Source organism: Aegilops tauschii, chromosome 1, assembly GCF_002575655.3.
Source record: "Aegilops tauschii subsp. strangulata cultivar AL8/78 chromosome 1, Aet v6.0, whole genome shotgun sequence".
Lineage (NCBI taxonomy): Eukaryota > Viridiplantae > Streptophyta > Magnoliopsida > Poales > Poaceae > Aegilops > Aegilops tauschii.
Window position 1 is genome coordinate 455,616,532 of NC_053035.3, and position 72,089 is coordinate 455,688,620.

Below are 72,089 nucleotides of genomic sequence, written 5' to 3' on the forward strand. Positions count from 1 at the left end.
TGGGAAATATAAAAATATTGAGCGAAGAAAATACCAGAGGGGGCCCACACCCTGGCCACGAGGGTGGCGGGCGCGCCCTACCCCCCTGGGTGCGCCCCCCTGCCTCGTGGGCCCCCTAGTGGCCCTCCGGTGCCCATCTTCTGGTATATGAAGTCTTTTGTCTGAAGAAAAATCGGAAGCAAGCTTATGGGACGAGACTCCGCCGCCACAAGGCGGAACCTTGGCAGAACCAATCTAGGGCTCCGGCGGAGCTGTTGTGCCGGGGAAACTTCCCTCCGGGAGGGGGAAATTATCACCAACAATCCTCTCATCGGGAGGGGTTCAATCTTCATCAACATCTTCACCAGCACCATCTCCTCTCAAACCCTAGTTCATCTCTTGTATCCAATTCTTGTCTCTAAGTCTGAGATTGGTACCTGTAGGGTGCTAGTAGTGTTGATTACTCCTTGTAGTTGATGCTAGTTGGTTTACTTGGTGGAAGATTATATGTTCAGATCCTATATGCATATTAATACCCCTCTGATTATGAACATGAATATGATGTGTGAGTAGTTACGTTTGTTCCTGAGGACATGGGAGAAGTCTTGCTATTAGTAGTCATGTGAATTTGGAATTCGTTCGATATTTTGATGAGATGTATGTTGTCTCTCCTCTAGTGGTGTCATGTGAACGTCGACTACATGACACTTCACCATTATTTGGGCCTAGAGGAAGGCATTGGGAAGTAATAAGTAGATGATGGGTTGCTAGAGTGACAGAAGCTTAAACCCTAGTTTATGCGTTCCTTCGTAAGGAGCTGATTTGGATCCATATGTTTCATGCTATGGTTAGGTTTACCTTAATACTTCTTTTGTAGTTGCGGATGCTTGCATTAGGAGTTATTCATAAGTGGGATGCTTGTCCAAGTAAGGGCAGCACCCAAGCACCGGTCCACCCACATATCAGATTATCAAAGTAACGAACGCGAATCATATGAGCGTGATGAAAACTAGCTTGACGATTGTAACATCCCAAATTTTCAATTTGGAATGTTATACATAGATCATTCACCGCATAGCATATTTTTATTGCATTTTGATAAATCCTCGATAAATCCTATGCAACTCAAGGACCCTCGGAGAGAGTTGGGGATTTTTCTCGATTTTTCATATTTGATTTTATCAAATAATAAAACGAGGATTTTGGTTTTAATTATTTTCTCTCCGGAAAAATATTTCACATTAAAATAAACGAGAGGAGAAAATATGACTTCTCCAAAACAATTGAAATATTGGAGGAAAAATATTAAAATCATATATTGGATTTTATTCGGATTTTATTTGCAATTTTAATTGCATTAAAAAAAATTGCACGTTTTCAAAACTGCATTTTTGTGTCAAACAAATGTTCACCCTGTTCTAATTATTTTAACTAGACGGGGAAAATTTGTTTTATCTTTTTATGGATTTGTATTTATTTTTCTATGAATTTTTTTGGCGGAATGTTAAAAAAAAACGCGCGCGCCCGACCGGGCCGAGGCCCAGCCGAGCGGCCGGCCCAGCCGCGCCGTCTCCTCCGCGCGTACGCGCCGCCGCCGCCCGAGTCCGTGGCGAGCACGGGAGCCGCCGCCGCATTTGCCCCTCCTCCATGCAGCCCCCCTCCTTAAATACCGCCGCCCCCCTTCACCCCGTCCCCGCCTGAGCCGAGCCCCGCCGGAGCCGCGAGCGCCGCCGCCCGAGTTCGCCGCCCGTCGCCGCAGCCGGAGCCCGCACCTCGCCGCCCCTCGCCGCCCCAAGCCCCGCCGCACCCCGCCGCCCTTGCCGGACCCCGCCGGAGCCCCGTCCCGACGAGGTATCGATCCGACGCCGTTGCCGTTTTAAAAAAAACCGTTCGTTTTAAAAAAACCCTAGATCGGTTTATTTTCTTCGGTTTTATTATTTAGCGAACGTTCACCGACCCGTTCGTTTTAACGAACGTGTTCGTCGGATTGTCACTGTTAACGAACGTCCGTTCGTTAACCGTTCGTCAGTTTTCTTTTTCGTCAGATTTTCCGCGATTATCTCAGATCTTGATTTCTGATCGGATCTTCGTTTTTGTTTAACTTTTCGCTCGTTTATCGGAATCAGGCGATTCAAGCGCCTAGAGTTTCGTCTCGAAATTCTCTTTCCGTTTAACCTACTCAAACAAGTTTTTGCTACTGTAAAATTTGACCTAGATCCAGATTAGTAAACGAAGCTTGTTTCTTTCGCCGTTTGACTTTCGTTGTTTCGTTCGAGTTGATTCTTTTTGCAAACCGGAGTTCTTAAGTTGAACTTTCTGGTTGTATCTTTTGTTCGAGTTTTTACCTGTGCATTAGATGAGTACTTATTGTTTGCTTGTTTGTTTGCGATAGAGTACCCGGAGTGCGCCGCTTGTTACTTCGAATCGCTAGGTTTCGCGGATCATCAGCAAGGCAAGTAACACTTGATCATACCTTTCCATACCCAGTTTTTATTGCATTAGATCAATCCTCAAACATTGCATGGTTAGGATCTAATTAAATTGTGGGTATTGGGAAGTAGTTGAGGTAGTACCTATTACCTGTTTTATTTTTCAAACCCTTGGGAGTTACTTCTACGTTGCTATTATATTGCCATGCTATGCTCGTAGACGTGGATTGGGTTTGAGTGATATTCATGACAGATGCGAGATTGTTAATAATGGTTTACTTAAGGTGGCAACTAAAACTCACATCTGGGTGGATTGAGGCACCTGAAGAACCCAGTGTTGTCTGATTTTATAAGGACCGCCACCCAGGCTCAAAGGGATCATAAGATTATTCATGCTGGAAACTTCCGTGTGCAGCCACAAGCTATTATGGGCTCTAGCATAGTTGAGTAGGTTACATGATCTCTTGAAGAGGTGGGCTAGCAGATGTAGGGGAAAGTAGGTGTAACTGTCCATCCAGAGTAAAGAGTGATTGTTTCTGAAAGACTGTGTCTCGGTCATCCGTTTCTCAAACAACATGTAGTGCGAGAACCAAGCGGAGGCGATCGAGTCTTGTGGGGAAAAGTGCGCAAACCTCTGCAGAGTGTACAAACTAATCATGGTTAGCCGTGTCCCCGGTTATGGACAACTTGATTATCTAGTACCTGGATTTTCATGTGAATCTCATCACCATGTTACTTTAATTAATTTTGTTGGGTTAATGATGATACTTAATTGGGATTGAGATGCTGTCAACCATCTCAATGTTCAACAACCACCATCATAGTTAAATAAATTTATTCCTTTGCAGTAGGGAAAAATTGGCTTTTCACAAAACATTAACCATAGAGCTTTCCACCAGCCAAATATGCATGTAGTATAGCATTATTATGTTCATTATTTCTCTATGTGTTACTTTGCCAGCATATTCTATGTGCTGACCCGTTTTCGGGCTGCAACGTTTCATGTTGCAGACTTTTCAAACGACGAGTAAGGTGCCTTAGGTCGTGGTCTTATACTCAGTGATGCCGTTGGAGTTGATGGACTCACTTATCTTCCAAGTCTTCCGCTGTTATCGTATTTAGATGGCCTTAAGCCATATTTATCATACTTATTCTCTTTGGAGATATTCGATGTAATAAGTGTGTGATTGCTACTCTGTTATAAATCCTCCATTTGTAATGTGCGTGTCAGCATTACTGATCCAGGGATGACACTGGTGCACAGCAGCACAGACCATTTGAGGTCTGGTCGCTACAAAGGTGGTATCAGAGCACACGCTGACTGTAGGACACGACCACTAAGTTTAAGCCCTAGAACACTTCTCCCTTCTCATTTCTGACCCCTCTCCACTTTCTACTCTTTTAGGAATGGCGGATGCAAGGAGCAAGTTCATGCAACCAGACGAAGACACGCCTTTTGGTCGACACTTGAAGGAAGTCACTAAGTACTTGAATATAGGAATACCAAGCATCACCGGAACCTACAACGCCACATTACCCGAAGAGGAGAGCTGGAAGATTCAACTTCACATTCCAGGAAGGACGTTTGTGCCAGTTACTGAACCCATAAGATTGGTTTTCGAAGCATCAACCTGGAGTTTAGGGAAGAGCATGGCCGCCCACATCGCTATGGGACGCATTGGAGAAGTCTACCACAGGGAGCTTAAGGATACAATTTATCAGATTTGTGGACGCCGAGACGAGCAATGGGAGATGATCAGAACCAAGAAGGATGGATCAATTGCAGCTTTCATCCAGGAGCAAAACCAACATATTCGTCGCCAGGAGAACCAGATGTGCTCAGACAAGGAAGAACTGAAGAAGGCATTGATGAAGATCAAGGAGCTGGAGGAAGAACTCAAGGCTACACGCGAGGATTATTTGGAGGAAATCGTCGCACTAGTAGGGAAGAATGACGACCTGGAGAAGAAGATTGGAGTATTCATGGGAAATCCAGTGCCAAAAGCAAAAGATGACGAATGCACTTGCCCGGATAACTACATCATCATCGACGACACCGACTCAGAACCAAGTGAAGATGACTTTGTTGATGAAGCTGGAGCAGACATCATGGAGTCTTCAACTGATTAGAATTTCTAGTAGACCACCATATCAGTAGTAGTTTTCCCCCATTTAATAGTATAGTTCAAGCACTTTGTAACGCTAGTTAGATCGATTGTATGCCTTGTTTGTATTGATTGAGTGATATTGATTGTATTTGTCTCATGAGCATATGGGTAGTGTTTTCTCTCTAGACCTCATTCTATTCTTAACTCTCATCTTTTCTAACCCATCAGATGCCTCCGAGACGCGACACCGGATTTGTTTTCCCACCGGAGATCACCCAGTTGATTCGGCAACAGAATGCCCTGATGCAAGTGTTAGTGCAGAACCAAGGCAACAACAACAACAACAACAACAACCCACCGCCACCACCACCTGTTGATCACTTATCCCGTTTCTTGAGGCTAAACCCGCCGGTGTTTTCCAGTAGCACCGAGCCGATTGTTGCAGATGATTGGCTCCGCAAAGTTGGAAGGGAGTTGACCACTGCAGGATGCACAGATGCGGAAAGAGTGCGTTTTGCCGCACATCAGCTTGATGGACCCGCAGCATCATGGTGGGAGAATTACACCGCCACTCACCCTATTGACACTGTCACATGGGACTAGTTTCAGCAAGCTTTCCATACAGCTCGTGTTTCAGCAGGAGCTATGGCTATGAAGAAGCGTGAATTTCGCAACCTACGCCAAGGAGGACGCACCGTAGGCCAGTATGTGGAGGATTTCAGTAAGTTAGCACGTTATGCACCAGATGACGTTGCTACAGATGCAGCCAAGCAGGAGAAATTTTTGAAAGGACTGAATGATGAACTGAGTATGCAGTTGATTGTAGCAACCTTCAACAACTATCAGGAGTTGGTAGATAGAGCTCTCATGATTGAAGGAAAGCAGCAGCAGATTGAAAACCGTAAGAGGAAGTATGGACAAGGGAAGTATAACTCTGGAGCTCAACAGAAGCCATGATTTGCCCTGAAACTGGGAGGACAGTTTCAGCATACCCATGGAGGAGGTAGTTCGCACAACCATAATGGATCCAAGAATGGTAATGGGAATGGAGGAACCAACGGACAGAACCGCACCAACCCATCTACCCCAGCCAAGAGGGATCTAAGTCACGTTACCTGTTTCAAGTGCCAAAAGACGGGACATTATGCAACTGATTGTCCTGAAGCCCAAAATGGAAATGGCAATGGAAGCTCTGGGAAGAAGCCGAACCCGTTCAACAAAGGACATGTGAACCACGTGAGCGTGGAGGAGGTTGAAGCACAGCCTGATGCAGTAATAGGTAAGTTTTTGGTTAAGTCATTTACTGCAATCGTTCTTTTCGATACTGGTGCATCACATTCATACATATCAAGGGGATTTGTGGATAAGTTTAAGTTGCCCACCGAAGTTCTCAGAACACCTATGTTAGTAACCTCGCCAGGAGCAGAGTATATGGCAAGCCAAGGATGTTTTCAGATGCCATTGGCCATTGGTAGGCATGTTTTCCCCTCAGATCTAATAATTTTGGAGTCGCAAGGTTTGGATGTGATTTTGGGAATGGATTGGCTATCGATGTATGGAGGAAACATCGATTGCGCCAGTAAGTCGATTTTGCTTACCACCCCAGAAGGAAAAAGGATCAAGTATGTATCCCGGCATATGCCGAAGAGGACTCAGGTGAATTCCTTATCGGGAGTTGTACAGGAGGAAGTACCAGTGGTGAAGGATTACCCGGATGTATTTCCAGAAGAGTTGCCAGGCATGCCACCAGATAGAGACATTGATTTTTTGATCGAACTTTTGCCAGGCACAGGGCCAATATCTAAGAGACCGTACAGGATGCCCGCAAAAGATTTGGAGGAGATTAAGAAGCAGATTAAGGAGTTACTGGATAAAGGCTATATTCGCCCAAGTTCGTCACCTTGGGGATCACTAGTACTTCTAGTGGAGAAGAAAGATGGATCGCTGAGGATGGTTGTTGATTACCGTGGATTGAATGAAGTGACCATCAAGAACAAGTACCCACTGCCGATGATCAATGATTTGTTTGACCGCCTACAAGGAGCTAAAGTATTTTCCAAGATCGATCTACGATCAGGATACCATCAGTTAAAGATTCGAGAGCAGGATATACCTAAGACGGCTTTTACCACCAGGTATGGGCTATATGAGTATACCGTTATGTCATTTGGTCTGACTAACGCACCTGCCTATTTCATGAACCTGATGAACAAAGTGTTTATGGAGTTTTTGGATAAGTTCGTCGTGGTGTTCATTGACGATATGTTAGTCTTTTCCAAGAATGAGGAAGAGCATGAGGAGCATTTGCGATTGGTACTTGAGAAGCTCAGAGAACATCAGCTATATGCCAAGTTCAGCAAATGTGAATTTTGGCTGAAGGAAGTTGGATTCCTCGGACATGTTATTTCTGGAGAAGGAATAGCAGTAGACCCTGCCAAAGTTGACACAATGACAGGTTGGGAATCACCCACGTCAGTTGGAGAGATCCGGAGTTTTCTTGGACTTGCAGGATACTACCGGAGGTTCATAGAGAATTTCTCGAAGATTGCTAAACCCATGACTGAGCTATTGAAAAAGGACACCAAGTTTAATTGGACTGAGGAATGTGAAGCTAGTTTCCAAGAGTTGAAGAAATGATTGGTTACGTCACCAGTGTTGATTCTGCCAGATCAACGCAAGGATTATGAAGTTTATTGCGACGCTTCTCGTCGAGGACTTGGAGCAGTGCTTATGCAGGAAGGAAGAGTTGTGTCATATGCTTCACGACAACTTAAACCCCATGAGAAGAATTATGCTACGCATGATTTGGAGTTAGCAGCCATGGTGCATGCGTTGAAGACATGGAGACATTTTCTCATCGGAAACCATTGTGAGGTGTACACGGACCACAAGAGTTTGAAGTATATTTTCACGCAGAAGGAGTTAAATCTCAGACAGAGGAGATGGTTGGAGCTTATTAAGGACTATGATATGAGATTGCATTATCACCCAGGAAAGGCTAACGTAGTAGCAGACGCGTTGAGCCGCAAGAGTCATGTCAACACCCTCATGACAGGAGAGTTACCTCAGGAGTTAGCCGAGGACCTTCGCGAGCTATGTTTGGAGATAGTCCCAAGAGGCTATTTAGCGACACTGGAGATTCAGTCTACCTTGATGGAAAGGATCAGAGAAGCTCAGAAGACAAACAAGGAGATTGATAAGATAAAGGAGAAGATGAGCAAAGGAAAAGCCAAGGGATTTCGTGAGGATGAGCACGATACCTTATGGTTTGAGGACCGCGTATATGTGCCAAATGATCCGGAGATTAGGAAGTTGATTTTGCAAGAGGCCCATGATTCACCGTATTCGATTCACCCAGGGAATATCAAGATGAATTTGGATTTGAAAAATACTTTCTGGTGGACCGGAATGAAGAAGGATATTGCAGAGTATGTAGCTGTTTGTGATGTGTGTCAGAGAGTGAAGGCAGAGCATCAGAAGCCAGCAGGATTGCTACAACCATTGCCGATACCCGAATGGAAGTGGGATAAAATAGGCATGGATTTTATCACAGGATTGCCCAGGACTCGTTCAGGCTATGACTCAATATGGGTTGTAGTCGACTGTTTGACGAAAGTGGCTCATTTCATTCCAGTGAAGACCACTTACACCAGTGCTAAGTTGGCAAAGATATACATGACCAGGATCGTATGTTTGCATGGAGTTCCGAGGACCATTGTATCAGACAGAGGAACCTAGTTTACCTCGAAGTTTTGGAAGCAGTTACATGAAACATTGGGAACCAGGCTAGAATTTAGTACAGCCTTTCACCCACAGACCGATGGACAGACCGAGAGAGTCAATCAGATTTTGGAGGACATGTTGAGAGCTTGTGCACTAGATTATGGATCTAGTTGGGACGACAATTTGCCATATGCAGAGTTTTCCTACAACAACAGTTATCAAACCAGTTTGAAGATGGCCCCTTTTGAAGCTTTGTACGGAAGAAGGTGTAGAACACCGTTGTTATGGGATGAAGTTGGAGACTGTCAGTTGTTTGGACCAGATTTGATTAAGGAGTCTGAACAGAAAGTGAGGTTAATTCGCGATAGGCTCAAGGTAGCCCAGTCCAGACAGAAGAGTTATGTTGATTTTAAACGAAAGGAGACAGTTCACGAAGTCGGAGACAGAGTTTATCTCCGAGTATCACCACTTCGAGGAGTGAAGCGCTTTGGAGTTAAGGGAAAGCTAGCGCCCCGTTTTATCGGACCATACAGAGTTTTGGAACGTATGGGAGAAGTTGCCTACAAGCTGGAATTACCCGAAGGATTGTCAGGAGTTCATGATGTATTTCATGTTTCCCAGTTGAAGAAGTGACACGCAGAGATGGCTGAGATACCACTGAGAGATACCGTGCCGCTGGAAACGATTCAGCTGGAAAGTGATTTGACCTATGAGGAGAAACCAGTTAAGATTCTTGAGTATGCCAGCCGAGTCACCCGCAGTAAGGTTATCAAGTTTTGCAAAGTTCAGTGGAGTCACCATACTGAGGATGAAGCCACCTGGGAGCGAGAGGAAGATCTATGGAAGGACCACTCTCACCTGTTTTCTAGCCAACCCGAATCTCGAGGGCGAGATTCTTCTTAAGGGGGGTAGGTTTGTAACATCCCAAATTTTCAATTTGGAATGTTATACATAGATCATTCACCGCATAGCATATTTTTATTGCATTTTGACAAATCCTCGATAAATCCTAAGCAACTCAAGGACCCTCGGAGAGAGTTGGGGATTTTTCTCGATTTTTCATATTTGATTTTATCAAATAATAAAACGAGGATTTTGGTTTTAATTATTTTCTCTCCGAAAAAATATTTCACATTAAAATAAACGAGAGGAGAAAATATGACTTCTCCAAAACAATTGAAATATTGGAGGAAAAATATTAAAATAATATATTGGATTTTATTCGGATTTTATTTGCAATTTTAATTGCATTAAAAAATTTTGCACGTTTTCAAAACTGCATTTTTGTGTCAAAAAAATGTTCACCCTGTTCTAATTATTTTAACTAGACGGGGAAAATTTGTTTTATCTTTTTTTGGATTTTTATTTATTTTTCTATGAATTTTTTTTCGGCGGAATGTTTAAAAAAAAACGCGCGCGCCCGACCGGGCCGAGGCCCAGCCGAGCGGCCGGCCCAGCCGCGCCGTCTCCTCCGCGCGTACGCGCCGCCGCCGCCCGAGTCCGTGGCGAGCACGGGAGCCGCCGCCGCCGCCTTTGCCCCTCCTCCAAGCAGCCCCCCTCCTTAAATACCGCCGCCGCCCCCCCTTCACCCCGTCCCCGCCTGAGCCGAGCCCCGCCGGAGCCGCGAGCGCCGCCGCCCGAGTTCGCTGCCCGTCGCCGCCGCCGGAGCCCGCACCTCGCCGCCCCAAGCCCCGCCGCACCCCGCCGCCCTCGCCGGACCCCGCGGGAGCCCGCCGACCCCGCCGGAGCCCCGTCCCGACGAGGTATCGATCCGACGCCGTTGCCTTTAAAAAAACCCGTTCGTTTTTAAAAAAAACCCTAGATCGGTTTATTTTCTTCGGTTTTATTATTTAGTGAACGTTCACTGACCCGTTCGTTTTAACGAACGTGTTCGTCGGATTGTCACTGTTAACGAACGTCCGTTCGTTAACCGTTCGTCAGTTTTCTTTTTCGTCAGATTTTCCGCGATTATCTCAGATCTCGATTTCTGATCGGATCTTCGTTTTTGTTTAACTTTTCGCTCGTTTATAGAAATCAGGCGATTCAAGCGCCTAGAGTTTCGTCTCAAAATTCTCTTTCCGTTTAACCTACTCAAACAAGTTTTTGCTACTGTAAAATTTGACCTAGATCCAGATTAGTAAACGAAGCTTGTTTCTTTCGCCGTTTGACTTTCGTTGTTCCGTTCGAGTTGATTCTTTTTGCAAACCGGAGTTCTTAAGTTGAACTTTCTGGTTGTATCTTTTGTTCGAGTTTTTACCTGTGCATTAGATGAGTACTTATTGTTTGCTTGATTGTTTGTTTGCGATAGAGTACCCGGAGTGCGCCGCTTGTTACTTCGAATCGCTAGGTTTCGCGGATCATCAGCAAGGCAAGTAACACTTGATCATACCTTTCCATACCCAGTTTTTATTGCATTAGAGCAATCCTCAAACATTGCATGGTTAGGATCTAATTAAATTGTGGGTATTGGGAAGTAGTTGAGGTAGTACCTATTACCTATTTTATTTTTCAAACCCTTGGGAGTTACTTCTACGTTGCTATTATATCTCCATGCTATGCTCGTAGACGTGGATTGGGTTTGAGTGATATTCATGACAGATGTGAGATTGTTAATAATGGTTTACTTAAGGTGGCAACTAAAACTCACATCTGGGTGGATTGAGGCACCTGGAGAACCCAGTGTTGTCTGATTTTATAAGGACCGCGACCCAGGCTCAAAGGGATCATAAGATTATTCATGCTGGAAACTTCCGTGTGCAGCCACAAGCTATTATGGGCTCTAGCATAGTTGAGTAGGTTACATGATCTCTTGAAGAGGTGGGCTAGCAGATGTAGGGGAAAGTAGGTGTAACTGTCCATCCGGAGTAAAGAGTGATTGTTTCTGAAAGACTCTGTCTCGGTCATCTGTTTCTCAAACAACATGTAGTGCGAGAACCAAGCAGAGGCGATCGAGTCTTGTGGGGAAAAGTGCGCAAACCTCTGCAGAGTGTACAAACTAATCATGGTTAGCCGTGTCTCCGGTTATGGACAACTTGAGTATCTAGTACCTGGATTTTCATGTGAATCTCATCACCATGTTACTTTAATTAATTTTGTTGGGTTAATGATGATACTTAATTGGGATTGAGATGCTGTCAACCATCTCAATGTTCAACAACCACCATGATAGTTAAATAAATTTATTCCTTTGCAGTAGGGAAAAATTGGCTTTTCGCAAAACTTTAACCATAGAGCTTTCCACCAGCCAAATATGCATGTAGTATAGCATTATTATGTTCATTATTTCTCTATGTGTTACTTTGCCAGCATATTCTATGTGCTGACCCGTTTTCGGGCTGCAACGTTTCATGTTGCAGACTTTTCAGACGACGAGTAAGGTGCCTTAGGTCGTGGTCTTATACTCAGTGATGCCGTTGGAGTTGATGGACTCACTTATCTTCCAAGTCTTCCGCTGTTATCGTATTTAGATGGCCTTAAGCCATATTTATCATACTTATTCTCTTTGGAGATATTCGATGTAATAAGTGTGTGATTGCTACTTTGTTATAAATCCTCCATTTGTACTGTGCGTGTCAGCATTACTGATCCAGGGATGACACTGGTGCACAGCAGCACAGACCATTTGAGGTCTGGTCGCTACAAAGGTGGTATCAGAGCACACGCTGACTGTAGGACACGACCACTAAGTTTAAGCCCGAGAACACTTCTCCCTTCTCATTTCTGACCCCTCTCCACTTTCTACTCTTTTAGGAATGGCGGATGCAAGGAGCAAGTTCATGCAACCAGACGAAGACACGTCTTTTGGTCGACACTTGAAGGAAGTCACTAAGTACTTGAATATAGGAATACCAAGCATCACCGGAACCTACAACGCCACATTACCCGAAGAGGAGAGCTGGAAGATTCAACTTCACATTCCAGGAAGGACGTTTGTGCCAGTTACTGAACCCATAAGATTGGTTTTCGAAGCATGTACCTGGAGTTTAGGGAAGAGCATGGCCGCCCACATCGCTATGGGACGCATTGGAGAAGTCTACCACAGGGAGCTTAAGGACACAATTTATCAGATTTGTGGACGCCGAGACGAGCAATGGGAGATGATCAGAACCAAGAAGGATGGATCAATTGCAGCTTTCATCCAGGAGCAAAACCAACATATTCGTCGCCAGGAGAACCAGATGTGCTCAGACAAGGAAGAACTGAAGAAGGCATTGATGAAGATCGAGGAGCTGGAGGAAGAACTCAAGGCTACACGCGAGGATTATTTGGAGGAAATCGTCGCACTAGTAGGGAAGAATGACGACCTGGAGAAGAAGATTGGAGTATTCATGGGAAATCCAGTGCCAAAAGCAAAAGATGACGAATGCACTTGCCCAGATAACTACATCATCATCGACGACACCGACTCAGAACCAAGTGAAGATGACTTTGTTGATGAAGCTGGAGCAGACATCATGGAGTCTTCAACTGATTAGAATTTCTAGTAGACCACCATATCAGTAGTAGTTTTCCCCCATTTAATAGTATAGTTCAAGCACTTTGTAACGCTAGTTAGATCGATTGTATGCCTTGTTTGTATTGATTGAGTGATATTGATTGTATTTGTCTCATGAGCATATGGGTAGTGTTCTCTCTCTAGACCTCATTCTATTCTTAACTCTCATCTTTTCTAACCCATCAGATGCCTCCGAGACGCGACACCGGATTGTACTACTATGAATTACCTGCAGCAGTGGTAGATTCCCCTCCAGAATTGCCTCACCATTTACAAAATTCTTCACGCTATCCATAAGATAGTCAAGCGTTAGCTGTCCAAGATTTGTGCCCTTTATCGTCTCAACGTTTCTAACAATCCCAATGTAACGTTCCCGATTTGACCGTACACTAATCATGCACGCAAATGTGTACGATCAAGATCTGGGACTCACGGGAAGATATCACAACACAACTCTAAAACATAAATAAGTCATACAAGCATCATAATACAAGCCAGGGGCCTCGAGGGCTCGAATACAAGTGCTCGATCATAGACGAGTCAGCAGAAGCAACAATATCTGAGTACAGACATAAGTTAAACAAGTTTGCCTTAAGAAGGCTAGCACAAAAGTAGCAACGATCGAAGAGGCCAGGCCTCCTGCCTGGGACCTCCTAACTACTCCTCGAAGCCGAACTCCATGTAGAATCATCCTCGGGATCTCTAGCTCCTGGACCCCAGCATCTGGTTGCGACAACCAGGTATAGAAAGGGGAAAAGAGGGAGAAAAGCAACCGTGAGTACTCATCCAAAGTACTCGCAAGCAAGGAGCTACACTACATATGCATGGGTATATGTGTAAAGGACAATATCGATGGACTGAACTGCAGAATGCCAGAATAAGGGGGGATAGCTAGTCCTGTCGAAGACTACGCTTCTGGCCACCTCCATCTTGTAGCATGTAGAAGAGAGTAAATGGTAAGTTCACCAAGTAGCATCGCATCACATAGCATAATCCTACCCGGCGATCCCCTCCTCGTCGCCCTGTTAGAGAGCGATCACCGGGTTATATCTGGCACTTGGAAGGGTGTGTTTTATTAAGTATCCGGTTCTAGTTGTCATAAGGTCAAGGTACAACTCCGGGTCGTCCTTTTACCGAGGCACACGGCTATTCGAATAGATAAACTTCCCAGCAGGGGTGCACCACATAACCCAACACGCTCGATCCCATTTGGCCGGACACACTTTCCTGGGTCATGCCCGGCCTCGTAAGATCAACACGTCGCAGCCCCACCTAGGCTCAACAGAGAGGTCAGCACGCCGGTCTAAACCCTATGCGCGAGGGGTCCGAGCCCATCACCCATTGCACACCTGCACGTTGCGTACGCGGCCGGAAGCAGACCTAGCCCCCTTAATACAAGCGCGAGCTTACGGTCCAATGCGGCGCGCGCCACTCAGTCGCTGACGTCAAAAAGAGCTTCGGCTGATACCACGACGTCGAGTGCCCATAACTGTTCCCGCGTAGCTGGTTAGTGCGTATAGACCAAATGGCCAGACTCAGATCAAATACCAAGATCTCGTTAAGCATGTTAAGTATCCGCGAACGCCGACCAGGGCCAGGCCCACCTCTCTCCTAGGTGGTCTCAACCTGCCCTGTCGCTCCGCCACAAAGTAATAGTCGGGGGCCGTCAGGAACCCAGGCCCACCTCTACCGGGATGGAGCCACCTGTCCTTTCAGCCCCCTCATCAGAATCACTTGCGGGTACTCCTCGAGCCGACCCGACTTTAGTCACCACATGTATCATGTATAAAGTATAAAGTATATACTCGTGATCACCTCCCGCAGTGATCACGGCCCAGTAGTATAGCATGCCAGACGGACAAGAATGTAGGGCCACTGATGGAAAAACTAGCATCCTATTCTAAGCAGTAGGATAGCAGGTAAGGGTAACATCTGTAGCAACAATGAGAGGCTATGCAACAGAATAGGATTAACCGAAAGCAGTAACATGCTACACTACTCTAATGCAAGCAGTATAGAGAAGAATGGGCGATATCTGGTGATCAAGGGGGGGGCTTGCCTGGTTGCTTTGGTAAGTAGGAGCGGTCGTCAACTCCGTAGTCGAACTGGGCAGCAGCAGCGTCGGTCTCGTAGTCTACCGGAGAGAATAGGGGGAAGAAACAGTAAATACAATGCAAACATAAGCATGACGATGCGTGACATGACAATGAGCGGTGCTAGGTGTGCCCTAACGCGGCAGTAGGTGGTACCGACGAAGGGGGGAACATCCGAGAAAGTATTCCCGATGTTTCGCCTTTTCGGACAGCTGAAACGGAGGGGGAAATTTGCGAGTTTGCTATGCTAGGGATGTGTGGCGGACGAACGGGCGGCGTATCCGGATTCGTCTCGTCGTTCTGAGCAACTTTCATGTACAAAGTTTTTCCATCCGAGCTACGGTTTATTTTATATTAATTTTTAAAGATTTAAATCATTTTTAGAATTTAATAAATTAATTTAATTCGAAATTTAATTAATGCATCAGCATGACGTCAGCAGTCAACGTTGACCGTTGACCTGGTCAACCTGACAGGTGGGTCCCACCTGTCAGGGGCTGTTAGCTAATTAACAGTAGTTAATTAGGTTAATTAATCTTAATTAGTTAATATTAACAGGATTAATTAAGTTAATTAATTATCTTTATTATTTATTTATTTTTATTTTTTTAAACGTTCTCTGGGCGGGGCCCATGTGTCATAGGCCTATACGGGCCTAACGGATCGGGTGAACGGGTGCGGGTGCTCGCATCCGAGGTCACGAGAGGCGAGGGCGAGCGCGCCCGGGGCCTCGGTGGCCGGCGACGGCCGGAGCAGCGCCGGGCGCGGGGAGCAGTGGGGCCGCGCGAGGGCGTGCGTGCGGACGAGGGTGCACGAGCAGCCAGGGAGGCGCGGGAGGAGGCAGGCTCGCGGTGGGGGAAGCACAGTGGTGGGCCGGAGCGGTGTGAGTGCGCGTGGTGGCCGGGCGTGGCCACGGCGGCGGGCACGCGCTGACGAGCGGGACAAGCAGAGGCGGGCGACGGCGGCAGCGGCGCAAGCGGGGCGACGGACGAGGCGCGACGTTCGGGGAAGGAGCGGCAGGGGCGTGGAGCACCGCGGTCGGGAGCAGCGGCAACGCGGTTGCCGCGGGCTCGGCAGGCAGGGCGCGGCTGCCGGCGCAGACGGGCATGGCCACGGGGAGCGAGCAGCGGGAGGCGGCGAGCGGTCGGGCGCGTGTGGGTGAGGAACAGAGGGGAGAGGAGGAGCAAGAGGTGCTCACGGCGGGGGAGGTTAGGTCCAGGGCAACGGGGGTCGGGGTGGTGGTCGAGGACGACGGCGACGGAGGAGGCAGTCCGGCGAGGGCGAGGCGGCGTCGGGCGGTCCGGGCGGCGGCGGCGGCGGCCTCCTTCTCTCGATCCCGATCCAATCGGGGGAGAGGGGGGGAGATATTTTCGTGGGGGGGGGGGAGTGTCGGTGGAGGGGTTCGGGGTGGGGGATGGTGAGTGGATAAGGGGGGGGAGTGGGTGGCCGGCTGGGCGTGATGGGTTGGCCCAGTTGGGCCACGGCCTAGGGTTTTTTTTGTAATTTCTTTTCTTTTATTTATTTTCTTTTTTTGTTTTATTAGTTTACTATATTATTTTCTATATAATTTTGTTTTATAAAATATACAAATAGTACCTAAATTATTGTTCCAAAATACCCCAATGCCACAAAAAGTTTGGTGAGTAAATAAAATAGTTTAGTAATTTATTAATTGTAAAAGGCATTTGATTAATTGTTTTTGCTACTGTTTTAATTATTTTAGGTCCTTTAAACATTATATAAAAGTGTGGCTCCTCCACCATAAATACCTATGTATTATTTGGCACAACCCAAACATTTTAGTTTTAATGTTTGAAAACTATTACCGTTTGCCTTCAATTCAATTTGAATTTAAATCGTTTTGAACTAACGCGAGATTAGCAACAGTAATCAAGGTGATGTGGCATCATTAGCAGGGAATTACTGTAGCTTAAATATCCGGGCGTCACAGTTCGGCATACATAATTGCCTATGTTGTACAAGACAAATGGCCTGACAAAATTTGGTGTGCTGTCGACTTTCATCTTGGCTAGCAATATTACGGTCTTTCAGTTTCTTCCACAACTCCATATTATCATCAAGATTTGAAGGGACATGCTTCTTCCCATGGCAGGGCATGCCTGTTATATGCGCTACATCTTCTAGTGTGATCCTACATGGTCTCCCATTGATGATAAAGGCATCCTGCTCTGCATCATATGAATTAGCGATGGCCAGGCACAGTACACGTCTAATTTTGATGCTATGTGTCTTGAGAAGTCCACCCAGTACTATCAACTGGATGTACATCCTTTGCTGCGTGTTTAATCCGTTTATGAACTCCTCATATGGCGGCAAAGAAACATCATGGGTTCAATGGATGTGCACGTGTGATTAGATTCAGCATGGTATACAATTTAAACACTCATACAGACGAATACAACTTATATATACCAACATAAAAATTGTGCTCTACGCTACTGCATGAGGTACAAGCATGCTGAGTTCCATGAATGTGCAAATACTATCATTAGATTCAGCTTGGTTATGTTTGAACGGTCATATAAGGTAATCTCCATTGCAAGGCACTTATCTGAAATAAAATAAAGATTGGAAAATAAAAAACTATCCAACCGTGGCCTCCTCAACTCTAGGCGCTAATCGTGGTCAGTAGTATGGAATTAAAACATGGGCCATTGATGCCTTCCATAACTCGTGCGGAAGGAAAAAAGAAGGCAAGCGCCCGCTGCACTAATTGGCATCGACAAGACCAGACGCTAAGATTTAGCCTGGAATTAATCAATGAACTGCCAATCTAGTAAGAAACAAATCCTAGCGCCCTCCCCTAACCCACCCAACTTAATTTGTTTAAAAACATGCTGAGTTACATGAATATGCAAACAATCTAGTGGGGTTGCAGCAAGAGATCATGGGAGGAAGATCATGGCACGAAAAATAGCAGCGGCTGCAGCAGGAGTCGTGGGGAGTTACCAGAGGATTCATGTTTGGCTCCGTCGTTCGGTCTTGCTGGATTCCTGGGTTGCTCCGTCCTTCTGTCTTGCTGGTTTGGGCGGCGCAGAAGGACGAACTATGATCTACGAGGTTTCAAAGGATCCCTATTTATAGGGATCGTAACAACCCGAGCATATATCTACGTATAGATTGCTTCGGTTGAAGGAAATCAAGGGAGGGGACCCACCTGGTTGAATATTAGGGGGGGCGTGGAGAGTTTAGCAAAGGTAAGTTATGGTTTAAAAAAACAAGGTAAGTTGCGTAACAACACGTAGGTCTCCTGAGAATCACGATCATCAAAAAGATATAGTTCCTGTTTCTTTGAAAATCAGCCAAAAGAACTGGACCGCTTTTATTATTGGTTATAAGTAGTTCACTGGACCTCTTTTAGGATGAAAACTGGTTCTAAAGTCAACTAGGATTGAGTCTTCACACGTGAAGTATTTTGCTCTCTTGTGAAGCTATTTTATTGCCCATCCGATCTTGCATGCTCATGCTCATACCTTTTTTCCTCGTATATGTGAGACCAAATTTTGTTAATAATACTGAATCATGTCTGGTGCTGCTCAAGATGGCACGACACCATGGTTTTCACTTCGGTGAGATTTCGATGAAATAACCGAACTTCATTCATTTCAGCACTCACTGCAATATTTGCCTTTCAGCCAAAATATTTCAGCCTCACTGAATTTCGCCCAAAATATTCCAGCACTCGCTGAAAATTTTCTGAAACTTCTAACTAGCGATATAATTGTTCTGAATCTTGTCTAGACTCTGACGAAACTTAAATATAAATTTAAGAATTTAGTTAACCTTCCTAAGCTTCAAAAGTTCTGGTTGTAAAAATCAAATATATGTTTCAGCGTCTCCCATGCAGACCAAATTTATTTCAAGAATAGTATTTGGAACCAGTACTGTGAAATATTCAACTTGATTAATCTGCACTGGACTAAGAACATGGCTAGGAAACCTTCTTCGGGACTAAAACCAAACCACACCCTACTCTACCGCTTCATAACCAAGTGTACACTCCAGATCTAAGAATCAACCACTGCTGGACTAACTGCTTGCATCTTCATGATCTTCAATCGTAGCTGCATCCGATAGGCTAGCATTGTACGTCTTCAGCCTTTTAATGGACTTCAATTTGTTGTAGGGCGAATTAAGAAGGACAATAGGCAGCTCTCTTCTATAATTGTCAATGTATGCCTGCATGGGAGGATATGTTAGTATCGTTCCATATGTTTACAAAATTGACAGAATTTTAGGTGTTACTCTACGTACTTGGTCATAACGCAGCGTAAGATCTTCTCCCGTAAAGAATTCGATGTTCTTCAGCATGTAGAGTGCACAAGAAGAACTACAACAATTAATTCTGTTAGCAGCATTTCACGTATTAACAATGAAAAACATATTTAGAAGCTAATACTGTTGATTGACTTGTCATCTTGTCTTGGCACGGGAACATGCTTTACTGTCCATTAGGTCACGTTAATGTCTTGCCATGCATGGCTTTGTAGTCCATTGATTCACACCGATGCTCTCAGATGTGCTTCCACCCCACGTATCTGCCAAAGTCCATGGTATGAGAAGTTGCTCATGGTTCATGGTTAGGTATGATGCTAAATCCTGTGTTATATTGAAAGACGTTTAAAATCTCACCACGTGAACCACTTGTGTTACTACGTAGCTAAAAAGTGAATCAAGAATCTGAATCTCCCTTCTTCTGGGGTTTACGACCACAAGGAACCAGTGGGTGTTCGCCATGTTCGTAGGTAGAAAAACCTGGACAGCAAAGATGATTACATCAACATGCATAATAATTAGAAAAATAAATGTGTTTATGTCATGGTTAGATGGTACCAGATCATGTCTGAGGTAGTTGTCTCCTTTTGTTGTTCCATGACTGCCCGCCAAAGCGGCCTCGTGGCAGTTCTCTACCTTACCATCTCTTTCAAGCATAGCGACGCCGGCCACCCTCTCAATGTAAACCAGTTGCCCGTCCCTTATGTCCTTAGGATGATCATGACGCATGATCTGAATCATAGCATCAACCAACTAAAACAAAATTCAAGTTAATTGTACTGTGCAAAAGAAAATTGATAAAATAATTTGGCAAATATCTTACTTCGTCACCCAACCATTTGCCATCTAAAACTCCATCTGTCATGGTGAGGCATTGCAAATGCTTCTGTAGCAGAACAATGTCATCAATTACCACCAATTTTTTTATCAAGATCTGAGGTGTTGACAATTTCGGCCATGTAATTCTGTCGGAACTTGTCAAGGTCGGTCTCCAGCCTCGAAGCACCTGTGTCTGTACCTTTTAAATTGCTTGCACAGTTTTTTCTCTTTGTATTCTTTGTGTCCTTGGAATCGTTGGTAGACTCTGATGGAGTCCTGTTTTTCTTTCTCTTCTTATCACTATCGTACAGAACATAATCTTCATTGCACAATAATGAAGATGCCACTCTTTTCCGGATGCTCGCACGAGTTGGTAGCATGGAATCAACAAGTACACTATCTTGTCGCTGCTTTGCTAAAGAATCATCATAGTTGTCCTCATCAACTGGGAAGACATGGGGCTCTTCCGGCTCCCTTATTCCCTTAGCCTTGGCAGACCGGTGTTTGCTTTTGGTACCTGCCTCTCCCCCCACCTCAATACTGACATCTTCATCATCTTGATCTCTTCTTTCTTCAGCCTTTCGCACATTCTCATTGTGCCTCAAATTCAGAGGATCCTGTGATTCGAAATAAAGCACTTGTTAGCTTGCAATCTACGCAAAATAAAAAAACAAAACCAGTTAACTGTAAAATGTGCATCACCAGGAAAGCTTCAAGGCTTGTGGTGGCTTTGGAATGCTTTCATGAATTCAAACCCGCAGCACCCTGCGAAGCATCCAGCTTTTATAAAGCTGTGAAACATTCTTGAGACTCTCCTTGCAAGCTGCAGCAACAGCTCTGTCTTCTTCATCCTGAACGTGGAAGATCATATGTTAGCTATGAATCTGCATTAACTTAAACAAAATCAGTTAGATGTGAAATGTGTATCACCATGAAAGCTTCAAGGCTTGTGGTGGTTTTTGAATGCTTTCGCGATTGCAAACTAGGAGCAGGCTGCAAATCTTCAGCTACGTTCTTCATGGGGGCATCCATGTTATCTTTTTTGTATTCCCTTAGCAGAAATGCCTTTGGCAATGACCTCCGTGTCATCTTTTTGTTTTTGCTGGTGAGTAGTATTCTCTCCTGGGACCTCCATTGGGTCTGCAGGTACTCCCAGGTCAGATAGCTGTATGTCCTCTACTCCTGGGCGATCAGCATCAAATATTCCATAGCGGTGGTTCTTTAAAAAAATGTGTTAGTGTGGAGAGTATTGATAGTAAAATTATTTATAGAAACTCATAATGGTATACTTACATTGAATTCTGTGATGAGGTCGTCCGTGCGTCTGCCGTTCGCAAGTGTACGCCTAAGGCACTCGTCCATTTTTTTCAAGGGTGCACATCCTATCAAATTGTTGTGCACTGGCCTCCCGCACAATGGAGGAAACTTCTTTCAAATCAGCCAATACACGGCCCATGAGTGCCTTATCCGCAAATTACAAGTAGTTAGAAGCATATGACTTCGATTGTACTTGCAAAGTTACAATATATATTTGTGCCTGATGTTCATCATTTACCTGACCGTCAGTCTTTGGTTTGACCGGCATCCCAACTGGTGGCGGATTGAAAGGCCGCAGCAGGTCATCGACATACTGCATTTTAGTGTCGTTAGTATCATTCAAAACATGTGGTAGATAATCCAGGCACACAGTACTAACACTTTACCTCTCCAACCCCTATATAATTTTTGTTGATTATGTTGTCAACCTGCTGTGCCTTCTCGTCACTCCAGTTTTGGATCAGCGGCCTTAACCTTGATGCATATGAGATGGTAGAGTCCAATTGGTGCACCCTCCACTTCTCGTAGTACCACGTCTGCATTACAACAAAAACAGCTTAGAAATTTTTCCATAAAATTAAATGTATGGTATGTTAATAATGATTGTATTACTTGCAGCAGTGGTAGGTTGCCCTCCAGATTTGCTACACCATTTACAAATTTCCTGACGCTAGCCATAAGATGGTCAAGTGTAAGCTATCCAAAATTGGTGCTCTTTATTGTCTCAACGTTTCTAACAATCCGAAGGTATCTGTTGTCCACATACTGTTGTGTTGTCGGGCATACATATTTTCCTATGGTGTACAAGACAAATGGCCTGACAAAATTAGGTGTGCTGTCGCCTTTCATCTTGGCTAGCAATCCTTTCAAAGTTACTTTTGTGTCATTGGGGTCTTTCAGTTCCTTCCACAACTCCAAAGTGTCGTTGTGATTTGAAGAGACGTGATTCTTCCCCATGCAGGGCAGGCCTGTTATATGCTCCACATCTTTTAGTATGATCCTACATGGTCTCCCATTAATTATAAAGGCATCCTGCTTTGCATCATATGAATAAGCGATGGCCTGGCACAGTAGACGTCTCATTCTCATGCCAGGAGTCTTGAGAAGTTCACCCAGTCCAATCAACTTGATGTACGTCAGTTGTTGTGCGTTTAATTCTTTTATGAACTTCTCGTATTGCAGCAATGAAGCAACCTGAGTTCCCTGAATGTACAAATAGTGTGATTAGATTTTGTATGGTATTCATTTAAACACGCATAGAACCGACTAGATGTAATCTATGCCAATATCATAATTGTGCTCTACAGTACTGCATGAAATCATAAAGCTTCTAGGCCATATAATGAACACCAGACATAGAAAAACAAGCTATCTCTATCGGCAAATTGACTGATGATAGTACAGATTTTTAGTAGAAAGATCAAACTTTGGTCTATGTACACTACTAAAGTTCCAGGCGTCACACTTACGAAAATAATTGCATACATGATCAAAAGATCAATAGTTTATAGATAATCTCAAAAAAGGAATGTAGCAGTTCCATTGCAAGCATTCAAGAGCACACTCCTTAGTTCCCATCAGATTGAGATGATAACCTTATGTCCAGTAAACATGACCATAGTAGTGACTCGAGCAACCAAAAACACAACTAGGCATCATCAAGCAGCCTAAAAATGTTGACATGGACCGAAACATGTGAGCCTACTCTCCATCTTTCTTTTTAGTTTTCTCCTTTCTTTTGTCGTCAACCTAAAATTTAATATAGTACATACATTTGATGTTCTCAATGCCAAATAAGTGAGGCATGCAACTTACGTACAAAACTACTTTGTATTCTGTCTACTGCGTATTTGATCAGGCATTTAGGAGTACTACGATTATTTTGTTGATTCGGTTGCTGGTTTTAAACAAAGTTAAATTACTAGTCCTTCCTTTCCATATCATTGCACGTAGAACTTTCCAGCACGAAAATTAGCGCAAGTTTCATTACAGAGAGAGGCATTCACGACTAAAAACTGAAGGCATCCACGATCTCCCTTAAGTTTTGCTAAAGCACATCTAGATGTGCTCTAAGCATTGCTTATCTAAGTCCTATGTCATTGATTTTATGCTAAGATTCGTGGAAGCCTTTTTTTTTTGTCCTTCTTTCTTTTCTTTCTAGACACACCCATCTCCCTTCGGTAAAATAGGGATAGTTCGTTATGGTTGTAACTAAACGAGATCAAAAGGAAGTGCGCCGTAAACAATGAGATTGCATGCAGACTTGGGAAGGAGGGAGTATACAGAATACAAGGATCTCGATCGTTACCGGAGGATTCTCTCGATGGTGACCGGCTCCATTGCCGTTCGCTTTCATCTTTTGCTTCGCCGGCTTCTCCGACGTGCCCTTCTCTTTTGTCGGCTTCTCTGACGTGCCCTTCTCTTTCATCTCAGGATTCGCCGACGCAGGCTTCGAAGATGACGGCTCCGTCGGCTTCACCGACCTGGGAGCTACTTTGGGCGGCGTGGGGTGGTAATTCGGTGTAGTCATGGAAGGCTAGGTATGGGAGGCGTGGGGTGGAAGTATACGATCTATGCCGTGAAAAGCTTCGTATTTATAGGGGATTCTCTAACGACCGATCACAAGGAAATATTGGGAATTTGGGATCTCACGAAGAGGTAGTTTTAGATCACGTAATGTTTATTTATAGGGGATTCTCTAACAACCGACCAGAAGGAAATATTGGGAATTTGGGATCTCACGAAGAGGTAGTTTTAGATCACGTAATGTTTTTAGCTAGTTTTTTTATTTTGAGAAATTTTTAGCGAGTTTAGATCAGTAATCTCAACCGTGAAGCGTTTGGGCTTCTTGTGCTTTCTTATACGGGCCTATTATAATGGGATGAGCCCATTTTAAATGTGAACATGAGAAAGGAAGCGAGGACTCCAACAGCCGCGACGAGCCCCGTCCCAATTATTTAGGACGGGCATGCGCGAGGGCGCTTCATCCTCACTGCCACGACTCTCCAAAAACGGTTCCTCTGCATCTGCGTCCTCTTGATTCCCTCTTCCTCTGCGTCGCCCACTCTCCCAACAATCTGGCTTCTGGAACGGTGAGTTCTCCTTCCTGTCAATTATGTTATTAGTTCTCCAGTAGCAGCACATACGATGGCCTTCTTCTTGTCAATTTGTTGTTCTCCTGCTTCTTTATTTTGTGCGCACAGATTCATCTGCCTGCAACATGTAGTCCGTTGCCTTATGAGAATTTTGCACACAGATTCATCTGCATGCAACATCTAGTCCGTTGTCTTGTCAATTTCTTGTTTTTCTTTTGCTTCTTTAGTTTGTACACACAGTTTCATCTGCATGGCCGATGAAAAATTCATAGATACATGTTTATTCTTGATTGTTGATGCAGTTGTTTAGATAAATATTTCAAGAGCGTAAATTTTGATTGTTAATTCGCATATACTCCCTCTGCAAGGAAATATAACAACTTTTGGTTCACTACTTTAGTGATTTCTTTATAGAGGGAGTACTTGTTTAGTTTCAATTGTTCATGCACTTGTTTACATAAACTTTCAATAGCGCCAGAATTACTATAGTATCTGCTGTCATATTCATCTCGGCTTATTGTTATCATGTTATTGTCATGCTTCATGTCTTCTACTGGTTTCATCAATTACAGTCCTTCGGCATGGCATTCGAGAAAGATTATGCTGCTAGGGCAGATGGAAATACCGAAATTTTTGTGAAGTACACGAACAAGGCTAGCTGTGTTGAGTACTGCATTGGCAGATTCAAATATTGGCTGCGGAACGACGACCAGAAGATAGTTGCACTGGATGTGGAGTACACCTGGCCTCATGCTCCGACACAGATGGCTGCCGTGGTCCAGTTATGCGTTGGCATCTACGTCCTCATGTACCAGATAAGCGTTGCTGATGAGCACTGTGGCCTGCTTGCCGCCTTCCTACTCGACGAGGAGTACACCTTTGTTGGGGTGGACATCAACAATGACGAGAAAAAACTCAAGTGTGTTGGTCTGGTGGTACAAAACTTTGTGGATATCCAAAATATGTGGAGAGTGCCTGATCCAGTGACGATTAAGCCAAAGTATGGCTTGGCTGACTAAGCCGGTTCCATCATCCACCACAGCTACAACAAGATGAAGGATGCTATCACAGAAGATGACCACCATATATGGGCAGAAGCGCCCTTGCCCTTAAGGAACATCTATTATGCTTCCATGGACGCGTATGCCACCTACGATGTATACAGGCGCTTGGTGAACTTCTAGAAGGGGTTCGAGAGTCAGCGCCAGCATCTCGCCAAACCATCTAGGCGGTCAAAGAAGTCAGGAAGCAAGAATGAATCAACCTAAAACGTTTCTTCAATTTATCTAGCTCATAGTATGTAAACTTTATTATACTGCTAGTAAGTCGTAAGTTCAAATTTCCTGCAAGTTGAATCATCCTTTATTCTAGCTGTCTTGCCTAATTTGATCCACGTTCACGAGATATTATACTTAAGACGTTTATTTTGTTTCGGTTCGCTAGCTATGATACAGAATGCGATAGCCATTTTTACCAAAAGATTATTTCAGATTAATAATGAATACTGTCTCAACTGGGTTTGAATAGAGAAATTTTATTTTTTAATTGCATAGAGAAAGTTCATTTTTTAATCAAAAGAAGGGTCACCCCCTCTGATTTTCCATTAACAGAAACCACATGGTATTTCAAGCCCTTGATACGAACTACAGCTAGGAACTAAAGTAATCAACTAGCATTACAAATCATACATGGTAGCAAGCCCAGCCAGACTTAACACGAAGGTCCAAAAAATAAAACTACGGCAGAGGACAGAAAATATAGCTGAGAGATGCGCAGGCGACACCGCAGTACCCTGTGACTCCACACTTGCGATGAACTGTACAATTCACCTGCTACATGCTCTAGCCTGCGCATATAGACCATCAGCACCTCTTTGCTCCCAACATCAGCACCTCTTTGTTTACCACCTTCATCTGCAATATAGACCATCCCATGATCCACAAGCAAATTAGCTAAACAAGAATCATAAGATCACTATACCATTTATTTTGTAATCTCACATTATACCTATTCCTGCATTACCAAAGAGTCAAGAACACAACTGATGCCCTTCCCGCATCTCCTACGCAAACACTCATAGGTAGTTCTACCATCTTAACTCCATGATTTAAAATATTAATAAAACCCCCTTAACGATTCCATTTGCATTAACATCGTTCATGATTATAGCCAGGGAAACAACAGCCAATAAAGCAACCACCTGTGTAAGCCCTATTTTGAGTCCTGAATAGGGCCGAATCCTAGAATTTACTCTAAATGCAACATGTCCTCCTCTCATAGTCATCATCACCCAAGACATAATGAAGACGTAACCCCATAGATGCATAACTGCTATCAACATAGTTTTCGCAGTATACCTAGTGTAAAGGACACTCTTGCGTTGTCGTGCTACATTTGTGGCTCCTCGGTCAGCATGTTCATAACCACCTCAATCTGAAGATCTTCACAGGTGGTGGTCTGGAAACCGAAAAGAACGGCTTTATGAACCTTGAGCTCTTCACTGTCAAAAAAATCACTCCATCCCTTGCCGAAGATGATGCGACCATCATCACATTTGTGGTACTTCACCGGCATGAAACTGTCCTTGCACAGCCGAATGCCAGCAAGCCCATCTCTCGGTATCTTCCCATCTCCTGGGGTCTTCAGGGCGTCGACAACTTTCACCGGTAATCTCTGTATGCACCGTCATAGGAAGAAAAATTATCAAATATGTGAAGGAGCAGTAAACAAAAGGATCTTCAGCTACATCTACATATATTACATAAGGATCTACAGTTATGGGAAACAAAAAGCTATGCAAAAACACACATCAGTGTATTCACTGGTTTCAGCTACAATAGCATATCATTAATCTTTCTCTCCATGAAAAAACAAAGAAAATTGCATACAAAATAGAAAATACTAGTCCACCAAAAACATACCATCGTCTCTCCTGCTATGTTCGACTTGGTGAAGCGGTGGACAAAAAATGCACCTATATAACCTTTCTTCATCGCCAAAAGGTCATGTAGGTTACGCTCCTCTTGCTTCGTCAGATTAATTCCCTTCGTTATGGCAGCTAATTCTAGAGGATCTTCACGCTCTTCATTTTGATCGCATGTCCTTGGCAGGGTGCAGCAGTACACTGATACGTCTCCAACGTATCTATAATTTTTGATTGTTCCATGCTATTATATTATCTATTTTGGATGTTTATGGGCTTTATTAAACACTTTTATATTATTTTTGGGACTAACCTATTAACCCAGAGCCCAGTGCCAGTTCCTGTTTTTCCCTTGTTTCAGTGTTTCGAAGAAAAGGAATATCAAACGGAGTCCAAACGGAATGAAACCTTCGGGAAAGTTATTTTTGGAACGGAAGCAATCCAGGGGACTTGGAGTGCACGTCAGGGACTCAACAAGGAGGGCACGAGGCAGGGGGGCGCGCCCACCCCGTGGGCGCGCCCTCCACTCTCGTGGGCCCCTCGTGGCTCCCCTGGCGTATTTCTTCCTCCTATATATATCAATATACCCTAAAACTATCGAAAAACACAATAGATCGGGAGTTCCACCGCCGCAAACCTCCAGGGCCACGAAAAACCAATCGGGACCCTGTTCCGGCACCCTGCCGGAGGGGGATCCCTCACCGGTGGCCATCTTCATCATCCCGGCGCTCTCCGTGACGACGAGGGAGTAGTTCACCCTCGGGGCTGAGGGTATGTACCAGTAGCTATGTGTTTGATCTCTCTCTCGTGTTCTTGAGGTGATACGATCTTGATGTATCGCGAGCTTTGCTATTGTAGTTGGATCTTATGATGTTTCTCCCCCTCTACTCTCTTGTAATGGATTGAGTTTTCCCCTTGAATTTATCTTATCGGATTGAGTCTTTAATGATTTGAGAACACTTGATGTATGTCTTGCGTGGGATAACCGTGGTGACAATGGGTTATTCTATTGATTCACTTGATGTATGTTTTGGTGATCAACTTGCGGGTTCCGCCCATGAACCTATGCATAGGGGTTGGCACACGTTTTTGTCTTGACTCTCCGGTAGAAACTTTGGGGCACTCTTTGAGGTTCTATGTGTTGGTTGAATAGATGAATCTGAGATTGTGTGATGCATATCGTATAATCATACCCACGGATACTTGAGGTGGCATTGGAGTATCTAGGTGACATTAGGGTTTTGGTTGATGTGTGTCTTAAGGTGTTATTTTACTACGAACTCTAGGGCTGTTTGTGACACTTATAGGAATAGCCCAATGGATTGATCGGAAAGAATAACTTTGAGGTGGTTTCGTACCCTACAATAATCTCTTCGTTTGTTCTCCGCTATTAGTGACTTTGGAGTGACTCTTTGTTGCACGTTGAGGGATAGTTATATGATCCGGTTATGTTATTATTGTTGAGAGAACTTGCACTAGTGAAAGTATGAACCCTAGGCCTTGTTTCCTAGCATTGCAATACCGTTTACGCTCACTTTTATCATTAGTTACCTTGCTGTTTTTATATTTTCATATTACAAAAACCTATATCTACCATCCATATTGCACTTGTATCACCATCTCTTCGCCGAACTAGTGCACCTATACAATTTACCATTGTATTGGGTGTGTTGGGGACACAAGAGACTCTTTGTTATTTGGTTGCAGGATTGCTTGAGAGAGACCATCTTCATCCTATGCCTCCTACGGATTGATAAACCTTAGGTCATCCACTTGAGGGAAATTTGCTACTGTCCTACAAACCTCTGCACTTGGAGGCCCAACAACGTCTACAAGAAGAAGGTTGTGTAGTAGACATCATACACCATAGGAATGTCTTCAGTCAAATCGAAGGAGACAAGGTCGCCTTCTCGCAGGTCAAAGTCTTCAACAAACCTGTACCAGTTTTCACCATAGATGATCGCCCTTGAATTCCCTTTGTACACGCCAAAATCATACGTGCGGCTCCCTCTCGGTTGAAAAATCAATGAACTGTCTGGATGGCGCTGAACTGGTGCCATGCGTAGCATGGCACGATCTGTACATGTAGAATTTAATTGCTATTTATTTCCTACATTTTGTTAATCTTCAAAGTAGAGGGGAACAAACACAATACAAGTAAAAATTGACATGATTATTTATACCACAGCTGAAGTGTCCCCATCTAGCCTGATGGTAAATGTCAACCCATCAGCATCGGGCCTGTTGCAGTCCTGTCGACAAGTTATGCACACCACCTGTGTAAACAAAATAAAATGAAGAAAAACAAGATGAGAATTTAAGAAAAGGGCATTTGCATGTAAACACACTAGGCAACAATCATACAATATAATCAATGAAGGTATTGCATCAGTAATCAACAATCATACACTTGAACTGAGTGGGTGGCTTGCCCTCCACTCCTCATAACCCCGCAACGCAGCGCGTGCCCGCCGCACCACAGCTTGTTCAGACATGTCCTTCTCTTGATCGTCGACCGACAGCACGGGCTCACCCCGAGCATCGACGCGCGGCATTGGCCCCTCCTCCTCTGCAGCAGAACTAAGGTAGTGTCTGAGACTGAGCAGTAATCTCTGAGAAAATTCCTATCAAAACATTAATCCTACTACTGCTGTTACTCGGCCCACCCGAATGTACACACGCACGCCTTCAACATACAGCCCATCTACTTAGATCCGCATCCAACAATATGTTCCTTGAAAAAGAAAAGAAAATCTGTTCTGGACGGACGAAGGATCGTCAGGGTAACCAACTCAATTAGCCACTTGTCTGTCATATTAGAGAAAATGAACCTACTTCACTTTTTCCTGGTACTACATAACCACACAAAATAAAGATTAAAATAATTCCTAAACTCTGATATATTGTACGCCCTCATATTTATAATCTTTAAAATATGAACTAATTTGGGCAACAGAATTAAGAGGTTATTGTTATTTACCTACAAAGATACAAATATTTGGATCAAAATTTCATATTCTGCAAAAAAAACACTGCAGTAAATATTATTCTGAGAAATGTTTAGTTGACTTGCAATCTAGGACTACAAGTTAATGGCTGCCTTACTAAACCACACCTAATTTCAGCCTAACAAGGAATTTAATCCACTAGCCCAGCTTATAAGTTTTGAGCCCACCCTCTGGTTTCTTCCTGGATTCGCCACCGCACAAGGCCAATATTATTTTAAGTTTTTAAAGGACTGTTTGCTGAAATTTTCTGCTATTGTGTTACGCATTTGCACTTGTTCATTGTTATGAAAACCCTGGAATACCGAAACCCTAGAAAAAAATACCCAGCAAGCCACCGATGTAGAAAACTTCCTTCAATCTCTGCATCGCCTTCCATCTAACCTCCGATTTAAAAATCCTAACTATCTAACCTCTAACTTTGAAAACCATATCCAACTCCCGAAACGGCAACACAACAAGGAACAAAGAAGTCGAAGATTACTTAGGGTTTCTCACTTCACCTAGTTGCCGGTAGTCGCTAGGTGCTTGCTGGTGGCCTCCCATTCTCACTCCGCGCTCTTCTGCTCCAACCGTCGAGAGCGGCCAGGCGAGTAGGCGGCGGGGTCGCGGCGGGGTGGTTTGTGGGGAGGGTGTGGGTGAGGGGGGCGGGGGTGTGTGGGCGATGGGGGTGATGACACGGACCCTATCCGTGTCAAGCACAGAAAATAACGGCCCGTGGGTCCAGTTCTTAAAGAAACAACCAAACAGGCCCACAGGCCGCTTACCAGTCACAAAGTAAAACCCTATGTTACTAATAAAAAACACAAAGCAAAATCCTTTTCTCTAAAAAACAAAAACAAAGGAAAATCGTAAAAAAGAGGGAAATCCTTTTTGGGTGAGTTCAACGTGAACATGATGGTGAGAGGCTCAAGGAGGAGTTTTGTGCGTTCACAACACCGTTGTTTTAGAGAGAAAAAATGCACCTTACAATGTGAAATTATAAAATCGTTATTAATAACTGCTGAAAATTCCTTATTTATAAAAAAATGTTTCTTTCTAGAAAAAACAAACTTCAACAGTGGGGGTAGGTAATTGCGTCGCCTTTCTCGCCCCCCCCCTCGCATATTCGGGCCATTTACCGCATTTCTATTGTTGTAACCTCGAAAGTTCAAGATCTTACGCGGCCACCATTAAATCATAGCAGGGAATGGGATGAGTGCCCCATGTTAAGCTCTTTGGTCCATATATGTGCCATATGCTACCAACGGGAGGCGTGGCCTCGACGCCGTTCTCTACGGCTATGATGCCCATCTGCTGTCGTTATAATCAATGCAAATTCGTGAGGGGCTAAAAATTCACCGGACCTGGTGTGGTGTCATCGTACAACCCCTAGAGGGTGTGGTAAAACATCGAGAGCAGCATGCATTGGCCCTCACATAGGCTGTGTGCAAACGGGACCATATCGAATGTCGGATCAAGCCATCGAGAGAGAATGCGTCCGGCCTGTGAAAGGAGTGAGGGGCCCGTTCCTTCATTTGCCTCAAATCTCGATGCCACGTGATGTTAGACCTAGTAACCAAGGCATGTCTCGTGCATCGCACTCAACTGGACCCACAACATGCATGCACACATGTCCACGTATGAGTCTAAACGGCGGGGATGCATGGTTCGGGGACTGACGTAAGTGGTGTGAGTCCAGTTTGGATCTAGCTACCAAGAGGTAACGCATGAGTCTAAACGTCTACCAAGAGGAGATGTCCACGTATGAGTCACGTCTACGTGATGATCCACACGTGGGTCTAGACGGCGGGTCTGCATGTGGTTTGGATATAGCTACCAAGAGGTAATGTGTCCGGTTTGTGCCTAGGCGGTGCTTCACGGGGCCTGGCGTGGTCTCGTCGTATGACCCATGAAGGGTGTGGTCAAACACCGAGAGCGGCACGCATAAGCCCTAACGCGGGCTATGTGGAAACGATGCCATATCGCATGCTGAATCTAGCCAATGGAGGGAACGAGTTCGGCATGCAGACGGTGTGCGGGGCCCTTTCCTTCATTTTCCTCAAAATTCGTTGCCGCTTCATGTGGGCCCTATCCAAAAAGGCCCATCCAGTGCATCACACACAGCTGGATTCACACCATGCATGCACACTTGGCCACGTAGACACCCACCATAAACATTTAGCCAAGTTGACCCACACCATCCATCCACCCTTGACCCCACCTCGGTTCATTGGATCTCCGATGAGTCCCTTCCCTCGGTACGCCAAGCATGTTAAAACGACACACGGCTACACATCTTGCACACCGAGATTGGCGCATCATGCACTAGTGCCAACAAACATGTCGAGCTGAGCATCTTTGCCCATTGTCTGGATCGAGGCGACTAGCGGTGCATGTTGCCGGCCCGGTTGCCTAGCGGTGCATGCTATGGGTAGACATGAATCGCATCACATCGGATCAAGATTCCCCTCTCTTGTACCGGATGCCGGAGCAGCACACGTGCATGATAGAAGAATCTGCGCGGTTCATGTGGGAGCTTGGATGAGACGCCATGGGATAGGTGCATGCTGAAATTCAAGATTTAGGAATTGATAACAAAATGAAAACGACAATTCAATTGTTTGTGTAGGTGTACAACATGTTTTAAGGAAAATGTGGAATATGACACGTTCACATGCATTTTGGCAACAAGTGCACTTTTGGAGGAAAAAACAGGTAGCCCCCGTGCATCCCACAATTTTTGTTCCATGTATTTCACCACAAATATTGGAGGAAAAAAGAAAAATGTATTTTCCCCTCAAAAAACGACTTGGGAAGAAAATATCAAGTATCCATATTTAGCTACTCCGTGGAGGTTGCCCCCCGTGGGGAGATTAGATCGACCTGTCCTTGATTTTAGGGTGAGTTCAACGTGAACGTGATGGTGAGAGGCTGAAGAAGGAGTTTTCTGCGTTTACAACAACCTTTGTTTTTTTATGTGGAACACCTTGCATTCCAATTACTGGGGACCGACCAAATCGGCGGTCACAGGAAAATTTACATCCAGAGGGAAATCCTCATTCCAGACTTGCTGGTACCCAGGAGCACCTTTGTTTTAGAACTATATAATAATAAATTAAAGAGAATATGTGAAAATCGAAAAAGAAAAAGGATATGCATACAAGATGGGCCAGCCCAACCTTCTACAGGGACGCGTGGTCCAGCACGCGGGTGAGGTTCGCCTGGGACAGCCCAACGCTGGGACGCACCGAGCGCAACTAACGGGTGGTGGGAGTTTAGTCCCACCTCGCCAAGCGAGACGCGCACGCACCTACTTATATACGCGGCTGAGAAACCATTTGCATGAGCCTCTCTCACTAAAACAACATGTTCCGTATCCAGTTCCGTGTATGCCCTGTTAGGCCTACTATCAAGAGAAATCAATATCCCACGGGCCTGCATCCTTGCCCATATGGTTGGGTTTCTAGTCATATGCAGGCCGTGGGGTCTGAAATATCCTGTTAGAGGTGGGCTTTTTCTTTTGTATATGGTCACATGTTTATGATTGGACCATCTCCAATGATTTTTTTGACCACCTCCAAAATAACCCCAAATTTGTTGTACACGGTGCCATAAATGTAACAAACAGGATATCCAAAAATAAAACTCAAAATTTTTAAGTTTACACTGTCCCCTTATGTAAAATTTCGTGGTAAGGCAAGTGAGTTAGCTCATGACCATAGCCATGGCATACATTGTTCAAATGGCCTCAAACCGTTCCCCTTTAGCCAAGTTGACCCACACCATCCATCCATCCTTGACCCCACCTTGGTTCGTTAGTTCTCCAACAAGTCCCTCCCTCCGTATGCCAAGCATGTCAAAGCGACACATGGCTAACCATCTTGCACACCGAGATTGGGCATCATGCACTAGTGCCAGCAAACATGTCCAGCTGAGCATCTTTGCCCAACGTGGACACTACCGCATGGTCTAGATCGAGGTGTCTAGCGGTGCATGTTGTCGGCCTGGTTGGCTAAGGGTGCATGATATGGGTCAACATGAATTGTATTGCATCACATCCAGATTCCCTTGTCTGGTACCGGACGCCGGAGGCCCGGAGCAGCACGTGCATGGTACAAGAATCTGCACGGTCACTGGCGGAGCTTGGATAAGACAAATTTGACCTAACCGCCATGGGGTAGGTGCATGCTGAAATTCAATATTTAGGAATTGTTAAACAAATAAAAACGGCATTTCAATTGTTTGTATAGGTGACACGTTCACATGCAATATGGCAACTAGTGCACTTTTGGAGGGGAAAAACAGGTGCACTCGTTCCACCGTGCCTCCCACGATTTTTCTTCCATGTATTTCGCCACAATATTGGAAGAAAAAAGAAGAATGTGATTTTGCCTCAAAAAACGACTTGGGGAGAAATTCTCAACTAACCATATTTAGCTACTAGGTGGAGGTTGCCCCCCGTGGGGAGATTCGATCTACCTCTCCTTGATTTTAGGGTGAGTTCAACGTGAACGTGATGGTCAGAGGCTCAATGAGGAGCTTTGTGCGTTTACAACACCTTTGTTTTGGGAAAAAAATAAGCACCTTATAATTTGAAATTTAAAATCCTTATTAAAACATGGTAAAAATCCTTATTTAAAAAAACTTGTTTGTCTTTCCAGAGAAATGCGTGGCCTTTCTCGCCCCCCCCACTCCCATATTCGGGACATTTACCACATTTCTAGGGTTGTAACCTCGAAAGTTCAAGATCTACGGCGGCCACATGAAATCATAGCAAGGATTGGGATGAAAGCCCCATGTTAAGATCTTTGGTCCATATATGCACCATATGGTACCAAAGGGAGGGGTGGCCTCGACGCCGTTCCCTAGGCTATGATGCTCGTCAGCTGCCGTTATAATCCATGCAAATTCGCGAGGGGCCGAAAATTCACGGGACCTGGCGCAAGTGTAATCATACGACCCCTAGAAGGTGTGGTAAAACATCGAGAGCAGCATGCGTAGGCCCTCACATAGGCTGTGGGCAACCGGGGCAATATCCCATGCTGGATCAAGCCACGGAGTGGGAATGCGTCCGTCCTGTGAAGGGAGTGCGGGGCCCATTCCTTCATTTGCCTCAAATCTTGTTGCCGCGTGATGTTAGACCTAGTAACCAAGGACCGTCCCGTGCATCGCACTCAGCTGGAACCACAACATTCATGCACACATGGCCACGTATGAGTCTACACGGCGGGGATGCATGGTTCAGGGGCTGACACAAGTGTCACGGGTCATGTGTCTAGGTGCTACTCCACTTGGGTCTAAACAGCGGGGGTGCATGGTTTGGATCTAGCTACGGAGAGGTAACGCGTCCGGTTTGTGCCTAGGCGGTGCATCACGGGGCCTGGCGTGGTCTCATCATATGAGCCATGAAGGGTATGGTCAATCACCGAGAGGGGCATGCATAAACCCTCACGCGGGCTAAGTGTAAACGAGGCCATATCGCATGTTGGATCTAGCCAATGGGAGGGAACAAGTCCGGCATGCGGACGGTGTGCGGGGCTCGTTCCTTCACTTTACTCAAAATTCGGGGCCGCTTGATGTGGGCCCTAACCACAAAGGCCCGTCCCGTGCATCATACTCACCTAGACCCACACCGTGCAAGCACACTTGGCCACGTAGACACACACCGATAAACCTTGACAATAGCTAGGGTTTAATAATTATCCATTCATTTTACCTAATCGGTACAACATAGCTAGCGATGAAAAAAAAAGCTAGATGCCATGTGAAATTAAATGTGCCAACTGTCCCTTCTAGTATTTTTTTCAGTAGTTCTCCCTTCTAGTATTTAGTAGTACTGCGCAAAACAAAAAAAATGCCCCTCCTATTTTGATGTTCTTTTTTTAACACCCTATTTTGGTGTTCGGTTTATGTTGCCACGTTTGTGGACCGACATTGTGCACTTTTTCTTTTGCTTGGTTGGTTGATTGGTTGGTTCGGGCAAATCTCTGGGTGTGCACGATGCCGTGTACGTGCATGTTTCTACCTAGATTTCAAAAGTGGCGAATTGTACGCGGCCTTGACCTCTCTCTCCCAAACAAATTGAATTTTCACTCCCCAAATCTCGCTCCCGCCTCCACCATTCGATCGCCTCTGCCTATCCACCCACGTCTTCGTCGCCGCCCACTACTCGCCGCCGCCAAAAAGCCCACATTCTTGCCGACGAGGATGATCCTACCTGCCGGAGGAGGGGCGTGGCTAGTTCGCTCCGTGCGGCGGATGTGGACCCCATGAAGGAACTGGTCGACAAGGACGTCGTCGCCGCCGATTCGCAGCCGCAGCTGGTCCAACACAGCACCAACGACGACGAATCGGTTAGTGTCTGCAGAGATTAACCCTAGAATTTGCCTTCTCGAAGTTAACCCTAGAAATTGCTCTCTTGTTATTCCTCGCTATTCGTACAGACAATCGTACTGCTCACTTTTTTTATTAATCGTACGGTTATCAGTCCTAGGGTTTGCAAATTTAGATGAATGGATCATTTGTATTCCATTTTATGCCTGTCTTTCATATAAGCAAAGTTCTAGAAAACCAATACAAAGAAAAAACAATCCATTTATGCCTGCCTTTGATATAATGTACAATTCGCTGGCATGAGACTTTTTTCTTCTAATACCAGATTGCAGATTTGGAAGAATGGGAGAACTACCTACAGCTGAGGGAAGCTTTCAGAAAGAAAATCTTCAAGTGGCTCATGGCTGCAAAGATTGTGTACAGGCGTACCGGTCGCTATAAATGCCCGTTCTGGAGGAAAGAGAACCAGCATTCCAAAACCACAGCAATGGCAGCTTACAGAAAGAGGTGGCATCTTAAGGCAAAACCTGCTGAGTTGGCCAATAAATTGGGGAGGGTGAAGACCTAAAAGCATATAGTCATGTTTATTTTTTGTGTTCTATCGACACCAAATGTAAAAAAATATGGGCCCACATGAACAAGTATCAATCTTTATCTCCTTCGACGGTCAGTGCCACATTGGCCAACATGAACAAGTGTTGATCTCATTGGACTTACATCCTGGCCTTTCGGGTAGGACGGGAAGGGTCCGTCTCGAAGCATGTTTTTGTCGACATCCTTGAAGTGGACCAAAAACCTTGTACCAACATGACTAGCATCCTTGCCAAGTTTCATAGCTTTTTGACGTTGCAAGGATTTTCTATGGCTTTCGTGTCGATAAATCATATAATACTTACGTTTTTTTCTGCGCCTGTTTTTTTTCTGCGCTCGAGGGTGGGCTGCCATGCATGCGCGTCGTTGGGCTGTGTAAAGAAGCCCACCCGTTGGACCGAGCGATGTCCGCCGCCGTTGCATGCGCCCGAGCGAGCCTAAGTTGCATGCGGTTGCATGCATGCACCCGCTTCAGCCTACGTTGCATGTGTGCACATATATACGCGAAGGAGCACGCGCCGCAGAGCCGTCCCCGCTTGACCCGACCGACGGCACATAGGGCAGCACTTAAACTTCGCATTTGGATTCACACTACAGTTTCCCACGCGTGTACACTCCCGATGCCGCGGTGGGTGGAAAACTTGTTCACATTTGACCCCATTACTGCCACGGTGGCTATTTAAGCCACCTATCATGTACCTCTTCCTATCACACCCTTCATCCATCTCCCATACTCTCCCACCTGCATTTTGTATCTGCCCTTCTTCTTCTTCACCACAAACAGCCCCAAAAACCAGCCCGCCGCAGCCATGCAGTACACCGGGCCAACCTACCGCTTCCCCCCCACCGTGCCGGAGATGCTCTACTCCGCTGGGGTGTACGTAGAGAGCACCCTTCATGTGTGGGCGATGTCAAGGTGGAGGGGCACAAGGGGGGTCACTGACTTCTTCCTTGGGGCCGGCTATGGGCACCTCCCCCGGGGATCTCCAAGGATGTACCGAGTCGAGGAGGTCATCCACAACGGGGTTGTGGTTGCTATCCTTTGCCCACTTCACCAACCCCTTCGACGTGTTCTACCTCCTCGGCCGCGTGTTCTGGTGTGGCTGCGAGTTCATAGCTTTTACCACCCATAACATCTTCACGGACTACGACAACGTCTTCCCCACCGAGGAGCGCATGCACACTCTGTCGTACCCCATTAACAACACCGCGGAGGAGCAGTGAAGGGCGCCCGAAGGAGGAGCGAGGAGGAGCCTGGTGGAGAAGCGGCGGCCATCTATCTATCTATCGTTTTTAGCTAAAAATCTAGTATCTATCTATATTTGTCTTGGTGTTATTTAAGTTGTAAGCGTGCTATATATGTCATGTTGTGGGCTTTGGTTGGCCCGAATTATCTATATTTATTATACAAATTTTTAAAGTGGTTGGGCTTTTTTGGAACCGTTTTAATCTATGGCATTTTAGTCATAGGAAAAAAATTGTCTAAAAAAAGTCATAGGAAAACAACAATCACGCGCCGCCCCTCTCATCCAATGCAGAACCGCCGCCGCCAGGGTCCTCTCCTCTTCCATCACCATTACACAACCGCAGGCATCTCCTCCCTCATTCCAAATCCACAGCAGCCATCTCCTCCTTCTCGCCGCCGCAACTTTGCTCGTCTCCTCTTCCACATCCACATCCACCCCCCCACCCCCTCTTGATGGAGCAGGAGATCGAGCAGATCGCCGGCGGCGACCAGCGCAAGATGGCCAGGTTGACCGAGATCCTTTCTTGGTTTGACAACACAATGCAAATGTGCTGGACGGCGATGGCCACCATGAAGCAAATGTCGAAGAGAGAAAAGAAGAAGTTTTGCCCCCCGTCCTCACAACCGATCAACAAGATCGAGATCCTCCTCTGGGCGATGGAGCAGGCCGATTCGTCCAACCCATGGGTCAAGCGGAGGTGGTGGGCGTTCAGATCCAGGGTAGAGCATCCACTGGATCAGGAAGCCACCGTGCACGAGGTGCCGTTGCAGATTGTGTAGCCTCCAACGGAGTCACCGGAGACTTCGAAGCGCAAGAGGAGGAGGACAGTGGTGGCAACCTCGCTTCCCCGCCGTTCTCCATGCTTCCCTTGCCGCTCCCCTCATCTGAATCGCGGCGGTACCATTTTTTAGAGTAAGCTTCCCCACTCCTAATCTTCCTACTGGTCGTGCTTACAGTTGTGGTGGTAGTGATTATGATGTATATGAACCCTAGGCTAAATTTGTACTGTTGTAGTGGTAGAATTTGATGTTCACCTGCACTTCTACTCCAATAATTTGTTATGTGTCTTGCTATTATTAAGTGCTTGATACTATATTTGAACCTTTTTTTGAGTTGTTGATTGCTTTTTGGTAGAGCTACCAGCTCTTATGGAGATGCTCATGTTTTATGTCTTGTTCTCCATGATTTGTACTAGCATTCTGTGCAATTAGATGCCATGACAAGCCATGTAGCATATTTATTTATTGCCTCAACCATGCCATCATTTTACTCTGTGCATCTCAGCAAGTATAAATCTGTCAGCTATAAAACTTTGCGAATTTGCTTGATGGTTCCCACTAAACTAGAAACCCCCCTTTTGTTTTCAGAGTAAGCCACTGACATCCGGGTCCCACGGCAGTCACACACACACAAACGCTCCCAGCCATGTGGCCCCTGACCCACCTGGTCATCCTCGATGGCTAGCCAACTTCAGTGTGCCTCTACCAATAACAGCAGCCCTTTCTGTTATAAAACTATGCAACTTTGCTTGAAGGTTGCCACTAAAAATATAACTCATATGGCCATGCTTCCTAAAAATTATTTGCATTATGTTGTCAATACTTTCATGCCATGCCTTTTGTTGCTATGACAAGTTTATGTTGCATGGTAAAATCTTGCTCTAAAGTGGTCATGTTAATATAATTGTTTGATGTTAAAAGTAAGTTGCAACTTGTGAGCTTGGTTTTGTTTGCTTGTTGTAACCATCATGTCGACACTACTAGTCATTATAACTGTTTCAGCATAACTGTAATTTTTAGTGAGTCCTATCCTGTAACAGCAACTTTGCCATTCATGTTTTGCAGGAAAAAAACTGGAGTCACAAGGCTGGAGACCCGGAGTTGTGAGGCTAGGAGGCTGATGGCGCTGCTGCTAGCTGATCCTTCTTCTTCCAGCTTTTGTTCCTCCTTTTCTCTCTACTCGTTGGATTCCTGGGCTACATCCCTATGTGTTGTTAATTTATTAAGTTGATCCTTTGAATTTGTAGTATTATGTTTAATGTGGAAGTACCTTAATCTGTACGAAAGAGATGTTGGTTCTATGACTGATAATTTCTAGGTGCATGCTTAAATTCAATATTTAGGGATTTTTTTTTGAATTGTTTGGATTGCTTACCACATGTGTCACGTGGTCAATATTTAGGGATTATTAAGATATGAAAATAATAATTCAATTGCCTATGTAAATGTGTACAACATAATTTTCAAGATAAATTGAAACATGACACGTGCACATGCAATTTGCCAACAAGTCCAGTTGTATTAGAAAAAGACAGCATGTGCACGTATCCAACCGTGCCTCCTACGATTTTGTTCCATGCTTTTGTCGCCATATGTCTTTGCAAGTAAAAAAATATAAGGTGATTTTCTCATAATAAACCGTTTTGGAGAGAAATTTGCAACCAACCAAAAATATCTACTGCGTGCAACTTGGCCCCCGTGGGGAGATTGGATCGACTCCTAGATTATAGGGTGAGGCCATCGTGATCGTGAGAGAAGAATTCTTTTTTTCGAGGGAAGGTAGGAATTTTGTGTGGTTACAAAATGGAATGCACCCCTTTGAGAGGGACAAAAATGGACCTTATTGTAATTAAGGAAATTATTATTTAACAGAAACCTTGCTATTTTCAAGCCATTATAAAATAACTAAATTGTTTTGGCAAAAAAAGTTGATTATGGGTTAGTTCGTTTTGTGGACACGTACGTGTAGTGGTGCATGCTGTGGGCACAGGTAGCTCTAGGTGCATGCAGTGTATCATGCTGGCTAGCGGTGCACAAGGTAGTAACCTCATGAATCGGGGTGAAAGTCTTGTGCTAATTCTATTTTGTGGTGTGCGACATACTCCCTCCGTCCGGAAATACTTGCCATCAAAATGGATAAAAAGAGATGTATCTAGAACTATAATACGTCTACATACATCCTCTTTTATCCATTTTGATGACACGTATTTCCAGATGAAGGGAGTATGAGTCTACCCGGGGGGAATGCTTGGCTTGGAGGCCGGCGTAAGTGGTGTGGGTCTAGTGCGTAAGTGGTGCGCCACGTGAGTCTATACGGCGGGGGTGCATGGTTTGGATCTAGCTAGCTACCTTGAGGTAACGCGGCCGGTTTGCGCACTGAGTGCGGGCCCGTTCCTTCGTTTTCATCGGTGCTTTCTCTCGGGTCAACGGAGAACAATGCAAACGCGCATGCTAGGTCCCGGCCTTTCTTGGGTCCCGCATGCCATATTCGGGACATTTGTCGCATTTCTAGAGTAGTATCATCGGGAATTCACAATCTATACCGCGGCCACATGAAATCATAGCAGAGAATGGGGTAACAATCAGATGCTAAGCTCTTTGGTCCATATATATGGGCCATGTGCCACCAAAGAGAAGGCCCGCCTCACAGCCATTGTCCATTGGGAGGAAACGAGTCTGGCCTACGAACGGTGTGCGGGGCCTGCCCCTTCATCTGCTTCAGAACTCTGTGCCGCAAGATGTGGACCCTAGCAACCAAGGCCCGTCCCGTGCGCCGCACGCCAACTGGACGCACACCATGCATGCACGCGTGGCCAAGTAGACACCCACCGGTCAACATTGACAATGTACACAAGACGCATGCGCACTCATTAGCCATCTAGCCCCCAGCCATGCACACCTAGCCAGTTACACTCAAACCGTGCACTGTTTGCCAGGTTCACCCACACCATCCATCCACTATTGACCACACCTCGGTTCGTTAGACCTCCGACACGAGTCCCTTCCCTCGGCATGTCAGGTATGTCAAAGCAACACGCGACTACACATATTGCACACCTAGATAGGACGTCATTCACTAGTGCCAGCAAAGCTGTGCACCTGAGCATCTCTACCCATGGTGGACACTAGCGCATGGTTAGGATCGAGAAGCCTAGCGGCACATGTTGTCGGCCCGATTGGATGGGGGTGCATGACATGGGTCCAGATGAAACGCATGGCATCGCATGGATCCACATTCCCCTGCCCGATACCAGACAGCGGGCATATACCAGACGAATCCAAGCAGTCGCCGACGAAGCTTGGATGACATGCGTTATGTGCATGCTGAATTTCAATATTTAGGAATTATTAACATATGAAAACAATAATTCAAGCGTCTATGTAAAGGTGTACAACATAATTTTCAAGAAAAAATGAAACATGACACGTGCACATGCAATTTGCCAACAAGTGCACTTCTAGTACAAAAAGACAGCATGTGCACGTATCCCACCATGCCTTCTACAATTTTGTTCCATGTTTTTTCGCCACATATCTTTGGAAGGAAAAACAAAAGAATGTGATTTTCCCATAATAAACCGTTTTGGAGAGATGGTTGCAACCAACCAAGATAGATAGTGCATGGAAGTTGTCCCCCGGCCCGTGGGGAGATTGGATCGACCACTCCTAGATTATAGGACGAGGCCACCGTGAACGTGATCGTGAGAGGGTCAAGAAGGATTCGTTTTTTCGAGGGAAAGGAAGGAATTTTGTGGGTTTACAAAAAGGAATGCACCCCTTTTTGAGGGACAAAAAATGCACCTTATAATGTGTGATTAATGAAATTATAATTTAACAGAAACCTTGTTATTTTCAAGAAATTTAAAAACAACTTACTTGTTTTGGCAAAAAAATGTTGATAATGCGATAGTCCATTTTTGTGGACACTTACGTGTAGTGGTGCATGTTGTGGAAATGGCGGTGAAAGTCTTGTGCTAAGCTATTTTGCGGGGTGCGACGTATGAATCTACACGGGGAATGGTTGGCTTGGGGGCCGGCGTAAGTGGTGTGGGTCTAGTGCCCAAGTGGTGCGCCACGTGGGTCTAGACGGCGGGGGTGCATGGTTTGGATCTAGCTACCTTGAGGTAACACATGCGGTTTGCGCAGTGAATGCGGGCCCGTTCCTCCATTTTCGTCGATGTTTTCTCTTGGGTTTACGGAGAACAATCCAAAAGCGCATGCAAGGTCCCGGCCTTTCTCGGAGCCCGCGCGTGCCATATTCGGAACATTTGCCGCATTTCTCATAGCCTTCACTATGCTGCGATCTTGCTTGAGAGATGCTACCATGTCCTTGTTCTCACTGGAAAATTAACCTCCACAGCTACCTCTAAAAATGTTATGTACAGGAGCAAATGCATTATTTGTTTTGTTGATGCAATTTAAAGACTTTATATTTATTACCTGGTGGTACCACACAACAGCCCATCAGGAAATTTCCAGTGCTCAAAGGCAGATCAGTTATAGTTTCACGTATTACTCGATGAGAGCTGTCAATCATGGTTCATTTTTTGAATGATTTGTTAAGTATGCAAGGCTACTAATTTGTGCTTACCTTTGATGAAATGATTTGTTAAGTGATTGGTTGGCTACCAATCATGGTGTAACAATTATGGTTGGTTTATATTTTTGATGATTCTTTTTACTGCTTGTTCGAATTATGAGCGAAATTGGTTTGATGCCAAATATACATGGCTAATAATTGGTTGGTTACCAAGTTTTCTTGTCCAGATCACATAAATTTGCCAATATTTGGCAATGCCAACATTGGTAGCAAGTCAATCATGATCTGTCAGCATGAATGGTTTGATGCCAAAATTTGGCATGCCAATATCTGGCAAAATGCCAAATGTTCGCTACTGATTGGTTGGCTACCAACTATTTCTGCCAATGTCACAAAAATATGCCAAAAAAATTGTAACTTTGAAATATCCTAATTGGTTATGTCTGCCCAGTGATTATGAGTCTAACCACTAGTCTTCACTAGTCGTGCGAATAGTCTAGTAGTATCAATCTGGTTGTCGACTAGCTTTTTTGTGTAGATGTTTATACATTAACTATGTACTTAGCAAGAAGTATGCGAAAAGATTATTCACATTGTATATGGTGCTAACAAGTTCTAGTGTAAGACTGATTTCATATATCAATAACTAACATTTGTTCATTGCAATGCATGCAACAGGTTTGAATGGCAAGGGAAACCATCCTTGTCAGCAGTGAAGATAGTGATCACCGGACCACCTCAGATGATGCTTCAGATGGCACTTCACATGGGAGTGACGGCTATAGCGGTGATGACGGCACCTCTAGCGACTATGACACTGATGATAGTTCTGATGGAGATGGATATGTGGACCACGATCCCATCCTGGCACACAGGGGTAAAGTTCTATATGGCTGGTCAGATATTAAATGAACCGTGAACTATCTAAAGTTGATGTTTGAGTGACACTTGATTACCACACATTACTCTATTTGGGTTCTAGATGACCTTCCAAATCAACATTGACTGAACTAGAGCTTAAATAGAGCAGTGTTTAGTTGTTAGTTTAAATAAATCAAATATTCAATTTGCCCATGTTTCTACGAGATATTGCTGGGTGGATGTGATTGGGTTATCTATGTCCTTCATTTCTTGATCATTGAAGTAGGCATTGATCATCAACCCAGTGCTGATGTTCTAGATCTTATGTATGAAATTATTTACTACTCTGTCATCTTAATTTTTTTATACAGGTCCGGGATACCCGGGGAGAAGAGGAACTTTCGAGGATCGCATCTTCTACGGCAACCATGTATTGCTAAACCAGGATCGGTGGGACTGTCTCAAATCCATAGTAAAGCAGTGCAAAACTCCCATACCATACTATGTCAGCACCGTCACTCGCTCGGCAGTCATCAGAGGGAAGAGCAAGATGGTAAACACTTGGACTTCTTTTTTTGCAAATCATATTTCACAAGTGAAAATGCCATCATGTAGAGACAGAGAGGAGGAGGGGCGTGGTTGTGCAAATCATACTTACTTTTTTTGTGCAAACCATACTTATTTTTTTATGTAACATTATTTATTTCCCTGTGCAATCAGTGCTTCTCAAAGGATTACAGTCAGGCCTACCTCAAAGACTATCTACGAAAGCCCATGGTTGTACCTGTCACCAACGAACATTTTGAAGGTTCTAAAAAGGTCTTGTTCAAGATGGGCAAGAAGGACGGGCGTGCGATCATGACGAACAACTGGAGAGAAGTCGTTCAGGGCGCCAAAATGAAAGAAGATCAAATGGCTATCTTCAGGTTCATGGAAAGGAGTGAAGGTGGGCTTAGGGTGAACATGGCCAGTGGCATGAGGATTCGTTGACCCATGGGAGTAGTTTGACGCTAGTTTTATAATATGTATGTACTAGCCAGTAACTGGAAGTCGGTAGTATCAGCTTTTGGGTCCAGTAAGTGCAACTTACTAGTAATTGGTACTTGGTAGTAGCTGGTACTTTGGTGGTATAACTTTTGGGTCCGATTGGATATGAAGATCGTCCAGTAAGTGGAACTTGGCAGTAACTTATGTGTAGTAATGTACTTGCTATGCAAGTCTGTTCTTATAACGCACCCTAGTACCCTCCCTGATAGAATTACCTTTATGGACTGCAAAGATATTTCCTTTTTTTGCCACAGTGATGCTAGTATTTTTAAAATCAAATCTAACCGGGTTTCATATGGATTAGATGCTACTTTGAAGCTAGTACGAGTTATTTTGAAAATGAGGTTTGTATGTGTTGCACAAAAAATGCAATGCAAAAACAAAAACTTGCGGGTCGAAGCTTTCATATTTAAAAAATGATGTTTCTGTTATTTTTGTAATGGCATGCTGTTTTCATAAAAAGAGCAAACCAGCATGTTATTTTAATTTTTTTTAAACAGCGTAATTAAAAAAATGCAGTTTTCAAAATCTTTAAAAACAGCGTTTGTTTTCAAAATCAGCATGCTACTTTCAAAACAGCATATTTAAAAAAGCATGTAACTTTTGAAATTAGCATGCTATTTTAAAAACAGCATATTGAAAACAGCATGCTGATTTTGAAAACAGATGCTATTTTTTAAATCAGCATGCTTATTTTAAAAAACAGGATATTGAAAACAGCATAATCAGCATGCTATTTTTAAAATCAACATGCTATTTTTAAAATCAGCATGATATTTTTAAAATCAACATGGTATTTTTAAAATCAACATGCTATTTTTAAAATCAACATGCTATTTTTAAAATCAACATGCTATTTTTTAAATCAACATGCTATTTTTAAAATCAGCATTATATTTTTAAAATCAGCATGCTATTTTTAAAATAGTATGGTATTTTAAAAACAACATATTCAAAGCAGCATGCTACTTTTGAATCTGCATATTCATTCTATCTTCAAATGAACATGCTTTTTTCAAATGAGAATGCTATTTTAAAAATATCAGTATGCTTATTTACTATTTCAAAATAAACGATTTTCAATGTTTTTTGAAAACGAGGTTTCTATTTTGATTTCAAGTAGGTTTCTGAGGAAATCCAACGTTATATTTTCATATATATATATATATATATATATAATTTTTCGGTTTCTATTTTATATTTCAAATATGAAATTTGACTACACTTTTAACAAATTCCAGCAATATATTATGTAGAAAATGAAAAAAATACAGAAAACCAACTTCACTAAAAATGCATTGTTTGATAGATGTTGATAAATCATAACTAGCCGACCATGTCGGCCCGTCCATAATAAAATGAGGGTGTACCAATCAAACAAGGTATTCAGAAAAATAGTGGCAGACCATCAAATAGGTCTAATACATCATAAACAAGGTGGATCACGGCATGGAAACAATTCAGTTTGTTCTAATTTTTTCGATCCCAGAAATCCTTTTGTTTTATCTGCCTGACCCTGTGCATCTAAACATCTTGTCTCGACTTCACTTTAGCTTTCCTGCATGAAACAACGTTTGTTAATAGGATAGCAAAGAAGATTTGAGCATGTACAGTACACTTGAACACAAAAAACACTAAGTTCACTGATTTTCTCTTCATAGCTGCAGAAGCTTACTTAACAGCTCTTATTCACTCAGCCTTTGGTACATTCCTAGCAGGCCTTTTTGTCTTCATCACCCCTTTGGCCTGTTCTTTACCGCCCTTCCTAGAGTCTTTCCTGGAAAAGTTAAGAAACGTCAACACAGTACTAGCAAAGACCTGAGTTGTAGAGCGGACATGTAAGTACAGACACTAACTTCATTGGTTTTCCTCGCGCACCCTTGTCATCGTTATTTTTCTTCCTCCCAGCTTTGACATTTGGAGCACCCTTGCGTTTCCTACAAAAAATAAAAATAGATGAATTTGCAGCCAGCATCCGCAAACATGTTTAAGTACGCACAATTGTGGTAATGCCCACTTGTTAGGTTTTGCATAATCCTCTTCTCCAACCTCCAATGGTCTCTTCCTAGCCCTCCTCAGCCCACCATCTTCTGCATCTGAATCTTCCTCTTCTTCTATATCTGAATCTTCCTCTTCTTGTGCAGCTGAATCTTCCTCTTCTTCTGCAGCTGAATCTCCCTCTTCTTCTGCATCTGAATCTTCCTCTTCTTCTGTACCTGAATCTTCCTCTTCTTCTGTATCTGCGTCTGTCTCTTCTTCTGTATCTGCCTCTGTCTCTTCTTCTGTATCTGTCTCTGTCTCTTCTTTTTGCTTCTTCCTCCTTGTGACCTTTGATTTCCCCACTTTTTTCCTGCGTAAACTGAAGGAAAACATGTGAACACTCTCCGGGAGAACATATTAACACTGTAAGCATGTATGGAAATGAACAATGAGATTAACATGTGCACTAACTTCGTTGCTTTTTTTGAAGCTTCCTCTTCTTCTGTATCTGACTCTGTGTCTTCTTCTGTCTCTGAGTCTTTCTCTTTTCGCTTCTTCCTCCTTGTGACCTTTGATTTCCCCGCTTTTTTCCTGCGTAAATTGAAGGAAAACATGTGAACACTCTCCCGGAGAACACATTAACACTTTAAGCATGTATGGAAATGAACAATGAGATTAACATGTGCACTAACTTTGTTGCTTTTTTAGAAGCTTCCTCTTCTTATGTATCTGACTCCGTGTCTTCTTCTGTCTCTGAGTCTTTCTCTTTTCGCTTCTTCCTCCTTGTGACCTTTGATTTCCCCGATTTTTTCCTGCTTAAATTGAAGGAAAACATGTGAACACTCTCCCGGAGAACATATTAACTCTATAAGCATGTATGGAAATGAACAATGAGATTAACATGTGCACTAACTTCGTTGCTTTTTTTCCCTCTCATCCGCTCGCGCCTGGATTTAATCCTCTTGTTCGATTCTTCGGTAGTTGGTCTCCCTTTTGGAATTATTTTGATTGGATTTTCCACGTCATCAGTGCAGCATTCGCGAGCAGCTGAGAAGTATGCTGGCAAAGGAACAAACGATTTTTGGCCTTCATCCAAATCAGTTTTTTCTCCATCAACAAATATACTCCGGAGGAGCTCCATCACATGTTCTGACTGTGAATCGCTAGCTGCGCCTGTAAATAAAGCATCACAAGCCATGTTGCGTAGTTGATGATACTTATTCATGTGATCAGACCATACATGAGTATTCGCAGTCCTCGAGGAAGGGAACGCTGGCTTGGCATGCATTGTCCATCTTTTCTTCACAATTTTTTTTGAAAATGTGCGTACACTAAGATGATCCAGAATGCAGAATATATGTGCACATGGTAATCCTGACTTTCCAACTTTTTAAATTTACAAGCTGCAGCGTCCAGTCTTGCTCGTGTAAACAGACAAGTCACGTGATATATAAAATCCACAGGCATAGCATCCACGCCTTGTGCATCCAACTTTTTTGCATCCAACTCCTCACTGTCCTTACCTTCCAAGTCATTGGGATCCTTAGCATCCAGGTTTTTTGCATGCAAGTCCACACCATCCTTGCCTTCCAAGTCATAGGGATCCTCAGCATCCAAGTTTTTTGCATGCAAGTCCTCAGCATCCTTACCTTCCAAGTCTGTAGGAACCTTAGCATCCGAGTCGTTACCATCCTTACCTTGCAATTCTCTAGCATACCTGCCATATGGGACTTTGTGCAAAACTCCAAACACGACCAAACCATCACACGCTACCCGGTTTGTGACCTGCCAATTTGTTCCTTCGACAATCTGACGTTTTACCCGTGGAAACATCATAGTTGTATAAATATAAGAGGCAGCAATCTCCAGAGGGTGTGTATTCAGCTTAGTGAAGGGTATCGTATGTGTCGCTACTGCATCTAATGCTGCTTCATTCTTACGCATTATGGATACACAGTGCTCAACATGCTGCAACAAATCAACAAGCTGCATCTTCCTGTTCAGGTGCACATGAAGCCATGAGTTGAGAGACTCACTCCTCTGATTACTCATCATGCCTAGGAAATATCTACCCTTTGTGTACGCAGCAGCCCATTTGTGTCGCAGCTCGTATATCCTGTTAACCCATGACGACCTCTTGCCTGTTGGTTTTATTTTGAACCTAACCTTATAAGCCTCCCATCTTTTCTCAAACTCATCAACATCCCAACGACGGTAAATGAATTCCCTAAATTCCTCAAGCTTTTTCTTGCGGAGGTGGATCACCATATTCTCCTCGATATGCCACGTGCACAAACGATGATTTGTTCCGGTCCAGACAGTAGCTATTGCTTTAGCCATTGAACCATCCCCATCGGTGATTTCCGAAATGGGTGCCGTCTGGGACATTGCCTCCAAAAATACATGAAGAAGCCACTGGTATGATGCAACTGTCTCGTCTGACACTAGACCGACCCCAAACAAAACTGTGTTGCGGTGATGGTTCAGACCAACAAATGGAACAAACGGAAGCTTGTACTTGTTAGACCGATATGTACTGTCGAACACCATGACACCACCAAAGGCAACGTAGTCAATCCGGGATTGTGAATCAGCCCAGAATATGTTCCTCAAATGGCCTCCGTCGTCTTTTGTGTATTTGAAAAAGAATTCCGGGTCTGCTTTTTTCTGTGCAATCATATAGGTCAGCAAATATCTAGCGTCACTGCCTTCTATCTTGCGCTTCTTCTGGATTGAAACATGGTTGTATAGATCTCGATCTATAAATCCAAGCTTGTCGGGACCTCCGGCATTCTTCTCCATTACATTCATAATCTGATGTGTTCGAAGTCCACCGACAGCATACTCGATGACATCGGCCTTTTGTGCGTCAGTCATTCTATGATGAGCCGATAAGTACGGAGTCAGGTCAGCAGGGACAAACAGATGGTTATGCTTGTCCACAAAATTCTTGACGAACCAGAGGGCACTGCTATCTTGTAGCTCAACCTGAAAAAGAGCGGGACACCCACACCGAGAAAGACCCCTCAGTGTTCTTTTTCTTTCAACTCTGTTAAAGTGCTTAAGGGCCCGCCATCCTTGTTTGCAGCACTTGTATGTCCTTCTGTATGCATTTTGTTTCGAACCCTGTACTTCAGATCATCCTTTCTAACACCAAATCCTTTTTTTCTCGCATAGCCTACGTAGAACATGTAGGCTTCTTCCTCAGTCCTGAACGTCTTCTTCACAATCTCTAAGTATTCCATACACTCATTCAGGTCTGAACCAGCCATGCCTTTATTATCAATTCCTTTACCTTGCATGTGTACATCATCCATGTCTATGCCATCCTTGCCTGCATCCTCATTATCCTTATCATCCATGCGCATACCATTCATTCCTTTGGGGTCCATGGCTACGAAATCATTGTCCTTATCATCCATGCCTTTGCTTTCGTTGCCTCTATGACCCATGTCCTTGTCATCCTTGCCTGTATCACCCAAGTTTTTGCCATCGTTGTCTTTATCATCCATGTCATTATGCTGCCAGCGAAAACAGATAGTCAATGTTACGGATGGATAGCATACATTACCGAAATTATGCACTACTCTGCTTAAATAATTGATTTAATTTTTCATATCGGATTCATGTACCTAACTCAGTCCTTCAAAAGCTGTAAGTAAATATGCCCTGACTAAATCCATAATTTTGTAATTGATTGTACTTGCTCTAACTGATGATCTCCTAACTAAATCCAAAGTCGACGAGTCCTTCAAATGCCTTCATAGATCCACCCTGATAGATCAATTATCTCCAAACTCCATTCAAAATTATCTCCTAACTAAATCCAAATTATCTCCTAACAAAATCCAAAAGTATGTCATAACTAAATCCAAATTATCTCCTAACTAAATCCAAAATAAGTCCAAACTCCATACAAAATAATTATCTCCTAACTAAATCCAAAATATCTCGAAACTCAATTCAAAAGTATCTCCTAACTAAATCCAAAATAACTTTCTTTGAATCCAAATCTGCTAACAAATTTCCCATGCCACATAATCCTAACTAAGTCCTTCAATATGTTCTAGCTACATCCGACTTACACTTCCTTTCAATCGTAATCTCGTCACAACTTTCTGAAAACATAAACCCTAATCCTCACATGACATATCCTAAACCCTAACCAAATCCGACCGAAATCTCGTCACAACTTTCTGAAACGATAAACTCTAAACCTCACATGACATATCCTAAACCCGAATCAAATCGGACCCCTATTGGTGCTATATGCAGAAGGGAGCAGAAAAGATTTGAGATGGCTAGGCACTTAAAGCGAAGATCCGGCGTGAAAAAGTTGATGCACGTCGATGAGGATGATGTGGCCTCTCGGGTCGGGGAAGGTGGCGTCCGCTCGGGGAAGGAGTGGATTAGCGGCTCGTCGGAAGATCTGGCGCCGCGACCCGAGTGGGGTGACTTGCGATGGAGGGGGAGGGGAGGAGTAGGAGCAAGAGGGGTAGACACGGCGGGTGCGATCGGCGGCGATCGAGGGCGCCGGGGGCGATCGGCGGCGATCGAGGGCGTCGGAGGCGATCGAGGGGGCCCGAGGTTAGGGCTCGAGATGAGGAGAGAGGACGAACCGCTCGAACCGAAATTCAAAAGAGTACGCACGATGATGGGACCTCTATAATGAAGTGCTTTATTAATGCAATTAATTTAATCGAAAAATTTAGGACGAGAATACCCCTGAACCTAATTGGGCCGATTAAAGGTACAAAAAAATTTAGGTCGAAAATACCCTTGGGCTCAAAAAGGCCCAGTAATTGTTATCCGTTAGATCGCCCATATAATACACGTGCTCTGGTGTATTTTTTTTTGCGGGGTATGTGCTCTGGTGTATTATAATGCACCGTAAAATTTCCCTAATATAAGAGCGTTTTTGACACTAGTGTATTGTCAAAAACGCTCTTATATTATGGGACAGAGGAAGTATGTTCTCTTTTTGTCCTTTCTTGTATCAGAAAATATATTTTCATTTTTCGTTTATGGCATTTTATTCTTAAAAACATTACGCTGGTCGTGCAATCGAATCGTTCGTTTGGAGCTCCTCCATGGTGGACGGTCGCGAGATATTCGCGTCCACACACGTCGCCCATTCGACGATGGTCCCCGACGCTTGTGAATCTGCCCGTTGGATGGAGGCCTTCCATAGAAATTGCGTTCGCCTTGGCACGAAAGCCGGCCGGTGAAAGCCCGGCCGACCGTATTGTATTCTCCGTGTCACGCCTGACGCGGCCTCATCATGGGAATAAAAAGATGGTTCCCAAGCCAACGGCTCCATTGAGAAATGAGATTCGCTCCTGACCAGTTCGCTGCCTCTAATCATGCATGCCATCCCGGCCGGCTGGCGGGCACTGGCCAGCCGGCTCGTAAAAGTCTTCGCTGTCTGCGCACGCGTGTTCTGTTCCTAGATAGAAAGAGCTCCATGGATAAAAATTGGAAGAAATGGCGCCGCTAGAAGGGGAAACACACGTGAATCGCATGACGGGGAAATTTCCCTTCTTAACCGAGCTGCTCGTGTTTATAGTTAGTTAATGATGCTGAATATGAGGAGGATTTGAGAAGCAAGAGGGGCACGTTCTGGACGGAGGAGATCAAAAGACACGTTGTCATGAGTTCTGCAATCCTTTGGCCAGTTCTGCAATCCCAGCTGCCGCACAACGAGATCGAATTTCAAAGCTGTGCAATCCCATGGCCAGTTTGCAGAATCCTCATGAGTTTCAATCATGCAAGCATAAACAATACTTGCAGGAGTACTCCTATTTTCCAAGGAAAATGGGGGCAGGGGAGCAATCTCCCTCCTAGAACCATTCTAATTTACACAACTCGAGTAGTTGACCCTCTCTCTGTTCGAGGCAATAGCAAAGCATACCCAATGCAACTGAGGGACGGCACAAATCGAAATTTGCAAGGGAAACAAAGCAAGTACTATGAATCATTACAGCAGCTAGGCTAATTGGTATTATTAGACTGACTGAACCACCAAAAGTAGGGAGACAATCAGAGAGGCACTCGCTGGATTCCCACCCGAATCAACAAGCAATCATGGATCGCACGACCGAAATTTGCAAGTGGAAGAAAGAATCGTCACAGCAGCTAGTGCCAGCCTAATTATCAGACATTCAGACTAACAGAAGCAGCAAAAATAAGCAGACAACCATAAATCAACAAAATCAACAAGCAGCGCATCACAGGTTCACGGCCATAGGAAATCAATCAATCATCCATCAGTTTATACAAACACGGCTTGGATTTCGATTTACATCAACAGACACGACCTCTTGGAATCGGGGTACTAAAACAGCGGCATGAAAGAAATGTACTCTGCATCTGCAGTGGAGCGAGCGGGCGAAGGGCACGGAGCAGCATCTCAATCAACCAACCGGGGCGGGGGCGGACCGGCGGATGGCTCAATCAGCCGCGGCAGCGCGTGATGGCGGAGCAGCCGCGGGAGTAGGGGTTGGCCTGGCCGCCGGGGCGGCAGTTGTAGTAGGAGGAGCCGCGCACGGAGCAGGGCACGTTGTCCCGCCGCAGCGCGCCGTAGCTGATGTAGCCGTTGCCGCTCTGCAGCACGCGCCGCGCCACCGCGTCGCCGCCGGTGAGGCCGTACCCGTCGTCGGCGACGTCCTCCACGCCCAGCTCCCAGCTCAGCGGCACCTCCCCGGCCCCGGCCTCGGCGCCGCGGGCGAGCAGGAGGGCGGCGGCGGCGAGGAGGAGGAGCGCCGCGAGGGCGGGGGCCTTGGCTGCCATGGCGAGGAAGGGGAAAGCGGAGTGGGGATGGGGAATGCTCTGCTTTCTTGGGTGCGGGCGTGGGGTTTGGTGCTTGTGCCTGGCCTCTGCCACCGGCAAATGGGTTTATACTAGGTGACAGACGGAGAGGGTGTGGGGTGGGGGGGGGGGTGGATGGGATGACGCGTGGGCCCGGCCCACTGACCGGCCCGGCCGCGTGACACCAACCAACGGCCAATAATGCCGGGTGGATGAATGCACTGCCCGGTCCGTTCAGCTTCAGGTACGTACGAGCCCTAACAGAGAATCGGAATATGTTTTTCTCTCATGGTGATGATTGTATGATAGTGCTATTTTATCCGATCACCGTTTCTTCTGGTGATGGAAAATATATCTGCCTGCTTGCTGCCGGTCAGCCTGACCGGTCGCAATCCGCCACACATCGCCATCGATCCGCCGGCTATCTTCGTGAGCTCCAGCTGCCATCAACTGCCCCGAGCTGCCGAGTCGTACCCTGATGTGAACCCGGAGAACAACCTCACGAGGATCGAGTCTCCGGCTCCGTCGATGGTCGTGATCGTGACGCTTCCAGCAGCTGCAGCTGGTGCGATACAATGATGATGGTGGATGGAGGACGGCGTTGGTTGGTTTGGTTGCTGCCCACCGCATGTGGCTTCACCAACGGACGGACCCGGTCGCCCGCCGTGCGCGTCCGTCGCCCGGCCGGTCGACAGGCTCCAGTCCAGTGGAACCGTGCGGCCTGCTTGCTTCCAGCGACTGCGCTTGCACAGTCGGTCGCTGCTGGCTGGCTGCGGATCAACGCGATCGCCTCGCGTGGTTCGAGGCGCCTCCCACCTCTACTGACACAAGAGATTAATCGGTAGCGGATACCAAGGTTAGAGGCATGTGCGGCTCGCGTCCGATTTGGGGACACTGTCAAACGAGTGGGTGCGACTTTCTGATCGGCCAGGGCCAGATGATGATGAACACGCGGGCTATTGCCTATTGACTCTGCCTCCGTTCAGATTCGGTCGTCCTTCAATGCGTTTCATTAATAATTCATCAATGCGCGATGCAAGCAAGTTGTTGGATAATTATGTCCCGGAGGCAAGTTGCAGGCTCGGTTAGTGGTCCTTCAAAGCATATGCTCCATCTATTTGACAGGCTGGTTTTTGCATCGTCTGCCTATTTGATCCATGTGTGCATTGGATTTCAGATTCATCCGATTGTCTGTGACACGTGTTTTTCTATTACTCTTATTACTCCACCATCGTTGTAAATCGTTTCACTTAAGCACAGGCCTTTGTGACTGCGGCGCGAAACAAACTACTTTTGTTTACAGATAAATTTTCAACTTGTTTAATGGTCATTTTTTTCACCTATTTTGGAGAATCAAAGGCTCGAAAGAACTCTTCCATATGAGTTAGGGAGCTTGGATATTGATGCCTTTTTTTAGTGCACTTAAAATAAAACGCCGTCGTGAATGTGTCATTTTCGTGCCCTGCACAAAACACTCTTACATAACAAGTGATTTGTATTTTGCTATGTGCGGGTCCACCACGGAAAAACCCTAGGCGGCTGAGAGGCAATTGCTTGGACGATCGGGAGGCAGACGTGGTGAGCTAGGGTTTCGCTCGGGGGTGCGGTGATCTACGGCGGTGCAAAGGACCACCACAACATTGTCCGACGCACATGCGGTTTAGGGTTTCCCTCCTGTCGCGTCTTCGATGGAAGAGCTGGAGAGACTTGGGGGGTCAATCCCCGGGAGAACGACGACTCCGGCAAAGACGACCACCCTGGTGAAGAACACTTCGACGCCAAGGAAACATGACGCGACAGGATCTTCGGGTAGAGGATTATCTCGATCCCCTGCAAATGGGAAAGTATGAGAGGAAGCGTCAACACTTTCGACGAGGCTGGGTGACCTTGTTCCGACATAAAATAAGAGATTCGAGGCATCATCTTCTCAGAACCAGTTCCAGTAGTGACACCGGTGAAGAAATGGCCACTCGTTCGTAATGTGTGCTCTCCACGTCCACTCAACATCCATGCTTTTGAGAGGGCCGTGCAAAGGGCATGGGGCATACATCGTGAGGCACGGTTCAAGGATATAGGAGGTGACATTTTCATGGTCCGGTTCGGTAGGGAAGGAGATTGGAAACATGCTCTTATGAACGGTCGTGGCAATTTAATTTCAATGTATTCATGCTCAAAGAGTATGACGGTGATACAATACCATTAGAGATGGTTCTCGACACTATTGAAACATGGGTTAGGGTGACGGCTTTTCCATTGAACAAGATGTCAGGAACTTTAGGAAAGGCTCGGGACAACTGGTTGGGAGAAGTTGTTAAGGTTGACGAGGAAAACGACGGATTTGCTAGGGGGAAGCACCTGCGTGTGCATGCAATTTTTTTGATATATGAATGATGAATCCCTAGTCTGTGGATTCTTTCTCAGGACATCACCGGATGATCTTGGTAGATCATTGTTCGATTTCACTTATGAGAAAATACCACATTTCTGTTTGTGGTAAGTTTGGTGCACCATATGGGTCTTTGTGAGCCACCGGTAGACTCGTCTTTGCAATGGGGACAACCGCTTAGAGACTCGCCAAGCAGAGGCACATCAGATGGACAATCATCAGGGGTCCACGCAGTGGCGGAGCCAGGAAAGAAATGGTGGGTGTGCACACCTAAAAAAATTCTACCTAATCCAAGTGTCATACATACAATAGTTGGCAAAAATATAATACAAATAGCCCAATCAAGTCACACAACATTATAGTTCTCAAATATTCCAAATTTGCAACGTTGCAAATACAAATAGTCTTACATGAAAGATACACATATGTAGGCATGTAGAAACTATAACACTAAGTAACTCTACGACGTTCCTTTGCCATGAAATCTTCAACTATGTCTTCCTCGCTTACTTTCAAGAACACGTCTCGCTCAATGAATGTTACTAAACAGTTGTTCATGAGATCATCACTCATACTATTTCTCAACTTATTTTTCACTAGATTCATTGCCGAAAATACTCTTTCAACACTCGCTGTGGCCACCGGTAAGATCAATACCAATTTGATAAGCATGTAGACCAAATCATAGAGAACATGTTTGTTTGTACCGACAAGCATAACAGAGAGTTCACCAATATTACGCACAGATCTGAACCTATCATCTTGTCTCATATCATCAATAAAAGTATCAAGTTGGAATTCAAGCCTTACCAAATCCATGCTTGATATGTCCTGGGGGTGGAATTCAGCAAGTTTCATTACCTTGAGTGCATCATAAGAAGCAAATGAATTGGCGGGGTTCAAAGCAGACATGCAAATAAGCAACTCCATATTAACCTCATCAAACCTATTGTCAATCTGTTGAATGATTTGATCAAGGATACCAAGATATACTTCTCTTCTATAACGATCATCATTTGTTTGCACTTGATAATACCGAGGTGATCTTCCATGAGGCACATAATTATCCTCTGGTGTAGGAACTTCAATGCCATGTTTGTTGCAAAACAATGTCACCTTTGCAAGAAATTCTTCCCAGCCATGAGACCTCATATGTCGCATTTTATTCTTTGCCAAACTAACAAGTGCCATTGCATTAACAATATCTTGATCTCTCTTTTGCAATGACTGAGACAACTCATTAGTGTGGCCAAGAATAACAAGCATCACGTGAAGATTGAAAACAAAGTCATATGACTCCAAGGCAAAAGCCACTGCACGTATTCTTGTCCACTCACCACTTTGTGAAGGATCTTTTCCAATAGTATCAAGTACTTCTAGTATTGTGGGGTACATGGTAATAATGTGCAGAATGGTTCGAAAATGAGAACCCCACCGAGTATCACCGGGTCTAGCTAATCCCATCTCTTGATTTAACCCACTTCCACTTTCAATTTCACCCATTTCAAGTGCTTCCAGAACCTTTTGAGCTCTAACATCTCGAAGCATGTCATGACGCTTGCAAGAAACTCCAACAATATTCAGCAAGTAAGAAACATGATCAAAAACCATTTACATGGTTCATTTCCCTTTGCCACGGCAATAAGAACCAATTGAAGTTGATGTGCAAAGCAATGAATGTAATAAGCAGAGGGCGACTCTTTCATGATCAATGTTTTCAACCCTTTAATCTCTCCTTTCATGTTGCTAGCCCCGTCATATCCTTGCCCATGGATTTGAGTAAGAGTCAAATGATGATCGGTAAGCAAAGATTCAATTGCAGCTTTAAGTGACAAGGAAGTTGTGTTGGCAACATGAACAACTCCAAGAAACCTCTCACACCCCTTTCCAACTTTATCAACATAACGTATGCAAATAGCAAGTTGCTCTTTATGAGATGCATCACTAGACTCATCAGCTAGGATCGCATAGTGCTCATCACCAAGATCTTCAATAATTTATTTTGTAGTTAGCACAACACAACATTCAATAATTTGTTTTTGTATCGTTGGACTAGTCAAGATGTAGTTTCCAGGAGCATTGTGCAAAACAATCTTATCAACTTCTTCATCATTTTCTGCAAGCCATTTTAGAAGTTCAAGAAAGTTCCCCCTATTGCTAGATTCTTCACTCTCATCATGTCCACGAAATGCCAATCCTTGGTTCAAAAGAAACCTCAAGCATCTTAGTGAATAAGTTAGCCTAGCCTTGTAAAGACGCAGATCATGTTTAGACACCCTCACCATGGTATTACAAATTGACGTTTGAGGTGTCACAAATAAATTGTACTTCTCTTGAGCTTGGTTGTGAATTCTACCAATACCGCCCATATGTTTGTCCAGTGCATCAGGTTTGTTCCAATTTCTCCAACCAGTTTTAACAAAGGCATCACCCCTAGGCCCCCCATTAGTTTCCCTTTTGAACAAATAGCACACAAAGCAATATGCTGCTTCCTTTGAGACACTATATTCTAGCCAACTGTACTTTTCAAACCAAACAAAACTGAAGTGTCGATTTTTACCATAGATTTTCCTGACTTGAAAAGCATGTGCATATGGTCGGCATGTAGTTTTTGCAATGTATCTTCTTCGAACACTATCTTGATCATTAAAAGCATACTCTAAAATAGGAGTACTTTTCCGTGGATCACCTGAAAAGACATGTGCACTTGGCTGTTGGGGTGATGGAAGACTTGGCATTGCATCTTCAATTTCAACATCGATCTCAGTATCTGTATCCATGTCCGTATCGGAATGGATTGGAGGTGGGGAATTAGGACACCGCACATTTTCAATAACTTCAGTGTGATGTTTAGTAGCAATCTTCCTCGCTTTCTCTTCATGTTTTTGAAAAAGGTCCAGAATGGCACCGTTCCTCTTCATGTTCTGCTCTGCAATTATATCAAAATTAAAACATCATTGGTAGCAGCAGCATACCGAATCAGTTCTACACAATATAAGCATCAGCTATTGACCATTGCATATAAACCAGTACAAATAAACGCTGGATTGGGCCACTGGGGCACTGGACATCAACTACTAGCAATTCATAATTCATATACACTGGACTGGGCATCAATTTATTTGGAAGCAGCAAAGCATCAATTTTGGGGGGAAGCTTGGAATCTCACCTTGCTGATTTGTTCAAACGGAGGTTGGGGAAGATGATTTGAGGCCGTCCGGCGCAGTACTGGTCCGGCGGTGGCAGTGGTGAGGGAGACACAGCTGGAGAGGCGTCCAGCCAGCCGCGAGCACGACAGGATCGATCCAGCCGCAGTCTGCAGGGGAGACGCAGCGGATGCCCCTGTCTCGTCTCTCCTAGCCTGACGACGGCGACTGTGGGCGCCTGGGCGGGGCGAGCAGCGAGAGGAGGGGAGAGGAGGGGAGCGGCGAGAGGAGGCGAACCAGTGGCCGGAGCTCGGAGGAGAGACGGGTGAGGGCTGAGCCGCTGAGGCGGCGTGGCCAGAGAGGAGACGGAGGCACGGAGCTGCCTTCACACGCGAGAAGAAACCTAGACGGCTGGGGCTGGGCTTTGGACAGTCCTTTGGGCTAAATTAGTACATGGTAGAAAAAAAATTCTTCAAATTCTGGGTGGGCCACGGCCCACCGTGCCTACACGCTGCCTCCGCCACTGGGTCCACGGCATCTATTAGCAGTTTCAGTCATGGTAGTTCAGTTACGGGCTCTAATAGAGAATCAGTATATCTTTTCTCATGATGATATGATAGTGCTATTTTATCCTCTTTTGTTGATGGAAAATATTGCCTGCTTGCTCCGGTCAGCTTGACCGGTCGCAATCCCTTCACACATCACCATCGATCCGCCGGCTATCTTCGTGAGTGCCAGCTGCCATCAACAGCTCCGGTTTGCCGAGTCGTACCCTGATGTGAATGTACGCCGCAGCACCGGGCAACCACCTTCGTCGATGATCGTGATGCTTCTAAGAGCATCTACAACCGGACTTGACAAATCCTGCCCCTCAAACATCCGCGGACGGACACGTCCGCGGACACTGACCGGGTACTCCTCATTTAGATGCGTATGCACCTGTGTATCACAAATTCGGCCCCTCATATCCATGCAACACATACACGCACGAAAATAAACTTACGGTGACCATGAACTAGCATGAAGTCTAGTTAAATCGGCCATAATTATAGCATAAACGTTCATCGGACAAAAAAGCATTTTCAATCGGACAGTACCCTAAACATACGATAAAAAAACCCTAATTAAACGGGGAAGGGCGGAGGTAGAATGGATGGGGTGGTGGCCGTGTGCCATACCTGGATTGGGGCGGAGCGGGCGGCGCTCTCACCGGTGCTGCGCGCTAGAGGGGACAGCCCGACAACGTCCCCCACAATGCGAAGGCCTGCGAAGGGGACGACGCGTCGCTCCGTGAGCTGCCTCCACTGCTGCCGCCCTGATCTAGACGGGAGCGGCGCAAAGCAATGCGGAGAGCGACCGCATCGACGTCGCTCTCGTCGCCATTGGAGCCGGAGCAGCTGCGGTCGTCCGCTATGGTTCGGATTGGGAAGAGGAATGGACGGATTGGGAGGACAGAGAGAGTGGAGTGGACTAAGGTCTAAGGTTCATTGGAAGCGATATATGTGGGTCGGGGTGGGCCTGGCTGCGTGGCGAACGTGTCCGGGCCGCCTCATATCCGCCCATACTTGGGCTGGATATGAGAGGCGTCGGATAGTCCGGGCGTCCAAGGACGGTTTGAGGCGCCCGGGTGAGTCGGTTTTTTGTGACCAGTCAGCCCGCCCGAGCGTTTGAGACGTGTTTGAGGCCCCTGACTATGGATGCTCTAAGCAGCAGCAGTCTACAATACAATGATGATGGACAGAGAACAACGTTCGTTTGGTTTGGTTACTACCTGCCACGGGACGAAATTTATGTTCTGACCTTTTAGGGACCTTGTTTGCAAAAATAATAGTCCAATATGACTTCTTTTAGTCACGCCAACATCCCGGGCGTCCGACTTACACGGGAGACGCCAGGAACCGTAGCGTCTAGCTCCTGGTCCGCACGACCCGCTGTGCCCTTGACCAGCCGACGTGGAAAAGGGTCGAAATGCAACGATCCTTGGCGTTTTCAGACCCGACCGCGGAGCAGCTGCACACCTTGGCGTTTCACCATGGGGAGAGTGGGTAGGACCCACCCCACCCACTCTCCCCAATCCAGCTCGATCTGCAAGAACACTTGCTGCTCCCCCTTTCTCCCACCCTTCAAGCTACCCTTCAAATCCTCTCGAAAAGGTGCTTTCCATAGGTGGATCTTTCCATCACTTTGTTGCTTGTGGTAATTTCCCCCGAATCACCATTTTTTGGTTAAATCTTGTTATTTTGCTAGCATTTTTTACATCTTGAAGGAACCCCGGTTCATGTTTTTCTCCTAAATTTAGTGTGTTGGAATTGTTTGAATGTCTTATTTAACTTTGGTGATATAGGGATATGCATTGTAGTAGGAATATTTGCTTGATGAGTAGAAAGATTGGGGTTAGGGTTGGTTAGTGTTTAGGGTAACCTTTGTTTAGTGTATGTTAATTAATGACACTTTTTATATAATGCACTGTTTTTGGATATCATCAATACATTAGTGTTGATATGATTTGGATATAATGCAGTTTTCGAATAACCAACAATTGATATTGATAATGCACTGTTTTTGGATATCATCAATACATTAGTGTTGATATGATTTGGATATAATGCATTGTTTTCGGACAACCAACAATTGATATTGATGCCTCAAATTCGTTCATCTTGTTTTTAGCTAGATGGAGAGATTTGTTAATGTTCATTATATGGACAAGGAGGCATTCTTGAGTAACAATGCCGACAAGGATGAGGAACCAATGTTTTTAAATAAAAGCCCTAGCTATGAGGAGGTTGTTGCAAAAGTGAGATATGCCTTAAAATGGATGGACCCCAATTATGGTGTTAAATTAATAGTAAGGTATGATGTTGGAGTTGGAGCCAAATCTCGCTTGCCTATCACCTCGGATTTACATTGGAATGTATACAAGGAAAAACTTACCCAATTGGAAGACAAGTCACTTGAATTGTTTGCCACAAACGTTGAACCTCCTCGGTTTGCAATTGACTTGAACCAGCGTGTCTCTTCCCCAACGGATGACATGACCAAGAGGACAAGTGTGCCGCTTGTTGAGCATAGGGCCGTGGTTGATGCCCCTAATACTTCTCGCCAACCACGACCCCAACAACGAGCTAGCCAAGCAAATGAAGTTAAGGTGTATGGCCCCAATGCTTATCGCCAACCACGTCCCCAACCACCAACTAGTGAAGCAAATGAGGTTGAGTTGTATGCCCCCAGTGCTTCTAGCCAACCACCAACTAGCCAAGCAAATGAACTTGAGGTGATTGCTAGTGACAAAGTAATTCAAGAGGATGGTGATGACGATGAGCAAGAGAAAGGGGTTTCATGGTAATGATGTTTGTGACGATGCCTACATAGCGCAAAAGGACATGGAATGTGAGTTACCTTTTAGGTGTCTATATGGGTATAGCTCGGATGATGAAGGTCCAGAGGAAGAATTGGACGAGGATGGATTCACGAAGGATGGAAACCAAATCTACTTTGAGTTGACGGTCTTAGAAAATATAACTCACTTATTTTGAGATCCCAGCCTTGCCCACAAAGCCGTAGTTGATTGTGGCATGAGAATGGCGGCGATTGAGCTAACACCATGCTAGAATCTAGGCGAATCAAGGGAGGAGAACGAGGATGAGAATGCTTATTTGAAAAAAAGACCGAATTAGTTCCTAAGTTTGGCTGGGGTGAAGGTCTGATTGTCTCACTATGCAATTCAGAACCATGGCCCATATTATATTGAGCACTCTGACATAAAGTTGCGTTACACCGTGAAGTGTGAGCAAGCAGGATGCCCATGGACTGTCCATGCAAGAAGCTTGAAGAAACCAGAGAATGAGTGTTAAAATATTGTGTAGCCACTCATAGGTGCAAATCGCCATCGGAACGACTTCGTAAGAGACATCGTCAGCTCACGCCTAAGTATCTCGGATACAAATTTATGAAAGACATAGCTGTTGATCCCACTGTCAAAGTGAGGTTTCTTATGAGGACAATGAAAAACAATTTGGTTATGAAGTCAAGTATGGGAATACATGGAAGGCCAAGGCAAATGCTATTAGGATGTTGTATGGTGATTACAAAGAAGCATATAGCCACCGAAATGACTCTTTTACGGCCACGCATGCCAACGCTCGAACGAAATCCGCAGGCAAGTTGTACCATCCCAACAAGCAGTAGCATTAAATACATTCTGGTTATTATGGTAATTTCCCTACCCAATCTACATTAGATCGCCCCCCTGATTTTCACGGGGGTGGGGGCCGCTTGAACTTAATCCTACAACTAATCCTAAGCAATAAAGAATGCGCTGCACACTTTCCATTTTAGCATTAGGGACCCTGTCCGAAACTGAGCGTGCCGACGCTCGCGCGCGAGATAGCAACGCTCTATAGTCACCTCCCGAGGTTGTTGCATTGGGAGCGATTGCACGTAGGAACCCGGGCATGTATCATGTGATCGATGATAATGACAGAGTGTTCCATAGTGGCTTCGGAGTTATGGGGAATGTGTGGCGGCATTTGAGCATTGCGCTCGGTCTTGTCTATAGATGACACCTTCTCGACCGGCAGATACAAGGGCACACTAATGGTAGCAATGGTGCACTCCTTCAACGATAATTTGTTGCCAGTGACATTTGCTGTGGTGCCTTCTGAGCGCCAAGATAACCGGGAGTGGTTCATGGGTCATGTGAGGGGCAAGGTGATTGGGACCAGGGAGGCATGCATCATATATCGGACCGGCGCCATGGCATACTCAAGGTAGTGGGCATTTTCATTCCAGGTCTTCACCACAGATGGTGCATGAGGCATTTCATGGCCAACTTTTACCGGGCATGTAAGAGCAAAGAGCTCAGCAAAGACCTTACCCATGTATGTGTCGCCTTCACCACCGATGCTTTTGATGTTCGCCCGCCAAAGATGCTTATCACGCGTGCACATCTTGTTAAGAGAGAAGTCACGAACATCCACATAAGGCAGCTAGAAGACCTGTAACAGAAGGAGATAAATTGTTAGGTACAAATTTCCGTATTGACTAAATTTTGTGTGATTTAACTTGTCGGTACCTCTACCTGTCAAGGTATCCAGCTCGTTCACATAGCACTTGTATCGCACATGCAAGCTTCCTATGTACACCGTCAATCCTTTCTAATAGTATGCAAGCATGGGGCGCCGATACAGATCATCATCATGAAGCCCTTCCTACTCGTGTGGGTTTGGTTGGTCGGGGTTCTTTACCATGGGTTGTCCAACCGGCATCCGCTCCCACCCACACGGATAGGCTCCAAACAAACCCGACCTATGAGGATGTAGTTTGCATCCTGCGACACCCCAAGTTGAGCTGCAATTAAACATACATGTTAGATATGCTAGTGCCGCCCAACCCAAGCTAGACTGAGTATCCCAGTTACCGAGTAGCTCCAAGAACATCCAGAGGGTTGAGTTCCCAGTTGAGTCTGAGAAGACTACCTTGGTTAGTAGGTACCAAAGATAGGCCCGAGCGTACTGCTGCACAACCATCTCATTGGCATCCTCAGGGCACGGATTTGTTCCTCGGACCAATTTTAGCCAGGCATGCATGCTTCACTTTCAAGCTATCGGCCTTGCCTTCGGGAGGAGGAGCACACTCAACACCAATTAAAGCGCCAACCCGAGCTCGCCAATTAACTGTGCTGACATTACCATTAACAGCTCATCCGTTGATAGGAAGGCCACTGAGCATAGCCATGTCCTCTAGGGTCATTGTCATCTCTCGACAGGGAAGGTGTAAGGAGTGTGTCTCAGGCCTCCAACGATCCACAAGTGTGGTGAGCGCCACATGGTCCACCGGCGGGGGGTGTTTGTTGAACCGCAACACGAATGGGAGAAGACCCAATCTCCGAATGTACGGTTCGTACCACACATCGTAAAGAAAAGTCATCCGCAACATGGCCCCTCATGCGCAGAGCAACTACAGGCCGCAAACAAAGTGAATTTCATACCACTACAAAAACATAAGCGAAAACACCGAAAATTGATAAATCTTGCTTCTGACCTTCTGATTCTCGATGGCCTGAGCACGATGATGCTTGTCGAACTCCTTGATTAATCCGTCATACCAAGGTCCATCATCATTCGCCATCCTACCAAACAAATCACAACATCATCTATAAATACATAAACAATATCAAACAATACAATTTGCTTCTCCAAGTTATTCATTATTTTTCCCGTATGCACACATCATTCTTCTCAAACATAGGCACATCATCTTTCAATCAAATAAAATTCTCAAATAATATGGTGTCACATACAACCATGTGCAAAATTTTCATCATATGCAACATCTCTCTTAAAACATACCTATTGACAACATATGCAAATATGTATCATCTACAGTATCCCAACCAATCTCTTGAACAAATCATACCACACGGAACCATCAAATTTCATCATCTCTTTTGCAAAAAGAAAGAATGACAACAATAGGATGATCTACATATGAACCAAACTGAAATATAATTGCATACATATTTAACAATACATCATCTACTATCTAGAAATCATCTATACCATCTAACAACTACACAATTTCTAAAACGAAAAAACACCTACTCATCTAACATCACCCGATGTTGAATAATGCAACCAAAAGGAGACATTCTAACCAAAACAAACTCAAGAGAATGGGGGAGAATACCTCATGGATGCTTGGGGGGCTCAGATCCACAAATTTGAGGGAAGGATGGAGTAGATTAAGGGAAGATTTGGTGTAAGGGGGAAGAGGAGCGAGGGAGAGAGCGCCCTCCCGAAGTCCCGGTTCTTGTTCGGCCGCCGCCAGGGAGAAGATGGGAATGGGTGGGCCGGGCCGGGCCGCACGCCTGTGATTTACTTAGCAGGGCGAAACACCAAGAACCGTGATGTTTCGGCCCTTTGCCACGTTAGCCAGGGCAACGGGAGAGTAGGTCGTGCAGGCCGGGGGCAGACGTCAGGAACCCTGACGTCTCCCATGTAAGCGGGACGCAAAAACGTCAGATTCGTTTTTTTATATATAAACAAAGTCAATTTGTGATTTTGTTAGCTTTTTTTTTTTGAAGAATTTCGTGATTTTTTTGACAAGATTTCAGAACAGAAATTTTGTCCCCCGCCACGTTCCACCGCATGTGCCTTCACCAACGGGCCGGTCGGTCGACAGGCTCCAGTGGAACCGTGCAGCCTGCCTGCTTCCAGCGACTGCGCTCGCACAGTCGCTGTTGGCTGCCGATCAACGCGATCGCCTCGCGTGGTTCGAGGGTTTAGGGTTGCAACTTGCACGCGCTTCCCACCAGCCAGTCGGGGATCATTTTGTACTGACACGAGAGATTAACTGGTACAGAGACCAAGGTTAGCGCATGTGCAGCTCGCGTCTGATTTGGAGACACTGTCAAGCGAGTGGGTGCGACTTTCTGATCGGCCTTGCTTTTCCTTAGGCTCGCCATAGTGGGGTAACATAAGTAGTATCATGCACTTGGGACTCGCAAACATGCTTATGTGGCAGGCAATTAAAGAAGAGAGAGATGATTATAGTAACATATGTAGATACCATGACATAACAAATGTGATGATATTATGTATCATGCATGACAATAAATGAGACCATCTATGATACTAATCTATAATACTATGCACTATAAAGGTAATAACATAGACTAATAACATATGCATGTTACTAGTCTAAGTTACTCCCCACTATGACCAGCCTTAATGAAATGCTACTACTTGATGATGACCACGCGGGCTATTGACTCGGCCTCAGTTCAGATTCAGTCGTCCTTCAATGCATTTCATTAATAATTCATCAATGCACGATGCAAAATAGTTGGTGGAAAATTATGTTCTGGGGACAAGTTGCAGGTTCGGTTAGTACTGCTTTTCATGCTCGGTCTACAACTTGATCTTTTATAGTGGGCCAATGTGGCACACACTATGACTATTAGTCTCTCACACAAAATTACTCTTACCGCCACCATCGTTGTAGTACATCCTTTCACTTAATTAAGCCCACGCCTTTGTGATTGCGCAGCGACACAACTCTTCTATATCTAAATAGTTAGAGTATCTACAACCAGACTTTGGTAAATCCGCCTCTTATACGTCTGGGGGAGCGCCCGCGGACGCATCCGAACCGTCTCTCGTATCGCGTGCCCGGTAGCCACATACCTCAAATCCCAACTCTCAAATTCATGCACGTCCATCATCCACGCCAATGTTGCTAAATAATAAATGTTGGTCCAAAAATATATAGTTCTTACATAAAATTTTTTGTAAGTGCACAACTCAAATATTAGCTCTTTGATTTCCATTGTGGGTCCACATATGCTCCACAAGATCACGGAGTGGCTACGCGTGCACCTGATGATCTCAAAGATTTTGATGCATTTTTTAAATTCATGAACATTTTATACTATTTGCAAACATATTTAAAAAAAATTGTGAACATTTTTTAAACAATTTTCTTCAATCGGCGAACATTTCTAGAATGGACGAACATTTTTTCAGAAATTGGTGAAACAGTTTTTGAAATTCACGAACATATTTTTATTTTAAAGAACTTTTTTGAATCACAAAACATTTTATGAATGAATAAATTATTTTTTTAGTTATGAATATTTTTTGAAATTTTAGGATATTTTCCATTCATTAACATTTTTAGTTGATGAAATTTTATTCAATTTCATTAACATTTTTAATACACAAAATTTTTAAAAATCATGAGCATTTTTGTATTTCCTGAACATTTGTTTATGAAATTAGCTTTTTTTAAATCCATAAACATTTTATTTCAGAATTCTCATTTTTGTTTAATTTTTGGATTTTTAATCCCAAATTATTTAAAGTGGGGAAAATCAAAAACGGAAAATAAGAAAGAAAACGAAATTTATAAAACAGGCCGCCAAGACATGGGCCGGCCCAAACAGACACGTTGCGTCTGCTCCCGACACTCACAGCGCAGTATAGGAGGGCCCTAGTGCATGGGCTGGCCCAGGCAGAGGATTTCCTTGTGTAAAACATTCTTTTATCACTTATAGGTGGCATTTGTGGGTAATATTTTGCAATTTTTGAGGCAATTTTCATGACGCACCATTAGAAGCAATAGCCCCTTTATTATTAGGTATAAATTTTATATTATATATATTATTAAAAGAGCAAACATTATCCTCACTAAACGCACCCCACTTAACATGCACACAATAACGCACAGTTATTAGAACCTCACGATTAGGTCTTCTCATTTAGATCTAATCATCAATATATACCAACTTAATAAACCTTAAAAAAAATAAACCTCACCCGCATTTGAGGAGGCGGACGAAAACTCAGCCATCTGCACCCGCATTTGTTCAGCTACGAAAAAAGGCACACTGTACATCGGCCATCCCAAAAAGCTATCTGTTGTTACTACTTAGATTTCTTCTTGCAGATTGACTACCCGTAGCATCGTGTGTTAAGGAAGGAGATGCAAAGCAAGTAATCAACAGAGTGAATAGAACCATGAGCCTGGGCATGGTGTTTTGGCTTTGGGGTCCAAATAGTCCTTTTATCCTGGACGTTCAGCTGCTCCTCTCGATCTGAGCCAAAACGAATTTATAGTCGTTCATAAAATGGGGGTAGCTACATGTACGTTCAACAGTGTATCATACGCCCGAGAGAAGATAACGTTAGTTACACATGACACGTAATTTCAATGAAATTCACACAAGCGCCAAACACAAAGACAATTGACCATGCCATTCCATCCACCCCTCCCTCCCCCACCCCGCGACAAATAGCGTACCAACACCGGGTTACTTCTGGATTCTTATAGAGTCCAATAGCACTGCCCCATCTGCTAATTTATATATTGCGCCGACCCATTAATATAGGTTGGCCAGCTTTAGTTTCTTTTAATGTACTGTGCGAATGCTGCTGCCATGTTATGACTAAAAATGATGCTGCACTTCCAAAGAAATGGTTCCGTGCCATGATTTCGTTCTCTTTTGTTTTCGAGGTGCTTGCAAGCTCCAATCGTTATGATATTAATCCAAGTGTTTTAGATATTATTTTCTTTGGGATTGTTGTGTTTTTTTTCTATGTTCAGGCTCGAGCCTAACATTGACCAAACTTTCATGGTATAGTCCGGGTAATGCCCATGTGTCCCCCCAACGCACAACTTCAATGGAAAGATGAGGGCAGCCTGGGGATATGTCCCTGACAGAGAGGACGAGGGAGCTTGGCAACATAGGCCACCTCTGCTGGTGTGAAGACATGCGGCCACATCTTGTTGTGCATCAAGCCATGAAGACACTCGAACGCCGGGGACGTCGTGTCGCCTCGGCCTCGGCCTGGTTGTTGGTTACCGGGGTCGACAAGGACGACATGAGGTGCGTGTCCGACGCACATGAGGATAGAACTCCTCCGTCCATGTCCTCCCGTCGGTGCCAGTTGTTCCTCAAGTGCGAGCATGTAGAAACTATGGTTACTGTGGGAACTATTTCTCACTATATGAAAAACCGAGCATCCATGGGTTTCTTTTTCCACTTCGTGTCCCAATTAAGAATACTTGGTACTCCCTCTGTAAACAAACATAAGAAACGTCTTATATTTGTTTACAGAGCGAGTACTTCTGTTCTTCTTGTAATCTTCATCATGAAAGATAAAAAGACAAAGTGTTCCAAACTGACGATGTTTATTATAGATAAACAAACCAAGAGATATAGTTTATTGCCTTTTGTTCTTGTTAGATGGTGTTTTATGAATAAGCCACTTTTAGTTTCATGCGCCTGTAAACCCAAGGTTATTTTAAAAGTTCGTAAATCTACATCTTCGCAGAGGAATCCTATTGGATTTACATTACGTTGGAGATATGGGAGTATACATGAGAATGTCGGTTGGTTTGTAGAACCACAATGTCTACTGTGTAATTTCCTTACCAGTGCATCTTTTTCTATGTGCTGAATCACTCATAATCACACTGAAAAAGAGACGACATTTACCAACAAAGGCCAACGAAGTAGCACTACAGGGTACTTGGGGCGGGGGGGGGGGGGGGGGGGGTGAAACACATGGTCATCACCGTTCTATAGTTGGCATGAGGCGTGCACATACACAGTTGACGGAATTTAGATTTTCAATGGTATAATCCATATGTTTTATAGTTTTGCCATTTGTGCTTTGGCGAAAATCAACTTCCAGTTGATTTATATTGAGTTTTGTTAAATTTCTCATATATAAAATATCCTGGATTTATTTGATGGGACATATCTCTTCCATAACGGTGGAAGAAGAAGAAGAAGAAGAAGAAGAAGAAAATCAAGAGTGATTTATAAGTAAAAAAGAAGTCTTCTTGATGTGGATGAGCATCGTAAATGTTGCCTCTGTTGAACAAAGCATTCTTCACAGGCATACTATTCAGCACTCATTTCTATTTGTTCAACAGAATATCAAAGGTTCAGCTAGCACACCAAATCTTAACAAGCAGAGGTTAAAGTTAAAACTGCCAATAAAACACAGAGGCAACATTATTCTGGACCACAAGCAAAAATTAATCTGCACATGACAGTTTTATGCTCTTCATCTGATGAAGCATGGCAATGAGAGCAAATATTATCGAGAGCTGGATGAGTCAACTTTACTTGTAGCCCAAGTCAAGCTGCCACATGTATTTGAAATCTGACCGTTGGACACGTGTCAGTTCCTTAGTGACTCAGGGTCATTTCGGACAAATCAGGTCGGGTTGCCTCCTGGCTATAAATAGCCCACCCCCTACATCATAAATTGGTGGCTGCTCAGAGTTAGTGCACGGCTTTTGTCGTTTGAGAGCAACCCACCTCTGAAGCATTTGAGAGAGAGATCCTTGCAAGGACAAAGCCCAAAACACCCAGAGCCAAAGAGTGTTAGGCATCACTGAAGTCTTTCTGTCCGCGTGATCTGAAGACTTATTACACTTGAGGACTGTGAATCCTTCAGCCGGTTAGGCGTCGCGTTCTGAGCATCCAGGAGTCATTGTGGATTGCCGGTAAATGAAGTCTGTGAAGGTTTGGAAGTCTACCTTGAAGACTTATCTGAGTGATTGGGCGAGGACTAAGCGTTCTTAGATCAAGGG

At 44.7% G+C, this 72,089-nt stretch overlaps 2 protein-coding genes across 2 annotated transcripts; one reads left to right on the forward strand and one right to left on the reverse strand.

The window, feature by feature from the left end:
* The first annotated feature begins 24,935 nt into the window (after positions 1-24,935).
* Positions 24,936-25,373, forward strand: LOC109744019 (uncharacterized). The gene has a single exon (XM_020303112.1). It carries the CDS (start codon positions 24,936-24,938, stop codon positions 25,371-25,373), a length of 438 nt encoding a protein of 145 aa, XP_020158701.1.
* A 28,503-nt stretch (positions 25,374-53,876) lies between these two features.
* LOC109744024 (rapid alkalinization factor) lies at positions 53,877-54,522 on the reverse strand. Its single transcript, XM_020303116.3, has one exon. The coding sequence runs from the start codon at positions 54,429-54,431 to the stop codon at positions 54,096-54,098; it is 336 nt and encodes a 111-aa protein (XP_020158705.1). The 5' UTR covers positions 54,432-54,522; the 3' UTR covers positions 53,877-54,095.
* Positions 54,523-72,089: the final 17,567 nt, after the last annotated feature.

What these genes read in the sequence shown, in the direction of transcription:
- LOC109744019 (XM_020303112.1), top strand. Translation starts at nt 24,936, where the DNA reads ATGGCATTCGAGAAAGATTATGCTGCTAGGGCAGATGGAAATACCGAA.
- LOC109744024 (XM_020303116.3), bottom strand. Translation starts at nt 54,431, where the DNA reads ATGGCAGCCAAGGCCCCCGCCCTCGCGGCGCTCCTCCTCCTCGCCGCC.